Source organism: Petromyzon marinus, chromosome 34, assembly GCF_048934315.1.
Source record: "Petromyzon marinus isolate PM22_M1 ecotype Great Lakes invasive population chromosome 34, UKy_Petmar_22M1.pri1.0, whole genome shotgun sequence".
In the NCBI taxonomy this organism is placed as follows: Eukaryota; Metazoa; Chordata; class Hyperoartia; order Petromyzontiformes; family Petromyzontidae; genus Petromyzon; species Petromyzon marinus.
Window position 1 is genome coordinate 514108 of NC_133700.1, and position 51386 is coordinate 565493.

General features: G+C 52.6%; 1 protein-coding gene across 4 annotated transcripts; it reads left to right on the forward strand.

Moving 5' to 3' along the window:
* The first annotated feature begins 2034 nt into the window (after positions 1-2034).
* Positions 2035-49316, forward strand: PLEKHM2 (pleckstrin homology and RUN domain containing M2). Of its 4 annotated transcripts, none has more exons than XM_032965312.2 (18): positions 2035-3359; positions 23579-23712; positions 23929-24038; positions 25308-25407; positions 25632-25719; positions 26778-26985; positions 28475-28528; positions 29845-31042; positions 31652-31721; positions 32985-33075; positions 33881-34034; positions 34194-34326; positions 36012-36229; positions 38397-38462; positions 38991-39150; positions 45964-46131; positions 46906-47022; positions 48936-49316. In XM_032965312.2, the coding sequence occupies exons 1-18, from the start codon at positions 3300-3302 to the stop codon at positions 48972-48974; spliced, it is 3168 nt and encodes a 1055-aa protein (XP_032821203.2). In that variant the 5' UTR covers positions 2035-3299; the 3' UTR covers positions 48975-49316. The 4 variants fall into 4 exon arrangements, with proteins under 4 accessions (XP_032821203.2, XP_032821204.2, XP_032821205.2 ...); XM_032965313.2 differs by having other exon boundaries at positions 29848-31042; XM_032965314.2 differs by lacking the exon at positions 28475-28528.
* The last annotated feature ends 2070 nt before the right edge of the window (positions 49317-51386 follow it).

The following is a 51386-nucleotide window of genomic DNA, read 5'->3' on the forward strand; positions in this document are numbered from 1 at the left end:
CTTGCTCAGACCAACGCTTGTGAAACGGCCTGATGTTGATAGGCAAGGACCCCTTTCTTTAACCCTGGCATTTGACCCGCATTGGTCCAAGCAAGCAGCCTTGACTGCTGATGAGATAATGGTGCCACGGTGGCAAGATGTTAACTACCTCGTCTGGTATGCATGAGGTTGTGAGTTCGATCCCGACCCTCACGACTGCTGTAGTTTGCATATTTTCTCCACGGTTGTGTGGATTTTTCTCCGGGTCCTCAGGGTTTCCCCTCCACATTTAGAAACATGAGTTTAGAGTATTTGTATGCAAAACATTTCCACATAAGTCACTTTGTTGAGCTTTCATTTGTGGCCAGGTCGCTTCTGAAAAAGAAGCTAATGGCTCAGTGTGCCTTTGATTTGCATATATTTTAAAGTGATTTATTTGCCTTGCTTATAATTTTCACTCATATCATGTTTTGTATTATTTGTCGTTGTAACGTGCTGACCTGTCTCTACTGGGCATCTGTGAGAAAGTTTAATCACTCATCTGATTCCTCCAGTATAAATAAATATTCTGATTCTGAAGGGATCTGTGGTTGACCCTATCCTGTTTTCTCTGTATGCCAACAACCTAGTCATTTTTAATCTGCACCCTGACAGGAACAGCTTTGCTAATGACACAACCCTGATGACTTCGAGATATTCCAGAAATCATCTACAGCAGGACTTCGGTTATCTTCGACTTTAACTTAATGCCCTAACGCTGGTCTTCAATGCTAAAAAAGACCAACGTTATCTTATTCTCCGGCTGCCCTAAACTTGTCTCGCCTCCTATGCATATCGTGGCTCTGGACCCGCACCTTATTGAGCAGGTTGACAACTTTAAATACCTTGTCGTTAACCTGGACTCGACAGTGTATTTCACCTCGATTTCGCTTGAATATAGTTCATGCCACCATCCTGCCCATATTTGATGGCTGTGACACCATCTACCACCTAGCTTCTGAATCGACCTTAAAACGTCCTGTTCCATTATACCACTCCACTCTCCGTTTTGCCCTTGACGCCCCCTATAAAAATTCTCATTGCAACCCGTATGTATGCACCGTATGTTGAAATTCTTTAGCACCGTACGTAGCCAACCGCGCTAATCGGAGGTGCCTGTACGTTAACCAAAATCTGCCTCCAAGAAAATCCGGAGGTTGTCACTGTTCCGTTTTCATCGCAAAGATCGCCTTAAACATCTGCTAATTACCAAAAGGATCACTTCGTTCCTCTGAACTCAATCCCGTAGCTTCAGAAGTGCCTCCTATTCCCCCCCCCCCCCAAAAAAAAAAACATTTGCTTTAAGTTGTTTGGTAAAAAAATATATTCACAGCGTTGCTGCTCAACGTTTCTGGAACAGCGTTGGCCCCTTCATCTACAGCTCCGTTCCCTGCCTTCACTCCCCCGCTTGATCTCCATATCAGGCCAAGATCACAGCGCTCACTTGCACCTGCGACTAACTTTCATCTTGCGCCACTTGCACCCATATGTTTTCGTTACTCTTTATAGATTTGCGTGTTTGTCACGGTTAGATTAGCATACAAAGCTTCACCTGATGAAGGCCGCTTGCGTTGTGGCCGAAACGTCGTGATTTTTTATTTTATTTTCACCTACGTGACTTTACCCAATAGAACCAAAGAGCTTACTTGCACGTGTACCTAATCAATTTTTTCTGCTGAGATTATATTTTCACTGTATTTTCTTTTTTGTATCCGCGTGTTTATCTAACGACCATTATTCAACCCAGTGTTTTGTGCGATACATGTATTCGTTCTCGAGTGATGACCGGAAAGTTGGCTAAACGGGGAACCCTGCGCGTACACAAATCACCTAAACGTCAACTCGATATCGTGACATCGCAGCCAATTTAATCGATGTATATATAATCACGTCGATTCCTGGATCGCGTGGTGGTGGGGGGGGCAGACACCCCCGGTCCCATGATCAGTCACGTGCTCCCCGTGTCGCCACTGAATCGATTTACCACTTTAGATTCCTGCCGTAGATTCAAAAAACCCACATCGCGAGTGCAAGGAATCGGTGTTTGTGAAGAATCGATAAATCGATGCCGCCCAAATTAGGAGTGGCTCTAAACAGCTGCTGGCTGTGGTGCCAGGCCAGAGCGGGAGCGTGCAGGGAGAGTTGGGGACAACAGGGAACGTAGGGGGAGAGTGAGACGGGTATTGAGGGAGATTATGGGTGAGTGAGATCATGATTTAGCGAGCAGAGGGTGGGCGAGGCAGGGGTTAGGGTGAAGTGACACGGGGCTGGCGTGGGAGCGCAGGGTTCGAGTGAGCGCCTGGATAGGAGTGGTTGTTGTGGCTGTGTGTGTGTGATTCGTGTGTGTGTTATTGTGCGAGTCTGTAATTGTGTGTGAGAGAGGGAGTGTCGCTGTGCGTGCTGTTTTGTGAATCTCTTGCGTGTGCGAGTCTCTGCGGCTGTGTATTGTGTGAGAGTCTGTGTGTGAGTGCCTCTCTGTGTGAGTGCCTCTCTGTGTGAGTGAGTCTGTGTGTGTCTCTGTGCGTGTGTCTGTGTGTCTCTGTGTGTGTGTCTGTGAGTCTCTCTGTGTGTGCCTCTCTGTGTGAGTCTCTCTGTGCGAGTCTCTCTCTGTGTGAGTCTCTCTGTGTGAGTCTCTCTCTGTGCGAGTCTCTGTGTGTGTCTCTCCGTGTGTGTCTCTGTGTCTCTCTGTGTGCGAGCCTCTCTGTGTGCGAGTCTCTCTGTGTCTCTGTGTGTGCCTCTCTGTGTGAGTCTCTCTCTGTGCGAGTCTCTCTGTGTGTCTCTCTGTGTGAGTCTCTCTGTGCGAGTCTCTCTGTGTGCGAGTCTGTGGCTGCGTCTCGTGATCAGTAGCAGCGCTGGACACAGCGATTTAGCGCCTCCGATTCGCACGGTTGGCCACGTACAGTGCGAAAGAAGTTCAACATACAGAGCCAGGCCGGGGAGCGGGGTCCCAGGGCCAGCACCGGCGCTAGCTTGCCCGAGTGTTTGGGGTCTCTAGGGCACGGGTTGGCGTTCGGGGTCTCTAGGGCACGGGTTGGTGGTGTTCGGGGTCTCTAGGGCACGGGTTGGCGTTTGGGGTCTCTAGGGCACGGGTTGGTGGTGTTCGGGGTCTCTAGGGCACGGGTTTGGGTTCGGGGTCTCTAGGGCACCATTTGGTGTTCGGGGTCTCTAGGGCACGGGTTGGTGTTCGGGGTCTCTAGGGCACGGGTTGGTGTTTTGGGTCGGGGTTGGAGCCGGTGCTGGGCGGTGGCTTCGTGGCTGGGCGCGCGCCTGGAGCGGAGCGAATGGAGGGCGTGAAGCTGAAAGATCGGATCCTGGAGAACATCTCCTGGTCCATCAAGAAGGTGCGGAACCACCACCCCCTGGTGACCCCCTGGCGACCCCCTGGTGACCCCCTGGCGACCCCCTGGTGATCCCGTGCGGAGCCGGCCCAGCGGCCCCTAGCCACATTTGGCCCGGTGCCCTTGGTGTGACGCAGTGAAGTGTGTTGTGTTCCCTCGTGTTGTGTTCCCTCGTTGTGGTCTCGCGTTGTGCCCTGTTCTCGTGTTGTGTTCTCCGCGTCCTGGCGTCTCGCGTTGCGCTCTCGTGTCGCGAGACGTCATCCCGCGAGTCAGCGACCCCGCAGTCCCCTCACATCGCAAACTCCTCACAGACTCCTCACAGACTCCTCACAAACTCCTCACAGACTCCTCACAGACTCCTCACAAACTCCTCACAGACTCCTCACAAACTCCTCACAAACTCCTCACAGACTCTTCACAAACTCCTCACAGACTCCTCACAAACTCCTCACAGACTCCTCACAGACTCCTCACAGACTCCTCACATCGCTCACTCCTCACAGACTCCTCACAGACTCCTCACAGACTCCTCACAGACTCCTCACAGACTCCTCACAAACTCCTCACAGACTCCTCACAGACTCCTCACAAACTCCTCACAAACTCCTCACAGACTCCTCACAGACTCCTCACAGACTCCTCACAGACTCCTCACAGTCTCCTCACAGACTCACAAACTCCTCATCGCAAACTCCTCACAGACTCCTCACAGACTCCTCACAAACTCCTCACAGTCTCCTCACATCGCAAACTCCTCACAGACTCCTCACAGACTCCTCACAGACTCCTCACAAACTCCTCACAGACTCCTCACAGACTCCTCACAGACTCCTCACAGACTCCTCACAGACTCCTCACAAACTCCTCACAGACTCCTCACAAACTCCTCACAGACTCCTCACAGACTCCTCACAGACTCCTCACAAACTCCTCACAGACTCCATCACAAACTCCTCACAGACTCCTCACAGACTCCTCACAGACTCCTCACAGACTCCTCACAGACTCCTCACAGACTCCTCACAGACTCCTCACAGACTCCTCACAGACTCCTCACAGACTCCTCACAGACTCCTCACATCGCTCACTCCTCACAGACTCCTCACAGACTCCTCACAGACTCCTCACAGACTCCTCACAGACTCCTCACAGTCTCCTCACAGACTCCTCACAGACTCCTCACAGACTCACAAACTCCTCATATCGCAAACTCCTCACAAACTCCTCACAGACTCCTCACAGACTCCTCACAGACTCCTCACAAACTCCTCACAAACTCCTCACAGACTCCTCACAGACTCCTCACAGACTCCTCACAAACTCCTCACAGACTCCATCACAAACTCCTCACATACTCCTCACAGACTCCTCACAGACTCCTCACAGACTCCTCGCAGACTCCTCGCAGACTCCTCACAGACTCCTCACAGACTCCTCACAGACTCCTCACACCGTAGACTCCTCACAAACTCCTCGCATCAGACTCCTCACAGACTCCTCACAGACTCCTCACAGACTCCTCACAGACTCCTCACTCCTCACATCACAGACTCCTCACAGACTCCTCACAGACTCCTCACAGACTCCTCACAAACTCCTCACAGACTCCTCACAGACTCCTCACAGACTCCTCGCAGACTCCTCGCAGACTCCTCGCAGACTCCTCACAGACTCCTCACAGACTCCTCACAGACTCCTCACAAACTCCTCACAGACTCCTCACATCGCTCACTCCTCACAGACTCCTCACAGTCTCCTCACAGTCTCCTCACAGACTCCTCACAGACTCCTCACAGACTCCTCACAGACTCCTCACAGTCTCCTCACAGACTCCTCACAGACTCCTCACAGACTCACAAACTCCTCATATCGCAAACTCCTCACAAACTCCTCACAGACTCCTCACAGACTCCTCACAGACTCCTCACAAACTCCTCACAAACTCCTCACAGACTCCTCACAAACTCCTCACAGACTCCTCACAGACTCCTCACAAACTCCTCACAAACTCCTCACAGACTCCTCACAGACTCCTCACAGACTCCTCACAGTCTCCTCACAGACTCCTCACAGACTCCTCACACCGTAGACTCCTCACAAACTCCTCGCATCAGACTCCTCACAGACTCCTCACAGACTCCTCACAGACTCCTCACTCCTCACATCACAGACTCCTCACAGACTCCTCACAGACTCCTCACAGACTCCTCACAGACTCCTCACAGACTCCTCACAAACTCCTCACAGACTCCTCACAGACTCCTCGCAGACTCCTCGCAGACTCCTCGCAGACTCCTCGCAGACTCCTCGCAGACTCCTCACAGACTCCTCACAGACTCCTCACAGACTCCTCACAAACTCCTCACAGACTCCTCACATCGCTCACTCCTCACAGACTCCTCACAGTCTCCTCACAGTCTCCTCACAGACTCCTCACAGACTCCTCACAGACTCCTCACAGACTCCTCACAGACTCCTCACAGTCTCCTCACAGACTCCTCACAGACTCCTCACAGACTCACAAACTCCTCATATCGCAAACTCCTCACAAACTCCTCACAGACTCCTCACAGACTCCTCACAGACTCCTCACAAACTCCTCACAAACTCCTCACAGACTCCTCACAAACTCCTCACAGACTCCTCACAGACTCCTCACAAACTCCTCACAAACTCCTCACAGACTCCTCACAGACTCCTCACAGACTCCTCACAGTCTCCTCACAGACTCACAAACTCCTCATCGCAAACTCCTCACAAACTCCTCACAGACACCTCACAGACTCCTCACAAACTCCTCACAGTCTCCTCACATCGCAAACTCCTCACAGACTCCTCACAGACTCCTCACAGACTCCTCACAGACTCCTCACAAACTCCTCACAAACTCCTCACAGACTCCTCACAGACTCCTCACAGACTCCTCACAGACTCCTCACAGACTCCTCACAGACTCCTCACAGACTCCTCACAGACTCCTCACAGACTCCATCACAAACTCCTCACAGACTCCTCACAGACTCCTCGCAGACTCCTCGCAGACTCCTCGCAGACTCCTCGCAGACTCCTCGCAGACTCCTCGCAGACTCCTCACAGACTCCTCACAGACTCCTCACACCGTAGACTCCTCACAAACTCCTCGCATCAGACTCCTCACAGACTCCTCAGACTCCTCACAGACTCCTCACAGACTCCTCACAGACTCCTCACAGACTCCTCACAGACTCCTCACTCCTCACATCACAGACTCCTCACAGACTCCTCACAGACTCCTCACAGACTCCTCACAGACTCCTCACAGACTCCTCACAAACTCCTCACAGACTCCTCACAGACTCCTCACAGACTCCTCACAAACTCCTCACAGACTCCTCACAGACTCCTCACATCACAGACTCCTCACAGATTCCTCACAGACCCCTCACAGACTCCTCACAGACTCCTCACAGACTCCTCACAGACTCCTCACAGACTCCTCACAGACTCCTCACAGACTCCTCACGGACTCCTCACTCGCTCACTCCTCACAGACTCCTCACTCCTCACATCACAGACTCCTCACAGACTCCTCACAGACTCCTCACAGACTCCTCACAAACTCCTCACAGACTCCTCACAGACTCCTCACAGACTCCTCACAAACTCCTCACAGACTCCTCACAGACTCCTCACATCACAGACTCCTCACAGATTCCTCACAGACCCCTCACAGACCCCTCACAGACTCCTCACAGACTCCTCACAGACTCCTCACAGACTCCTCACAGACTCCTCACAGACTCCTCACAAACTCCTCACAGACTCCTCACAGACTCCTCACGGACTCCTCACTCCTCACAGACTCCTCACAGACTCCTCACAGACTCCTCACAGACTCCTCACAGACACCTCACATCACAAACTCCTCACAGACTCCTCACAGACTCCTCACATCGCAGACTGCTCACAGCACAGACTCCTCAAAGTCCCCTCACAGACTGCTGAGGTCTATGTGGACGGGCAGATCGTGAGGTTGGTGTGGAGGGGCAGGTCGTGAAGTCGGTGTGGACGGGCAGGTCGTGAAGTCGGTGTGGAGGGGCAGATCGTGAGGTTGGTGTGGAGGGGCAGGTCGTGAGGTTGGTGTGGAGGGGCAGGTCGTGAGGTTGGTGGGGAGGGGCAGGTCGTGAGGTTGGTGTGGAGGGGCAGATCGTGAGGTTGGTGTGGAGGGGCAGGTCGTGGGATCGGTGTGGAGGGGCAGGTCGTGAAGTTGGTGTGGCGGGGCATGTCGTGAGCTCGGTGAGGAGGGGCAGGTTGTGAAGTTGGTGTGGAGGGGCAGGTCGTGAGGTGGGTTTGGAGGGGCAGGTCGTGGGATCGGTGTGGAGAGGCAGGTCGTAAGGTTGGTGTGGTAGGGCAAGTTGTGAGGTTGGTGTGGAGGGGCAGGTCTAGGAGCGAGCTCTAGTTGCTGTCCGGTCTGCCCACGTTCCTATTTGTAAAACGTCAACTCGAGTTAAATGCCAACGCTGGCTGTGCCAGCCCGGATTTCTCGCGCCGGTCTCGCCTAGTTCACCAAACACGTTTAGTAGTTTTTTAGGGTTTTGATCGTGTAGGAAATGTCAATTACCCGAGAGTGCTGAGCCCTTGTTTACACCAGATGATGCTGGATGCAATCTCCAGCTAAATGTTATTTTTTAAAGCCATGTGGCTACGCCTAATGCCAAGGAGAGGGCGTGACGCGTTGTTTTTGAGACGCTGTAGTTTTACTCGTGGCATCTTTGTGCACAGTATCAAGATATTGAATGATAAAAATGGGGCTTCACCCTTTCTGGCATAAATACAGAAGGTGTTAAGATGTTCAAACACCAAATATACACCTTTTATAGGACATCAAGCCTGAATTAACTACACGGACATGTGGTAAAACATGCAAACAAAATATGCGTTGATACTGCACGCACTGTTCTGGAAACTGATTGGCCTGAACCAGAGGTGGCCTCTTTCATGTCTTTGTCTCAAAGGTGACTATTTCCGTTGTCCTTGTACTGTTCGCCTTTTGGCAGCCTTTGGTCCAGCACTGGTCAATGATAAGAACGAGCGCAGTCTCCCTGGAGTAAGCTAGGTAGTTTAACACGTAGGCTTTCGTGACCAATATCCATTATAGAGCTTTTTGGGTTAGATCGAGTAAATGTATAAATGTGTCGTTAAAACCCGCCACCACCCGACACAACCAACTAGTAAGGGTTGTCACGTAAACAGAACATGCCGATTTGTCACTAGTATAGCACACCGGTGTGTTGGAAAGCCAAGCCACAACATTTACAAAGTGAGTACGACGTTTCACCAGTACACCGGTGTGCTGTACTAGTGACTAATTGGCATGTTCTGTTTACGTGACAACTCTTACTAGTTGGCTGTGTCGGGTGGTGGCGGGTTTTAACGACATATTTACGCGACCTAACCCAAAAACCTCTTATGTAGGCTAGGTAGTCGGCATACTGTAGGGGGCAGAATTGGGGGATGATGTGATCTTTGAGTGACAATAGCGAGGTGCTGCAGGAGTTTGGAAATGGTTGATATGTTTGTAATGGGGCCGTATGAAAAAATAATAAGAGGTTTTACCCTTTCTGCCAACAATGGGGCCATAGTTTGCAGGGTCCCTGGGGTCAGAGACAGGTTTTTGTTTCATAGAGGAGTCACTGGGCCCATTTTCATGGATGGAGGGAAAAAGATTGTACTGGAGATGGCATCGTGCTTGGAGAAGCTGCAGATGATAGCCGAGGGAGACGAACAACTGCTGCTGATGGTGGAACACAGCAGAAGGACGCAGATTAACACCCGTGGCGGCAGAGAACTGCTGATGGCGGTGCTGTGCCTGCAGTTGCACCAGAAGCGTTGAGCTTTTGCACCAGCAACCCTGCAGTACTGAAGCCGCCATCCTTGGAGAAGACACTGGTGGCCGAGACGGCTCATGGCTGAAGGGAAGACATGCTACTCTTGACACTGGCAGTGAAGCTGGAGTGTTGCTGTGAAGAACAACCTTGGAAGAACCTGTGAACAGTGCTACTCCCCAAGCTTTAGCCTGTCTATCATTATACTTTAGACCTGTTCATCGCATCTGATCTCACACTGCACAGGAGAGGCCGCTTTTCCCATTGCTGTCTTTGACCCTAGTCTATTCTATGTAACGCTCCCCTGGACTCCAGGCGTGCCATTATTCACGCCGCAAAGCGCACCACGGGGCATTGCGGTGACGCCGCGTGGCACAGGCTACGTGGTTTCTCTTCCTCTTTCCATCAGCGTGCGGCTTGTTCCGCTGCTCGTTTTGTGCCGAGCGAAGACTTTTGGAATCTTAACCTCTCCACTGTAGGTTCAGCCTCAGCTGCCAAGGGGCGTTCTCTTCTACGAGGACAGCCTGGGAGTGATGCTGTCATTGTCACAGTTCCTATTCTCACGGCAAAAGCAAAGCTCAAAGAGCCAAAGTGATTGCACCCTTAGGCGGTACTCATCTCCTGTTTACACATGTGAGTCAGTGAGGGGCAAATTCCACATTCCTATGGTGGGGGTGAGTCCTCTGCATTGAGCGTTTTCTCAAGTGTTTTTTTTTCTATTTTGTGGTCTAAAACGACACAGTGACTACAGATGCAGTTCTTGTGAGCTGGTGGTCGGGATAAGGCTGAGAACGTTGGTACAGTAATATTCTGATTTACGTCTCTCTTTTATGTCGTTTCGCAAATATGTCATCACTTTATTCATACCACTACATGATTTGCGTCGCCTTCACCCACGCGTATGTCGCTGACAGCATTGTCCACCCTTACTCTTATCCGTCGCCTCAGCCTTCGCCTCCACCTACCCTGTAAATTCATCACACCTTTCAGTAACGCATCCCTCACGTTAACCGGGGTAATTATTGTACATGCAATGCTACACACCTCTGTGCGTGTGGTTAAATCTGTTTTGCGGCATGTACTCTTGTTCGTGTTGCAGTGGGTGTTCGGCCGTGTACAGGTCTGTACTCGGAGTCGCGCGCACACCACTTCCCATTGAGAGCTGATGGAGGGAAATCGTAAAAAAAATTTTAGATAAACTGCGATGAGGAGGAACAGAACATTGCGGTCGTATTCTTATAGAAAACGCCGGGAGGTTTGGAAAACCGGATCCACCTATTTAAAGCCGAGACTTGTGTTGATTTAACGAATCACGTCACCAGCAGTGAGGCGTGGACACAGGCGCGACAAGCTGGTACAAGCGGATAATGAGAAACATGATGTGGTGTCTTTTGATTTAAAGCTTTCGTGACTGCAGTAATTCATATTCTTAGCTCTTTCGGTAAAGTCACGTTGAAGGGAAACAATAAAATAACAAAATATATATAAAACAATAAAAATTCTCACGACGTTTCGACCATAACACAAATGGTCGAAACGTCGTGAGAATTTGTATTGTATATATATTTTGTTATTTTATTGTTTCCCTTCAACGTGACTTTACCGAAAGAGCTAAGAATATGATGTGGTGTCATTTGAAACGAGTCGGTGTCACAGTCCAAATTCGCCAAATGCAGAAAATGACACCACAAATCACTCAATTGGGATTCTACGCAGCAGCCACATCACCCCCCGCTGCGAAAACTACAACAGGCGATGTGAATGCAGCGCCATCGCTCGCACCTCTGAATTTGTTCTCTTTCTACGAGAGTGAGTGCCTACTGTGTGGCAGTGCGTTACAAGTTGAAACGAAAAATTACGAACAAATCACTTCAGCACAGCTCGTCTTTGCAGATGTAACACAAAGAGTAACATAAAAAAAAATTTTACCTCATCATTTCCCTGTAGCTCCACACATGCAGCTCCCCATTAGTTCTGCCCATTTCTGTGGATGGTGCTTTGCAGTCCGCGAAGCGCTTTCAGTCCACTGCGGGGTGTCGCAGATTACGGGAGGGAGGACAAACCGCCAATAATCCACAAAGTACAGGGAATTGCGTGCGGATTATTGGTTTGCAGATAATGAAATTTTGCCATACTCAAATAATTGGATAGCCCAGTGCTTGCATATGTTGTTGAATATTTTCCAAATACAGTTATAATGTGGGGTGCCACGGTGGTATGCAGGAGGTCGTGGGTTCGATCCCGACCCTGACGCCTGCTGTATATTTGGAGTTTGCGTGTCTCTTTCTTGGTCGTGTTGATATTTCTCCGGGTCCTCCGGTTTTTCACTCCGTGTTTAGAAACATGCGTTTATAATATTTGGCTGCTATAAATGTCGAAATGATAAGCCACTTAATTGTGCTATAATTTATGGCCAGGGCACTGGACCTTACCTGGTAAAATAAAAATAGTGAAATAATAAAAATATAGATTTAAAGTTTTCGTAACTGCAGGGCTCCATACTCTTTGGTTCTTTCGGTAAAGTCACGTAGGTATAAAATAAAATAAATTAAATCGCGACGTTTCAGGCGCAACACAAGTGTCCGTCATCAGGTGGGACAACCATAGCAAGAAATAATTGCTGAAGTGGGCAAAAGGGCTGCCGAGACAAGAGGCTATATAGGTAAGAGAGGGGGGCGGAGCCAGGGAGGAGATTTAGAGAGGGGGGTGTGGGGTAAGGGGAGTGGAGCACTGCTAGAGGGATTAGGAAACGAGCAAGGCAACATACCGGGGGGTGGGGGGGGGGAAGTGGGCGGTGCTGGGAGTGGGTGGTTGAAGAAACTGAATATGCGGTTATTAGGGGGGTGTGGGGTAGGGGAAGTGGAGCGCTGCTAGAGGGATTAGAAGACGAGCAAGGCAAAATGCTGGGGGGGGGGGGGGACGTGAGCTGGGCTGGGAGTGGGAGGCTGAAGAAACTGGAGATGCGGATATGAAGACAACACCATAAAGCAGTTAAGGTTTTACCTGGTTAATAACATCCTTCCAGTGATTGCTCAATTTTTTGTCCATCTTCTTGGTTGAAGTTATGTCTGTTTATATATCTGGATGGATAATTAAAAATACGCTGACAAGCTTAGCAGTTTTGATTTAAAGCTTTCGTGACTGCAGTAATTCATATTCTTAGTTTTTTCGGTAAAGTCACGTTGAAGAGAAACAACAAAATAACAAAATATATATAAAACAATAAAAAATTCTCACGACGTTTCGACCATAACTCAAACGGTCATCATCAGGTGTGTTGGTTTGCATAAATTTATTTTTAAACGGCACATTTATTTATTTATAAAAAACGTTGGCGTCACGCGCAGCGATTTGGCAGTTTGCCCAGGACTAGTCCATCTATTTTTTTGAAAAGAGGAGGGGGGAGACGAAATTTTTTATAATGTATGCTGTCTGAAAGCCACTGTAAGCGTGAACAATCAATTAAGAACTGAAATGGTTTATCAAATCTTTCCAATGATTGCTAAGATAGAATCCATCTTCTCGGTTGAAATTGTCTCTGTGCTTGTATATGTGGATAGCCTCATGAACGAATCTCTCATGGAAGCCAGATGGCTTACAAAGAACCTCCGTCTTGGAAAAGTCAATGGCATGTGAGCCTACTGAATTAGAACAATGATCTGCTACGGCCGAGGTGTTGGTCCTACCGTGTTTAAGGTCTGCTTTATGTTCACGAATGCGGTCCGAGACATGGCGTTTGGTTTCTCCAATGTAACTACTACCACAGAGGCAACTTAGTTTGTAGAAACCAGGGTATTGTATGTCCGGAATCACATCTTTTACAGACGGAACCAGATCACGGATTTTATGTAATGTGTTGAAACGGACCTGGATCTTGTGTTTATACAATACCCTGGTGTCTACAAACTAAGTTGCCTCTGTGGTAGTAGTTACATTGGAGAAACCAAACGCCATGTCTCGGACCGCATTCGTGAACATAAAGCAGACCTTAAACACGGTAGGACCAACACCTCGGCCGTAGCAGATCATTGTTCTAATTCAGTAGGCTCACATGCCATTGACTTTTCCAAGACGGAGGTTCTTTGTAAGCCATCTGGCTTCCATGAGAAATTCGTTCATGAGGCTATCCACATATACAAGCACAGAGACAATTTCAACCGAGAAGATGGATTCTATCTTAGCAATCATTGGAAAGATTTGATAAACCATTTCAGTTCTTAATTGATTGTTCACGCTTACAGTGGCTTTCAGACAGCATACATTATAAAAAATTTCGTCTCCCCCCTCCTCTTTTCAAAAAAATAGATGGACTAGTCCTGGGCAAACTGCCAAATCGCTGCGCGTGACGCCAACGTTTTTTTTATAAATAAATAATTGTGCCGTTTAAAAATAAATTTATGCAAACCAACACACCTGATGATGACCGTTTGAGTTATGGTCGAAACGTCGTGAGAATTTTTTATTGTTTTATATATATTTTGTTATTTTGTTGTTTCTCTTCAACGTGACTTTACCGAAAAAACTAAGAATATAAGCTTAGCAGTGTTCATTCGGACGATGTCTTTCCGACAGCTCTGTTTCTTCACCTGAGGACGGCTGCTTGCGTTGTTTTATTTTTATTATTTCCCTTCTACGTGACTTTACTGAAAGAACCAAGCATAATATCTGGATGGCTTCATGAACAAACCTTTGATAGTAGCCTGAAGGTTTTCAGAGTACCTTGGTCTCGGAAAAAAACAATATAATGAGAGCCCACAGCGTTATAGCAATGGTCAGCCGTGGCGGAGGTATTGGTTCTGCCGTGTTTCAGATCTGACTTGTACTCACGAACACGGTCCGAGATATGTCGTTTCGTTTCCCCAATGTGACAACCACCACAGGTGCAACTTAGTTTGTAGACTCCAGGATATTGCATGTCAGGAATGACATCCTTCACAGATGGGATTTGATCACGGATTTTGTGTACTGTACTGAATCGGACCTGGATCTTGTGTTTGTTTAAGATTTTGGAAATCTTTTTGGCAACGCCTGCTATGTATGGTAACGTGATGGTTTTTATTGCCATCTCAGGGGGTTGTTTCTCCATAGTTGGAGAAACAGCTTTGCGAATAATGCGGTCCGAGTAGCCATTCATCTTGAGGGCCTGGTGTACGTGTTCCAGTTCACTGGCTAGGTGGTGTTGGTCAGAAATGCATTGGGCCCTATGTGGTAGTGTTTTGATGAGGGAATTATTCTGTGCCGGATGGTGGTGGAAATCAGGTTTCAGATAGGAATCCGTGTGGGTGGCTTTCCTGTAGGCAGTGTCCCAACGAGCCATTAGGTCTCCTAAACAAAACATCCAGGAATGATAGCTTACCATCCTCCACTTCCATGGTGAATTTGATGGATAGGTTTATTGAATTAATGTGGTTCAGAAATTGGTTCAATGCTGACAGGCCATGTGGCCAAATGACGATAGTGTCATCTCCATATTTCTTCCACAAGGAAGGATGTAGGGGGTGGATGCCTGGATGGCATCTGTTTACAATTTCTCCATGAAAACATTCGCTATCACTGGTGATAAGGGGGATCCCATGGGGGTACCTTCATTTTGTTTGTAGAAAGTACCATTCCAGGTGAAGTAAGTGTTGGTAAGGCAGTGCCTAACCAGAGTAGGAACATCAGGATTCAGTCATCGGAAGGATGTTATTGTAGTGTTGTAAGGACGAGCAGACTTCTTTAGGAGGCACACTCTGTTTATTGTATTATTCCCTTATACATCGCTTAACACACACAGAGGGATATTCGGTCCCCTCACCCGATACCCTAGGGAGGTACAGCCTCCGGACTTGGCGGGACTCACACGTCTACCGCTAACCTCCTTGATACCTAAGGAGGTACAACCTCCGGACTTGGCGGGACTCACACGTCTACCGCTATCCTAGTCCTCCGGCTAGGACCTAAGGGAGGCTATCTGACCCACCGCTGGCCCGGTGGGTCCTGACCGCTGGGTATGCCGAGCCTTAGCCCTCAGAAGGGCTGGGAGGCTGGTCCAGGGTCCTAGCTAGGCTCCAGCCCAGTCTTCTGTCTTCGTGCAGGGAGCGAACTCCTCGAGGTCCGTTGGGTCACCCGTCTTATACCCCTTCGTGGCCAGGTAGAACCAATCACACATTCCCACGTGGAACCGTCTGATTGGTTCGCACCAAACCCTGGCCACGATCCGTTTCACCTCGACTGACCCCAACCGTTGTACCCAGGGGTAATGCTGCACCGCCCTGGTGGCAACGCGGGTTACGCAACAGCGCGTAGTTAACACCTCTACATCACCCCCTCCTTCGGAAGCTCCAGCCGTCCCGGCTGCAACAATGGGAAACTCCGAAATTACCAATGGTAGAAGAATTGTGAGTGTGCCTCACGAACAACAAGAACAATTAAACCCCTATAAATACCCCCCTTAACAACATAACGTATGTACAAGGCACTAGACATGCCAAAAAAACATTATAACAACCGGCGAGATTTCGCGCGCGTGCGTTTCGCGGGACCATCGTAGGGGATGGCAGGCTTTGTCGGCGGCACAAGGGAAGGAGGATGAGCCAGAGCATCCGGTGGGCGTTTAGGCATCTCCACGGGGACACCTGCTGCTCCACGGTCCATTGAGGCCGAACGTGGCCTGCATGGAGCCGTCACTCCCGCGTCATCTGCAGGAGAAATGACACGCCTTCGCTGCGGGTTAGGCACCAACGGGGCAACATCCGGCTCGTCGGACGCGTCGCACACTCGGCCCCCATGTCGTGTGTGTTGTGGAGGGACGCGTGGCGTGACGAAGGGTTTTAACCGAGAGGGGTGAACGCACCAGCGACGCCGTCCCCAGCTAATTTTAACACATTGGGGACGCAGGACTTCCACTACCTCAACCGGGCCTCGCCATGGTCTGAGGAGTTTGGCCGACATGGACACCGGCACCTGGGGGCAGTGGAGCCATGCCCTGTCTCCCGGTGCCCACCGATGCGTGTACGACCGAGGGTCCCGCAGTCGCAAATTCGCCCTTTGGCGGGAAGCCGAATTTTCAATGGCGGCCTCCCGTGCCTCGGCCAACTTACGGAGGTTGAATCGCAAGTGGTCAACGAGCTTTGACTTTTGCGGTGGCTGTTCGATTTCCAGCCGAACGTCGGCGGGAGGAAAGGCATCCCTGCCGTACATTAGAAAGAACGGGGAAAATCCCGTCGCCGCGTGAGGTGCCATACGGTATGCGGCGAGGACCCCCGGAACCTGCAAGTCCCAATCGAGGTGGGATTCATCGACCTGATGGCACAACATAGCGGTGAGAGTTCTATGAAGGCGCTCCACCATGCCGTCGGTCTGGGGATGGTAGGGCGAAGTGCGCACTTTCTTAGTGCCCAACAGGCGGCACACATCAGTCAGCAAGGCTCCTGAAAAATGTCTTCCCTGATCGGTCAGCAACCGTTCTGGTGCGCCCTTGTCCAGGACGTAGCCTTGAACAAAGGCGTCCACAACGGCCGCCGCCGACTGGTTGGGGAGGGCCCAGGCCATAGGCCACCGTGTAAAATACTCTACCCCAACCAGAAGGTACTTATTACCCCGTGGCGTAGTAGGAAAAGGGCCCAAAATATCGAGAGCCACCAACTCATTTATACGAGAGACCGAAATGGGTTGCAGGGGTGGACATGCCGGTTTAGCCGGCAGTTTACGTTGCGCACAATGGGTGCATCCCAGCAAAATGTCAGTGACGTCGCGCAGCATGCCCGGCCAGAAAAATTGCAACCGCAACAACCCAATGGTCTTATGAACACCCAGGTGCAATAAACGCTCATGCGCCGCCCATACGGCCTTGCATCGCAAGGCGGATGGCACGACGATTTTATGTTGACACGAGTCAGCATCCCAATGCATCAACAAGCCACGCTTCATGACAAATGAATTAAATTTGCCCTGTCTTGGAACCGCATTATTCGCGTGGCGACGCAACCTCAATAATGACATGTCCTCGCCCTGGTGCCGACCCCATTCGGCCAAAGTTATCCCCAGCAAATCGTCACTGGCCATTGGATCTGCATGATCCAACATCGGCGCTGAGGAGGCGGGAAGTGCGGCTGACACCGTTGTGAGAGGCGCGACCTGCGCAGGCAGTGGCGGCTTACAACGGCCCGAGCCCAAAAAACACGCACATTTTTGAGCCGGCGGAAGGCGAGACAACGCATCGGCATTCGTGTGTTGTGCACCCCTACGGTAAGTGACATTGAAATCGTAGTCCTGAAGGACTTCGAGCCACCGAGAAAGCTGCCCGGACGGTTGGTCAACCCGCAGAGCGTACTGTAAAGCCGAATGATCAGATCGCACGGTAAAATGCTGACCATACAGGTACGGCCTGTATTGCTGAATAAAAAAAACAATGGCCAGCAGCTCACGTCTGGTCACACAGTATCTTTGTTCAGCAAGAGACAAGACTCTGCTACCATAGGCAACAACCCTTTCAATGCCATCAACTTTTTGTGACAGAACACCCCCAATCCCCGTATTGCTAGCGTCGGTGTCCAACACGAATGGCACGGAAAAATCGGGGTACGCAAGGGACGGTGCCGTCACGAGCGCGTTCCGCAAGGAGTCGAACGCAGCCTGTTCTGCGTCCCCCCAATGAAACGCCACCCCTTTTGACGTAAGGGCGTGGAGCGGCTTGGCAATCGTCGCGAAGCCAGCAACAAACCGGCGGTAGTACGACGCAAAACCAATAAAACTACGAACATCGCCCGCAGATGTAGGGGTCGGCCAATGTTGAACACATTTGGTTTTTTCAGGGTCGGTAGAAATGCCCGAGCGGCTAACTATGTGGCCCAGATAGCGCACAGACTCACGCAGAAGGTGACACTTCTGCGGCTTGAATTTCAAGTTAGCGGCCCGCATTTTCAAGAAGACAGCACGCAACCGTTCGATGTGTTCGCCGAACGTGCGGCTAAAGACGATGACGTCGTCAAGATAAATGAGACATGAGTCCCACTGGAGCCCAGCGAGGACCAGCTCCATGAGCCTCTGGAACGTCGCTGGGGCCGAGTGGAGACCCATGGGCAATCTATTAAACTCGAAAAGGCCCTGTGGTGTCCGAAAAGCAGTCTTAGGTTTTGACGATTCGTCGAGGGGGAGTTGCCAAAACCCCGACAGAAGGTCCAAGGTGGAGAAATAGTGCGCCCCTGCCAGGGCATCCAATGACTCGTCCATACGAGGGAGAGGGTAGGCGTCCGCTACCGAGATTTTATTTAGGCGCCGAAAATCAACGCAAAAACGGAGACTGCCATCGTGCTTTTTGACCAGCACTATTGGAGCACCCCAGGGACTAGTGGAGGGAGAAATTATATCGGCCTTCAGCATGTCATCCACAGCCGATTTAACATGCTGTTTCTCCGCCGGGCTAAGCCGAAACGGGTTTTGTCGAATCGGGGCAGCGTCACCAGTATCAATGTGGTGACGCAGCAGCTTGGTGCAGCCAATATCAAATTTAGATTTACTAAAGACATCGGAAAATTCTCGCAGAAGAGCGCGCAATTTAATTCGCTGCGAATGAGACAGATCACCCGTGTCTGTGCAGAGCGCGTCCAACCATCTCTCATCCGATTCGGAAGGAGGTGGGACCTGCGGCGTGTCACGCACGTGTCCCGCGACTCCGGTCCCCAACGGCACCGGGGTCGCGTGAGCGAGCACAGTTCCTTGCGGAATGACGGTTGTGGACAATCCGACATTCAAAACCTGCAAGAACGGCTCCCTGTCGGCTGCTACGAGGGTGTGTGCAGCCACCAAATCTAACCCCTTAGCAGCTGCGTTTGAAGGCCCCAGCAAAATGCCATGTGCCGAGGCCTCCGGGGCTAGCGGTTTTTTAAGTTGCAAGGGCACGAGCATTTGTGTCCCTGGTGGAATGCGGACTGTGCTCGCAACAAACGCCTGCACCGAGGCACTAGCCATGCGCGGATGTGAGGGTGTGGGCAAGAACGCCATCCGTCGACCCGACGGGAGTTCGATGCGGCCTTGATCTACAAGGATCTTAATAGGCATTTTTCGCGAGAAAATCAGTGCCTAACAAACACGGCACGGCGAGGGAAGAAGAGACCAAAATAGGCCCTGCCAATTTAATGTCTCCAATCGAAATTTGCGCCCGAATTTGCCCAATAATGCCAAGTGAACTGCCATTAGCGGCGAAACACGGGATAGAAACCCGTTCCAAGGGGCGGCATCATACGGGCAGTATATTGTAAATCAGATCCGAAATGATCGTAGCCGACGCACCAGTATCAACCAACACGCGAAATTCCACACCCTCGATTGATCCGACAACCACGGACGAACCTGCCGTCGCCGCGACTACCCTATGGGCCAACTCAGACCACTGCCCAGGTCCGAGTGGCCACGAACAAACGCCAGAACACCCCCATCACACGCCGAATCGCGAGCCCTTCTTATGGTGCGTTGCAGTGTGTATGGTGTGAATGAGGGCCGAGCGTGAGAGGCGTCGCGACTTGCCTGGTTTTGCCGCGATGCCGTGGACGTCCTGTAGTCCTGGCCCCGGGATGCGGAGGGGCGTCGTCGAGGCGCACGGCAGTCAGAGGAGATGTGGCCTCGTCGGCCACAGTTGAAGCACGTCAAGTCGCCGCGTGGAGCAGGCCGTCCCCGCTGCTGGTCGTTGCGGCGACCAGCGTGGTCGGACGATCGCCGGCCCGTTGACCTGGTCGCCATGAAGGCCCGGTCGGGGGAGAACTCGGCATCCCTGCTGGCAGGCTCCGACGTCGAAGCCGAGGCGGCGATGGTCGATTCCGTGTGGAGCAGCAGATGTGCGTGGATGCACCGAGCGGCTCGTAGCGAGCACATACTGTCGTCGTCCACCGCTTGGATGACGATGCGCAGCTCGCACGCCAGCTCCAGCATCTTCTGGAGAACGATGGCATCGATGGCCTCGTCGTCCATGCGAGGGTAACCCGCTCTTGCCATCGCCAGTAGAGCGGTCCGGAATGCCAACGGAGACTCTTTAGGGCGGCGTCGCCTGTCGTAAAATCGGCTGCGGACGTCAGATGGAGGCCCGTACACGTCGGACATCCGTCGAAGGGCCGATTGAAGAGTCGCCCTTTGTTGCCTGGGGATGGTGAGGGAGCGAGGCGAGAGCGTCGTCATCCAAAGTGGCCGGTAGTGCTCGGAGCGCCTGTGCGTCCGACCAGCCCACCATCTCTTGGTGGCTCAGGAAGCGACGCTGGAACGCCGCCCAGTCGCCCCCTTCAGATGTGAATTCTCGGAAGATGGGCAATCGTTGTTGGAGGGCGGACGTCGTCTCCCCCTCAGCTTGTACCGTCTCGAGCCGGAGATCGGCGATTTCCCGGCCGATAGTCTACTGTACCGTGTCGGTACAGTGATGACGCGGCGTCCGCTGAGAAACTTGAATTCGCAGCGTCGCGTGCTGATGACGTTGTGGGTTGTGATGGGCCCCCCGCGTTCCCAGAATGCCCCTGGCTTCCGCTTCCGGCGGAATCACGTGGTTCCCCGGCGGGAAAATCAAAATGTCTGCCCTGGCCGATGGCGGGAACGTCTGCCGGCGGTTGACTCGGCCTGCCCGCAACCTCCAAGTTGATCTCTTTGAGAATGGAGGCCGCGGCGTGTAGGAGTTGAGCGAGACGGCCGTGTGCTGCCCTGAGTCCGTACCCCATGGCAGGGGGAGCAACCGGCTGCTCAACCGGTGGCTGGGCGGCCGTCAACGCGGCAGCGTTTTCAACGGAGCTGGTGGTGCTTGCAGGTGAGACAGCGTTATCTTCGTTCTGGCTCCGCGCGTGGGCTGAACTTCTGGTTTCCATTTCCAACCACTTCTGACTCCAGTTGTAGTGTTGTAAGGACGAGCAGACTTCTTTAGGAGGCACACTCTGTTTATTGTATTATTCCCTTATACATCGCTTAACACACACAGAGGGATATTCGGTCCCCTCACCCGATACCCTAGGGAGGTACAGCCTCCGGACTTGGCGGGACTCACACGTCTACCGCTAACCTCCTTGATACCTAAGGAGGTACAACCTCCGGACTTGGCGGGACTCACACGTCTACCGCTATCCTAGTCCTCCGGCTAGGACCTAAGGGAGGCTATCTGACCCACCGCTGGCCCGGTGGGTCCTGACCGCTGGGTATGCCGAGCCTTAGCCCTCAGAAGGGCTGGGAGGCTGGTCCAGGGTCCTAGCTAGGCTCCAGCCCAGTCTTCTGTCTTCGTGCAGGGAGCGAACTCCTCGAGGTCCGTTGGGTCACCCGTCTTATACCCCTTCGTGGCCAGGTAGAACCAATCATACATTCCCACGTGGAACCGTCTGATTGGTTCGCACCAAACCCTGGCCACGATCCGTTTCACCTCGACTGACCCCAACTGTTGTACCCAGGGGTAATGCTGCACCGCCCTGGTGGCAACGCGGGTTACGCAACAGCGCGTAGTTAACACCTCTACATTATTAACCAGGTAAAACCTTAACTGCTTTATGGTGTTGCCTTCATATCCGCATCTCCAGTTTCTTCAGCCTCCCACTCCCAGCCCCGCTCCCCCCCCCGCGCCATTCTCATCTTCTAATCCCTCTAGCAATGCTCCACTTCCCCTACCCCACACCCCCCTAATAACCGCATCTCCAGTTTCGTCAGCTTCCCACTCCCAGCCCCGCCCACTCCCCCCCCCAACCGGCATGTTGCCTTGCTCGTTTCCTAATCCCTCTCGCAGCGCTCCACTCCTACCCCACACCCCCCTCTCTTTCCTATATAGCCTCTTGTCTCTGCAGCCCTTTTGCCCACTTCAGCAATTATTTCTTGCTGTAGTTTTCCCACCTGATGACGGACGCTTGTGTTGCGCCCGAAACGTTGTGATGTAATTAATTTTATTTTATACCTACGTGACTTTACCGAAAGAACCACAGAGTGTTTAAATAATATAGTTTGGCCCTTCATTTACAGATGGAGTAGGTGTGTATCAATTCAGATTGTGAATATAAAATAATAATTTTTAAGCAGATTAACTTTGAGCCAATGTTGTTTACACATGGAGAGAACAATAGTGGGCCATTACGGAGCCTTGAGAGGGACCCCCCTTAGTATTGGGGAGTCGTTTGAAAAAAAATCTATATAGTTTCTGCCCCCAAAGATACTTTGAAAACTGTCTGATGTTTCTCAGATCATGCTGCGGTCTTTTAATCTGAAGGTTGGGTTGCATTGCCATCTGTTTGGATTTTACACACAGCCTGGGAATTGATTTTTACCGAGACCTGGTAGCAGTGTTGCTGTGTTGAACTTCATCACAGTAACCTGCACTGTTTTGATAATAGACCCGAGGCTAACTGGTAGACATATCTGGTGGTGACGTCCTTTGGCAACGCGAGCTGGCAGTGATGTATTTAAAGATTAATAATGAATGTTTTAAAGTTATGGCTCCACCTGCCCTTGTAGTGCACTGGTGATTGCGCTGCCTTCATTGCAATGACATATATGGAAGCAGAGTCATTGGAGTGCGGTAATATAATTTTGTCGTTGACGAAGTTGCAAACTCGTGTTGAACAGCCCAGGGCACACATCGCACGCCTGTATTCGGGCCGGAACGATGCATTCATTCGTTGATTAAAATCACATCTCCAATACCTGCATTGTGTCAGGTGTGCGAGAATCAGTGTTGTTCTATCACAAGCTCATGTGATGCCTGCAGACACTTCATAGCATCTATTAATAATCTCTTCCACAGAACTATAGGCAAGTCTACTGAGCTTGGCTGTGTTTCACTCCAGCGCTGTTCTCGAGGCAGTCTGGTCCCTTCACCTGCTGAAGGCCGCTTGTGTTGTGGCCGAAACGTCGTGATTTTTGTTGTTTTATTTTTTACCTACGTGATTTTACCGAATAGAACCAAAGAGTATGGATCCTTGCAGTCACAAAAGCTTCAAATCTAGAAACGTCTACTCAGTTTCACATCCTCCTGTACCACATCAGCTCCATCACTTCTCCAGCCCGTGCCGCGCCCGTTTATCTCCTTCTATCCGGCCAAACAAAAGCTGCTTGGGCATGCGGTGGCTGGGCATGCGGTCTACATGACCCAGCCAACACAGCATCGCCTGCTGTAAGAGCTCACTGATGGGACCGTGTTAAGATCTTTCAAGGATCTGTGAGTTCTTCGCACAATCCAGTCTGGTTTAGCCCAGGATGGATCGCAGACTGGCCAGCCTGAATGTTTCGAGCTAGCTGGAACAGGTGTTCTTGTAAATGCATCCATGATCCATATTTAAGCAAGCAAATTCTGGTCTGGTTTTGACCATCTGGGTCCCATCAGCAGTCTGCACTGCTATACGAGTCAGTCTGTGTGTCTGTGTGTGGGTGCAGCTTCAAGGCAGCTTTGTTCCCTGTCAGCGCGAGGAGGAGGAGGATGTATCCGTGGACAGCCAGCCGACCGTGCGCAACCACGACCGGCTGCTACATCGCGTGTGCGAGCACCTGGACCACGCGCTGCTGCACGGGTCCGTGAGTGTGAGAGTGTGTATCAGTGTGTCCAGTGTGTGTCCGTGAGTGTCAGTGTAACTCAGTATCTGGTGCGGTGTGTAAACATCGCCACTAGGGAGACAACTGTGGCCGGGCATGGTGTTGGTCGCCCACGCCCTTGTGTCCTGTGCAGGCCTTAATAGGTGCTTGCTAACAGCATTTGTCCATTAAGTCTGGTATGTGTGTGTGGCCAGGTTGCAGCACATCCCTGCCGGCTACTGGCCGCTGGTCATGCACTTCACGCGCTCCGATGCGGTGGCGACGATCTCTGCCCTGCATCATGTGACCACGAGCTTGGGCCGGAGTGAGTTCCCGCGGTGTCACCTTCCAGGATCGGTCACGAGCCGGCGCGTGCGGCCACTTCCACACGCGTGCTCCCCATTGTCCTGCAATTGAGAGGAAACCAGAGAACTCGGAGGAAACTCATGCAGAACAGGGGGAGAACGTACCGACTGCTCGCACACTCACTGAGCTGGATCTTTAACGTCCACTGTGAAGCAGGCAGCTCGTAGTCATTTTACGATTAATACACCCGCAGTGATAACTAGGGCAGCCTGCCGAGTTGGAGCCGCGAATCTCTGAAATTAGGGGCGAACGTGCTACAGCTTAGCTGCATCACCACCCGGATATTAAAAAAAAACTTTTTTTTAAATTTGATGATATAATTAGATTTGATTATTAATGCTGGCATCGACGCACGAGGGGGTCGTTGCCCAGTACCACACCCAGCTGCCTTTGTGTCCCTAGTCACAATGTTTACACATCACACAAGGTACTCATTTGAGGCTGATTCGACCAAGGGGAGACCAAGGATTGCTCAGATATTCGTCACCGGTGTTGGAATTAAACTTGTGTCGTTGGGTTTATGATGCAGTGCACGAATCACTACACTACCGCTTAACACGGACTCTCTCTCACACTCTCTGCAGAACAGGGGGAGAACATACTAACTCCATGCAGAGAGGTTCCCAAATCAGGAATAGAACCCAAGGTCTTCTTGCTTTGAGGCCGAGTGTTATCACTACACCACCACCTGTCTGCCCAAGATGATGTTGCAGCATCACATTAACCTGTTATCTATGGGTTGTCTTTATCATCAGCAATGGGGAGTCAAAAGGCTGGCTGGACGTGGATCTGGCTGCACCATCCTATTGTGTGCCGTGCCAGCTGCCATATGTGCTCCTTAAGAGCACTTTCCTCGAGAGTTCATTAAGGCTATAGGGGAGATCTTTATCTTGTATCTGTGTATGCGTGTGTGTGGTGGTGCAGTAGTGCAATGGTTAGCACGCTGCGCTATGAACCCGACGACCCGAGTTCGATTTCCGCTCAAGGCCAAGACCAGTCACGATTGTCTGAACTGGTCCTGGGCCTTCCTGAGGTCGACTCAGCCTCAAATGAGTACCTGGTGTTGCGATGTGTAAACATCGCCACTCGGGAGACAAAGCCAGCCAGGTGTGGTGCTGGCCACCCACCCTCTCGTGTGCCGTGCCAGCCTTAATTTGTGCTCGTTTGCCCCACCAGTCTGTTAAAGCTATACAAGGGACCTCTATCTTTTGTGTGGTGGTGCGTTCAGGCCGCGCGTGGCTGTACCTGGCGCTGAACGAGAGCAGCCTGGAGAGCTACCTGCGTCTCTTTAGTGAGAACCCGGTGCTGTTGCGTTCCCACTACAGCGGGTAACTCACTCACTTGCACACCCACCACGCACTTCCGAGCAATGATGACATCACCAAGGCTGCCAATCGCCACTGAGTCACTGTGGCATCACCACGGCCGCGACGTGATCTTCTGCTTCTGTGCGCACCCGGCACACCACGTCCAGTATACCTCTCGCTTTGAGGCATGCGGTAAACGGCTCTGACGGGACGCGTGCGCTGTTGTGTGCGTGCGGCGCTAGCAGGAGCGCGTTGGTGTGCAGCTCGGACCACCTCAACCTCTTCCTCACGCTCGTCTCTGGCCTCGAGTTCATTCACTTCGAGCTGGAGCTGGTGTGTGCACCCTATTGCACACACGCAAGCACACAAATACGCACACCTATTGAGGACTTGGGTCTGCCAGACACTGGCTGTTGCATCTCATCCATCGCACTGTGTTCAACCACCACCACACCGTAGGTCACAAATACATACTCAGACTCTCACTCACTCACCCACTTACCCCCTCACTCCTCACACTGCACGTCACAACAGTACTCTGCTACTCGCCACACTTTTCGCTTGTTCCCTCGCACTGCTCTCCTGTGGATTTCCCTCCTCCCACCATCATCATTATTCTCATCTACTTTCCCCACGCTATTATAACCGTAATAACCTTGGTCAATTCAAGAATTGTTTTACTTTCTCATACTTTCTCATATATTACATCTTTGATACGAGTGCTGTTTTTTTTCTGGCTGTGTGACGTTTTGGGCCTTGGAGCTTATGCTCAGGGGTCCCGGCTCCATTCTGATTGGCTGCAGCCGGGAAGCCTGTCATGTTTGTGGGGTTCATGGAGGCCTGAACCCGTGGGAGACCGGGATCTCGTCCCTTAACGTGCAGCGCAAGCCGCTCGCGAGCATTGCCGTGGGGAACGTCTGGGACACTGCGAGCAGACCTCTTCCTTCACGTGGATGTCTCTCCACATTGCCTGTACTAAGTGCTTGTCGGCTGTTCAGCTGATGGGATGTGTAAAAATACTCTTATCTGTGAATGTGGATAAAACACTAAAAGGTTAAAGTGTACGGCAGGGTGGCGGCAGCACAGTGGCGGCTCTCGCGCCTCACAGCAAGAAGAGCCTGGGTTCGATTCCTGACTTGGGTGCCTCTGTGTGTAGAGTTTGTATGGTTTCCCCCAGTTCTGCATGAGATTCCTCTAGGTTCTCCACTTTCCTCCAAAATATGCTGAGAAATCGCCTGCAAATTACCCAATTGGGGATCATGCACAGCAGCAACATCACTCCCTACTGCAAAACACGTGGCCAGGGCTCTCCAGAAAACGAGGCTTTCCTGCCTGATGACGCAGTGCGACACCACGTGACATGCATGCCCGCTCCGCTCGTGCGCTCGCAGGATGCGCCATACCTGGACCTGGCAGCGTACATGCCCGATCCGTACCGCCCCGTGCTGCCCGATGACCTGCACGGCCACTCCCCGTCGTGCCGGGGCTCGTGCCAGGGCGGCTCGTGCCAGGGCGGCTGCTCCGACAGCGCCTCCCTCGAGTCCGGCAACTCGGCGAACCTGGAGTGGGACGACTCGGCCATCGCTCCGTCCAGCGAAGGTGCCAGTGGGCGAATGCGCTCCGGCAGGTTTTTGGCAGTGGCAGGACATGGGATTTCTAGCTCTCCCGCGTGCTCTCGGGTCGGTGTTGTCATTGGGCGTGATGCCCGACGTTTTGCGTCACGTGTTGGGGGCTTTGAGCAGGAATTGAATTCAGTTCCCTGGGGGGAAGCTTCCTAATGAAGCTCGCACCACGTGGAGCGAAACGTCGGGTGTCGTGCCGAGTGGCGCATGGCACGACCCGAAAAACACGCCGGAGGGCCACACGGCAGCAACGCGCGGACGCCCGCGCGGTCGTAACGATGCCGTTGGGGTGATTGAGTGCGTGGTGATGGTTGCGTATATATTTGAGTGACGGTGATCGTGTGCACGGGCGGTGTTTTAATCTGAGAAGTGCATATGGAGTGGTGCCGCCACCTGTCTGGATGTGAACGGGACAGTCGGGGAACCTGGCATCATCTTATTTGTATCGAGAGATCTGATACCGATGATGCCGAGTTGAACTTAAATGCAGGAGAGTGCACGGATTTGATAATAGACCTCGGCTGACCGAGGATCATGCGGGGGTTTTCTCTGTGTAAAATCGTAATTTAAATGTGTAACACGCGCCCCTGCACAGTGTTCTCGCTCTCGAAAGCGATCGACTCGGAGAGGTGCGAGCAGGTACCACAGACGAGCGGGAAAGGCAGCAGCTAGATGGTGAAAGCCAGTGCCAACAATTGCCCAAGCTCTGTGTTCCTTCATATGGATGTATTGGCGATAAAACGGTTAAGCATAACACACCGGTCTTGAGTGAGCTAAAGTCTCTACATCAGAAGTTGCCTTCGATTCAGCAGCTGCTTTCCCATTCGAACGTGTAATGCTACGAGCCGTAATCTTTTGATATCCACCGTCCGCCATGAAATTTTTTCGGAAATGAATCGAGGAACCGTCCGACCAAGTCTAGGGCACTTCAAATCTTCCTTTGGAACACGGTGCCAATCGTCATCAGGCTGGGTGTTATACGGCAACAGACCACAAAGATTCCTGTTTAGCCGCTCATAACATTCGTCTTCCGACTGCTTCGACATCACGAGGACTGATTTTAACGCACACCCCGCAATATTTTCTGACCGGGATTGTGAATCGCAGGGAAAAAAATAATTGATAAAAATTTGCTTTTATACTGCGCACCACCGGTGCACCGCCAATACATTCAAATATCAAGGTGTTATTGACCAATAAATGAGTGTTTACACATGGGGAGGAAACCGAAGCACTCGGAGGAAACCACACATGCGAGGGGGCAACACTGTATCCCATATTTGTGTGCGTGTAACATTTGTGTGAGCCACCAACCCTGCGCAGTTCCGATTCTAGACCAGTGCCGACGGAGGAAAACATCCGCGTTTGTTCGGCAGTGGAGCAGGTGGCGGCCGTGTCTCGGTCGTGCTGATGCGGAGGGTGGTTGCATATATTCATGCGGCGTGTGTGTAACACGTGTGTTGTAGATTTTGACTTCCAAGACGTTTTCGAGCCTTGCATGTGTGTCACGGACGCCACAGGTGGGACTGGCTCCACAGCCCAAACCACGCACACACGCATACACACACACGCACACACACGCACAATGACAACAATCTCCCGTGTCGCCTTAACATAATTTGCTGTTAGGGAGTAGCACCTACGAAGGCCGGCTCGGGACATGTAGGGTGGATGGCCAACACCATGCCCGGCTGCTTTTGTCTCTTGAGACGATGTTTACCCATCACACCAGGTACTCATTTGAGTCTGAGTTGACCTAAGGGAGGCCCTAGACTGGTTCAAATAATCACCCCTTGTGTTGGCTGTAAGCAGGAATTGAACTTGGGTCACCAGATTGGTAGTGCAGCATGCTAACAGCCGTGTCATTACTTCCCGCAACCACATACACACGTACACAAAGACAAAGATCCCCTATATAGCCTTAACAGACTGTTGGGGCAAGTGCTGTTAGCGAGCACCTATGAAGGTCAGCAGGGCACACAAGGGGGTGGGTGGCCAGCACCACGCCCGGCCGCCGTTGTCTCCCCAATGCCATAGTTTACATACCACACTAAGTACTCATTTTTGGCTGAGTCGACATAGGGCAGGCCCAGGATCGATTCAGAGAATTGCATTGGTGTTGGTCCTGAGCGGGAATCGAACTCGGGTCGCCAGGTTTGTAGTGCAGCGGTTAGCACTCTGCACTACGAACCCGGCGACATACACATATGCACATATACACACGCATGCACGCATAAACATATACATGCTTGCAGCTGGTGCTGCCCGTGCGTTGCACTAACATTCCCTCTGTGGCACTTTTTATTCCTTGCCAAGTCATTCGGGCGGCAGGGCGGTGGCACAGTGGAGACACTCGCGTCTCACAGCAAGAAACGCCTCGGTTTGATTCTCGATTTGGGTGCCTCTCTGTGTGGAGTTTGTGCGTTTTCCCCTTTTTTCTGCATGGGTTTCCTCCGGGTTCTCCACTTTCCTCCCATACCTAAAAACACCAATACATCTGAAACCTGAATAATAACCTGCAAGTTACTCAATTGTGATCACACAGCATCAACATTGCCCGCTACTGTGAAAACATGGCAGGACCCATCTGAAAACGAGCCTTGAGACCCAGTGAGTCTTTCGTGGGTAAAACGAGTGAAATATTAATCAATGCTTGTGGCTCAGAGTAGTAGTGCGAGCGGTTTGTAATCGGAAGGTTGCAAGTTCAAATCCTGGTTGGGGGTCAACTCGGCCAATTGTTCGATAAAGTGAGCACTGGTTGTCCTTTCGATTATTAGAATAATATTGATAATAATACACCTCCGGTGGTGCCACATGTGTGAACGCGTGCCACCAGCAGACACCGACAGCCTCGCCGAGCCCCTGCACAGCCCCGACGCTGCGGGCATTGTGGGCACCATGGGCACTACAGGCACCACCGCCGCCAAGCGGGAGAGAGAGGGCGGCGTTACCGCGGCCCAGCGGGGGTCGTGGCACCGGCAGAACCCCTTCTCGTCGCCAAACCTCGGCTTGCGTGGCGACCCCACGGACGAGGTCGGCGGCAGAGCCATCCCGGCGAGTTCCGGCGACGCCGACCACGACCACTCCCCGCTGGAAGTCATCCGCCTGACCACCAGAAGGCGCAAGCGCCACGACAACGGGAGGGCCCGTGGCGCGGACGGGCAGCGGCACGGCAGCGGTGGCGGCAGCGAAGCAGAGACGGCGCTGCAGCCGGACATTGTCCTGCAGTGGGACGCGGTGAAGCGGCCAAGCAGCGCGCTGCAGCCCGACGTGATACTGCAACCGAGCGCGCTGCGGCAGGCGGGCAAGGCGGGCGAGGCGGGCGAGTTGGGCGAGTTGGGCGGAGCCAAGGAGCCGGGTGACGAGTCGCAGCCAGACACAGCACAGCGCGTGGACACGGAGCCGTGGCAAGTCGGCCTGGTGTCAGGCAGCGAACAGCGAGGCGCGAACCGGCCCGGTTTGGAAATGTCACGAGCGAAGGGTCCGGTGCAGTCGAGGAACCTGCGTCTGAACATTGCCAATCCCCTGAATGACGACGAGGGGGCGGAGCGTGTTGGGTGTAGGGGTAATGGCGACGCGGAGGAGGAGGAGGAGGGGGAGGGAGAGCAGCATCAGAGCGTGCACGTGCTTCTTAGTTCGCACCTCTCCAGTGCGCAGAGGTACACGCTGGCCCACACGGACGAGGAGCAATGGACGCTGGGCGACGATGCCGTGGATTCGGACGGAGTACGACCCTCAGAAGACGGACATTTGGACAAACTGCACAACCACACCGAGCACAATAGACCCTCCAGTGTGGCGAGCTCAGTTGACTGTTACGGTGAGCGGGGCTGTGGGGCGGACGATGGTTGCGCAGGGGACTGCCGTTGTCAGAATGGAAACTGTGCGCACGATTGCGGTGGCACCGGTCACCGAGACAATGTGGAGGCTGAGAATGGGACAGCTTTGACAGGGGACAGAGATGCGGATGGCGAAGACACTGAGACGGATGACGCCGCGATGGGGAGGCCGCTACAGCACCGCGCCGAGATCAGGTACCGGTGTAAACCCACTATCGGGCCCGCTTGTTTCCCAGACATGTTAGAAGAGGACATCGCCTGTAACAATCTTTTCTTGTATACGGTGCTTGTGTAAATTCCTCGACAACTCAAACAATAGGGCACCCCCATTGGCAGCTGCCCCTGTGCAGCACAAGACAACTCAGAACCTAGCCTGCGAGCGGGTGTTTGTCTGACAGTGGCAGACGATGGTTGCTGCTGCTGTGTGCAATCCCAGTTGAGTAAATTGCAGCTAATTTTTTTTTTACTTTAGCAAATTCGGGACCTTGTCGTCGGCACAACGGCCTACTCATTGCCAATGATGACACAGGCTCTTAACGTCCACTCAAAAGAAGCAGAAGGCCCGTAGCATTTTACGGTTAGTGCGCCCGCAGTATTAACTAGGGCGGCCTGCCCGCTACTCAACCGCGAACCTCTGCAACGAGCAGCTAACACTCTACCACTGCCCCTCGTAAGCAAACCGTATAATCCGTAGACAAACAAATATTTTTAGCATCTCAACAGACACAGCGCCTAGGCACTGGACAGGAGTATGAGGGGTGCCGCGTGTGCAGGCAGTAAGTGATGTTGTTATTCTGTCGGCAGCGTGGACAACAATCTGCTGCTCCTGCTCATGCTGCACGTGTTCCGGGAAGACGAAGAGCAGCTGTACAAGGTGAGAGGTCACACTACCATGGTGGATAAGAGACTACCTCGCCTGGTATGCAGGAGGTCGTGGGTTAAATCCCTATCCTGACGCCTATATATTTGGAGTTTACATGTTTCTCTCTCCACATGGTCAAATGGATTTTTCTCTGGGTCCTAACTATTTGGCTGCTAGACATCTCCATATGATAAGCCACTTCATTGAGCTCTCATTTGTGGCCAGGTCGCTTCTGAAAAAGAGCTGTACAGCTCAGTGGGCCTTACCTGATAAAAAATAAATAGTTTAGTTTTATATTCTTGGTTCTTTCGGTAAAGTCACGTAGAAGAACCAAGAATATGGATCCCTGCAATCACGAAAGCTTTAAATCAAAGTTTAGTTTTAATTTAGTTGATGTGTGCTCCCTCCGTACGCTTTGAAACTCTCTGGCCTCCACCAGAGATGGCCTTCTTCATGCAAATAGGCTAACTGTTGAACCACTTGTGATGCTGCTGGATGGACAGAGGCAGTGAGGGGGGGGTGAAATTTAAGGAACTCGTCCCCATTATTTCAACTTCTACGCTGGGAGATGGAGTCAAACCGCCAACCTCTGGATTACAAGTCCAGTGCTGCCCGCGTCTAATGCTGCAGGGGAATGGTAACCGCTGTGCTCCTTATACTCTCACCTAACCCCTCGGGGTGTCTTTCCAAGAATGATGTTTCGTTTTTGATAAAGCATCCTGTACGCGGGGGCATCTCTAGAGCGCTAAACATCACACACCGTCTCAAAACATTTGAAAGGGCACATCCAGTGGTAGCTGTTCTTGTGTGGCACAAGGTGACTTCGATACCCGGCCTGCAGGTGGGCATCAGTCTTCCAGAGTAGGGGGACGACCATGTCCGCTGGGTATAATCCCAATTGGGAGCGGTTTGCGGTGTATTGCTCTAACTTTTCCAGCTTGGACTGTGATGCCGGCACACAGTGGCCCGGTTGTTTCCACTCACATCTTTAACATCCACCATGAAGCAGATGGTGCGCGTATTGCTCCGATCAATGCACCTGCAGTATTAACTGGGTTGGCCTGCCAGAATAAAACCACGAACCTCTGCAATAAGCGGCGAACGCACTACCGCGTCGCCACCACCACCGGCCCCGACACGGCAGGCGACTGGGGTTGGCCGTGCGTCGCTACACTCACCTGGCCCGGGGCTAAAGCTGCGGGCTGATGGTCGACGGTCGTTGTTGTTGTCGCTGTGCTCATTCTGGTGAGGTTCCCCCGGGTCCCTCTCCCCTAGATGCTGAAGCTGACAACGGGACACGCGGAGGGTGCGGTACGGTCCTTATTCGTGGTGCTCACCGACTGCCATGTCTACCTCGTGCGCAAGGGTATGCGCAGCAGGGCGGTCGCGCTGTCAGGAATACATCCCCACACATACAATGGTATAATGACCCCTTGTTACCGCCGATTCGATTAGCGCTTACTTCTTCAGGAACGCATTTTCAGCGCTTACCGAGGTTTGCCTGTACTGGTCTGCCTGTTCACTGTAATATTTTAAACCAGTTTCCCCCATGTCTCTGTATTCTTATACAGTAGTACTTTTCTATATTACAGGTACTGTATTCAATTAAACTGCTTATGCCTGGCCTTAGGCCCAAATATTAACAGAATTCGTCTTTGAGAAAAGACCTGGTGTCTCTCCTGAACATGGCTGCTCAGGTCTCTCTCGAAATGTCCTCTCCTTGTGACCAATTACACAAAATGGGCCATGCCAGTGTCCCTCATGGGCGATGTTTTATGGATCAACCCATTCCTTTGTTACACTCATATGGACAAAGTATTCACAATAACCCCAGTAATAATGTGATTCGACCACAGGCAGCAATGTCCTATTTGTACCGTGGTGTCCGGAACTGAAGGCAATACTCCACGTGGGGTTGTACGGGTGCATCGCACAGCCTTAGCGTTGCATTTATATTCGACACTGCTGTGCACAATGCGGATGAGGACACAGGCACAACGAAGGTACAATGAGATAACACCTGATCCGGACTTACCCGTCAGATTGCCGCCGCCGCCAGCCACCAATGGAGGTCTGGGAAGTGAGGGCTCGGGGGGCCTCGACGCTTCTGACCAGCCGGCATGAGTACCACCGCCGGTGGCTCACGGCGGTCCGCGTGCTCTGCGTTCTAGGGACGGCGGAGAAGCCGTTTGCGGTGGAGAGAGCCACCCCCTACCACCAGCTGGCGGCGGTGCGCGTGGGCGTGCACGGGCAGGCGGTGCGGCTGGACGACGCCTCCCAGCGCCACCACACTTGGATCGACACCGCCGAGCACGGCCTCACTGAGTACGTCTACCAGCGCGTGCAATTAAATCGGTGTCGAGTGCGTATACGCGACGAGCATCTTGTGTGATTGCGTGTGTCGCGTGTGATTGCGTGTGCGGCTGTGTTGTGATTTGCGTGCGTGTCCACGTTGTGATTGCATGTGATTGCGTGCTCTCCCAGGTTCCTGCTGCTGTCTCTGACGGCGGCGCTGGTGCGCGGCTGCCGGGAGCCACCGTACCCACGCACCCACACGGAGACGTCCGAGACGCACCCAACCCTCATGGCATTCGTCGCGCGCGAGACACCGTGCCCGGTGCGTGCGTGCGTGCGTGCGTGCGTGTGTGCGTGTGTGCGTGCGTGCGTGTGTGCGTCCGTGTGTGTGTTGCGTTTGTATTCGTGGCCATTTTGTAAATGCATGCGTTGCGTGTTTTTGTGTACGTGGCCATGAACTGGTCATGGGCCTCCCCTAGGTCGACTCATCCTCAAATGAGTACCTGGTGTGGTGTGTGAACATCACCACTGGTGAGACAAAGGCGATTGGGCGTGGTGTTGGCCACCCACCCTCTCATGTGTCGTGCCAGCCTTCATAGGTGCTGGCTCTTGCCTCAATACTCTGTTCAGTCTAAACGAAGGGTATTTGTCTTTGTAATGTGTTCCAGTATATGCGTAGTGAGTCCAACTGAGTCGCAGACGTTATCTTAGGAGCAACACTATTTATTCACACAACAGCACAACCTACGCTCGGGTCTCGAATGCCCATCTAGCCACGCTATGACAGAACTAGACACGGTTTGCTATGCCGGGCCGGACCACAAGCGGGGTCCATGACCGCGTGGCTAGAGGCTTCTTCTCCCCGACGTGGATCTTCAAACGCCAGCACACGAAGAACCGCGAGCTCCTCACGGAGCTCCCATTATACGCTCCCGGGCTGGGGCTGGCACTGCCGTTAGCCCCGCCCACCTTCCAGGCTCCTCGAGCTCCTTCTCGAATGTTCCCGAGAGCTCTCTGGGACCACGTGACCACCCCTCGGCCCCCGTCCACCGGTGGCCCCCCTCCAGTATCGTCCGGTCACGTGACAACAGGTCAGCCAGAGTATCATGCCCCAGAGTAACCCTGGCTAGCTGACGCTCGCTCTCGCTCCCTCACTGGGAGCCGGCACCGCACACTGCTCGCGGTGCCTTCGCGCTAACCAGCGCTCAGCCAACCACCGCTAGTGCTGGTACTGCAGCCCGCAACCCGGGCTGCCCGCAGTGACATTACCAGCCTTGACTTCACAAGTCCCGGCACTACACGGTGACAAGTACAGTCACTACATATGTATACATTTGTTTTTGTGTGTATGCGTGTGTGTGTGTATGCATGTGCCTCTGTGTGGGCTTGCCTGCATATGTATTCATTTATATGTATGGGTTCGTGTATATGTGTGCATGTGTGTGTGTCAGTGTGTGAGCATCTATGGGTTCAGGAGAGTGGTAGTGTAGTGGTTAGCATGCTGCACTTCAAACCCGGCAACCCGAGTTCGATTCCCATTCACGATTTTCTGCACCGGTCCTGGGCCTCAAAATGAGTACCGAGTGCAATGTGTAAACATCGCCACTGAGGAGACAAAGCCGGCCAGGAGTGGTGCTGGTCACCCACCCCCTCGTATGCTATGCCGGCATTCATAGGTGCTCGTTTAATAGCACTATGCAGGGATCTTTGTGTGCGCGCATCCGCTCTACGAACCCGGAAATATGATTAACTCCATGACCAACATCTGTAACCAATATATTTGTATGCACACACACACCCCTCTCACAAACCATGCACACACATAAATGCACACCCCCAGAAGGAAACACATAAAACACACAAACATAAATAAATAGGGCTCATAGAAATCTGAACCGGTTGTGGGTCTCTCCTAGGCATTAAATGACGGCCTTAAACAAGTCTTCACAAACAGCACTCGACCCTGACGGTCTGTTAAGGCTACACGGGGTACCTTTGTCTTTGCAGCTGTCCGAAGTGCATGTCACGTGCTACAGCTACGTGCACTGGGAGGAGGTGCACCAGCAGTGCGCGCCCGGCTCCGGTTGTGCCGCGGCAGGCTGCCTGCAGGCCTCACGCTGCCCCCAGGGGCCAGGCTGTGTCCCCTACAAGGAGGAGCTGCTCGTGTACCGCACGACGGGGCGCATGGGCGGCCACACGTGGAAGCCGTGCTACCTGGTGCTCAGGTGCGTGCGTGTGGAGCAACGTGCGGCATACTGTGACATCTGCGGTTATGAGGTTTTGGCATCGCTAGGTGATACACCAAGTGGGTTGCAGGCTTCGGTGCCACTGACTCTAGCGGTCGCGCTTGGCTACCGCCAATCTCCCAGTCCCTACCTCACTGCGCTGGATACGCTGTAAGGCAGTCGGGGTGATTGATCCAGCTCTCACGGATTCATTTCAGTCACTCATTCCCTGCTACCGTTGTTAGGTTGTTAGTGTTCCCGTAAACTTCACTCATCGACTCCCACACCCGTGGTGTTGCTAACCAGACTGTCTCATCTAAACTGTGTTCAACTGCCACACTGCTGGTCGCAACAACAACAACACACACTTATTCAACCACTTAGCCGCACACTCACTGCAGGTCATAGCAACACACTCTCCCCACCCACTCACCCACCCACTCACCCCATACTGCAGGTCACCTCACTCCTCTCTCTGCTTCTTCCCTCGCACTGCTCCACTCTGGTACTCCCACTCCCATAGTCTCTTTTTCCACAGCTCTTACAATTGTAGCGAGTCCAACTGAGTCGCAGACGTTATTCTTCAGAGGCAACATTTTTTGTAACACGTATATACAACTGCCCCTTTACCAGATACAGCCTGGGGTGGTGACCACCCAGCTAACTACACTATACGTAGGAGTTACACCTACGAAGGGTCGAACCCTCACTCAGGTCCCCGGCCACGTGGTGATGCATCGTAGGACGTAGAGCTTCCAGCTTGTAGACGCAGAGCTTCCAGCTTGTAGAACGAAGCAACCGCGGTCCCTCTCAGGGACACACCTTATATCCTCCCGGGTCGGGTCTGGCTCCGCCCTCGGCCCTGCCCGCCTTCTCGAGCGTTCCAGCTCCCTCTCGATCCCCCTCGAGAGCTCTCCCTGGACACGTGATCACCCCATAGCCCCCCCACCTGTGGCCTTCTCTGTGGACACTTCAGATCACGTGTCTACGGGGTCAACCAGAGTGCCATGGCCCGGGGCAACCCTTTCTCTGGGCTGACACTCTCCCGCTCGCCCCTGTGGGAGCCCGCACTACACGCGATGCGTGGTGCCCGCGCTATCCCAGCGCTCACCAAGCCCCACTAGGGCTGGTACTACACCCATCTGCGGGGTGTACGCGATGACGGTGCATCGCATGCCACGGCCCTCCCGGGCCGGCACCATACAGTGACATCCCCGATGTCACTACACAGTTATAACCTCACTCATTTCAAGAAATGTGTGACAATCATGTCTTATATCTAGTACAACTTTGATAGTGCTGTTTGTTGCTGCCTGCTTGATATTTTGGGCCTTTGGGTCTGTGCTCAGCAACTGTGTTAAAGAAAATTAAATGAGGTGAACAGAAGATAGCAGTACATCAAGTAGGTTCCAGACCCATTTGTACAGATTGTTCGGTGCTATTGCACTAATGTGTGGCTCTCTCTCGTGTGGCTCTCTTGTGGCTCACTCTCTTGTGTGGCTCACTCTCTCGTGTGGCTCACTCTCTCGTGTGGCTCACTCTCTCGTGTCTCTCTCTCGTGTGGCTCTCTTGTGGCTCACTCTCTTGTGTAGCTCACTCTCTTGTGGCTCACTCTCTCGTGTGGCTCACACTCTCTTATGGCTCACTCTCTCGTGTGGCTCACACTCTCTTATGGCTCACTCTCTCATGTGGCTCTCTCTCTCGTGGCTCACTCTGTCGTGTGGCTCACACTCTCTTATGGCTCACTCTCTCAAGTGGCTCTCTCTCTCGTGGCTCACTCTCTCGTGTGGCTCTCTTGTGGCTCACTCTCTTGTGTAGCTCACTCTCTTGTGGCTCACTCTCTCGTGTGGCTCACACTCTCTTATGGCTCACTCTCTCATGTGGCTCTCTCTCGTGGCTCACTCTCTCGTGTGGCTCACTCTCTTATGGCTCACTCTCGTGTGGCTCACACTCTCGTGTGGCTCACTCTCTCGTGGCTCACTCTCTCGTGGCTCACTGTCATGTGTGGCAATCATGTGGTTTTCTCCCTCTCGTGTGGCATTCTCCCTCGCGTGTGGCTCACTATCTCTTGTGTGGGTCATTCTCTCTCGTTTGGCTCTCTCTCGTGTGACTATCTTGCTTGTCCACGTATGTTAAATGTGCGCTCTGGCGCTGTTTTTGTTTCCAGCAGTGGCATCTTGTACCAGTATGAAGACAGCACGGGCGTGACACCACTCATGTCTCTCAGCATGAGGTGAAACACTAATTCAGAAACACTGAATGTGCAGCACAAGTGCAGTGCACAGACAGCAAAGGCATCATTAAGGTCAAAGTCAGAGTGACGTACCACTCAGATGAGCATTAAGGCATTGGTACTGATCACATGTTTACAGCCCTGCTGGGCCAGTGGTGGAAATTCCGCATTACTATGGCAAGGGGAGAGTCTCACCATAGAACCAAGGTTCACTTCCACACAGAGTAGCCCTCGCGTTATCATCTCCGCCATGTGCGATCAGCGTAGCCAGCTTTTCCACCGCAGACCGATCCCGCTCGCACTTCCCTGCGCTGAGTCTCCAGTCATGAAGGCAGTGCCCCACTGGCCCTCGGCACAAATTGACTCCTGCAAACCCACACACTCGGGCGCCATTCCCCCACCGCCCCCCCCCCCACTCCCCGGACTGTCCGGCTCAAACCCAATCAGGCAGTGGCAGCGGAGTCCCTGGCTCCCGGATGGCATTGTGTGACCGTGCCCCCCCCGTTGTGCTGTGTGGTGGTTGCGCAGCGGAGGCGGGTGCGGTGGGTGCCTGCGCGTGCGCGACGCCGAGCAGCCACACAGCTTCCAGGTGCTGCTCACGGGGCGACCGCCCCTGCGCCTGGCCGCGCGCTCCGAGCCCAGCGTCTCCCATTGGCTGCAGGCCATCTGCCAGGCTGTGTCGCACGGGGTGAGCGTGCGCTCGTCGGCTGCGTGCGCCGACCGTGCGTGCCAGCTGTGTGTCTGTGTGTGTGTGTATATGTGTGTATGTGTCTGTGTGTGCGCGTGTGAGTGAGTGTGTGAGGAATGGTGGTCGTGGTTACTTATGCCCCCACCGAAGATGAACATCCGTGGAGGGATGCAGGCAAAGCCGATGAGTCAGATGCCTTCTATGACCTCCTGTCACAGGTGCTGGCTAAAGTGGCCCCTCGGGATAGAGTCATCATGTTGGGTGACTTCAATGCCCGAGTTGGTCATGATACTGGCACCTGGTCTGGAGTGATTGGAGGGCATGGGCCAGATCAGCTCAATAACAACGGTAGGAGGCTGCTAGATTTTTGTGCAGCCCATGGGCTTGTAATTACCAACACGCTGTTCCGGCATCGGCGCATCCACACAACATCATGGATGCATGCCGGGTCCAAGCAAGCACATCTGCTGGACTACATAGTGACGGACCAGCGAATGCGAGCCCATGTCCTTGACACCAGGACCTACCGTGGAGCTGATCTGCCCTCTGACCATCGACTAGTCATCTGTAAGATGCGCCTGCCATTCTTCCACTCCGGTGGTGGGTGTACACCCAGGACCCCATTCCAACCTAAAGTGGCCTGGTCTCAGTTATCTGATGAAAGTTGCAAGCGAGAATTTCATCATCGCTTGCGGCTGGGATTGGCATCGTCCCCGACTCCTCCTGATGTCGAGGGTAAATGGGCGAGGTTTAGGACTGTGACTCATGCAGCTGCAATGGCTGCTTTGGGTACGCGGTCCAGACCTCCCCAGACACCCTGGATGACAGAGAAATTGTTCAGGATGGTTGAGAAAAAGCGACAGGCCCACTGTCATCGGCTACAGAATCCCACGTCAGAGAATGAGGAGGCTTACCGCAGCCTTCGCTCGGAGGTTCGGAGAGCTGTGAGGCGCTGCAAGGATGGGTGGTGGTCGCGGGTTGCTGAGGAGATGGAGTCTGCCTCAGTGGCCCGTGATCACAAATCTCTATTTAACTCCATCAAAAAAGTAACCTGCAGCGCCACACCTATTACCATCATTAGGGGAAAAAACGGTGATCCAATTTCCGACCCCCAGGAACAGGTTCGCAGATTTGCTGAGCATTTCTGTGAGGTCCTGGGGGAGGGAAAATCCCTCAGCCAGGAAAACATCGTGGCACAAAGTGAGGATGACCCTGCTGAGGCTGCGGTGCCTCAAATATTGGATGAAGTCACCCCCTGTGAGTGGCTGGCTGAGGTGCCATCTGCTGAGGAAGTATTGAAGGCGATCCGGAGTCTGAGACCAGGAAAGGCAGCGGGCAGAGATGATCTCCCAAGCGAAATGCTGAGGGAGGGTGGCGTTTGTGCACATACTGCCCTATATGACATCATAACAACAGTCTGGACCACTGGACGGGTTCCGCAGGATTGGAAGGATGCCCTGGTGGTCCCCCTTTTTAAGAAGGGGGACCGCACAGACTGTAACAACTACAGGGGCATCTCACTCCTCAGTGTGCCGGGAAAGGTCCTGGCAAGGATTATTCAGCATCGCCTTGCCAGGCACGCTGAGGAGAGGCTTGCGGAGCCCCAATGCGGTTTCAGGAAAGGGCGGTCCTGCACAGATGCCATATTTTCTGTCCGTCTGCTACAGCAGAGGTGTAGGGAATTCCAACAAGACCTACATCTCTGCTTTATTGACCTGATCAAGGCCTATGATACCATCAGTAGGCCTGGGCTCTGGGTCGTTCTTCGTGCTTTTGGAGTACCTGACCATCTGCTCACGATCATTAAGGACCTTCATGATGGTGAGCGGGCCCGGGTAAAACTACGTGGCCGGGAGTCGGAGCCATTCCCTGTACACCTTGGGGTGCGACAGGGATGTCCTCTGGCTCCCACATTATTTAACATCTATTTTGACCACGTAGTTCGTGAAGCCTTCAATAGCTGTACCGGGGGAATCTCCATATGGTACAGATATAATGGGAGGCTAATCGATGCCCGGGTGCGGTCAAGGGATGGCTCCCTATTGCTCAACCACGTTATGTATGCTGATGACTTGGTAATAGCTGCTCAGTCAGAGGAGGAGTTGGAGACGCTGCTGCTGAGACTGGAGTGTGCCACTAAGAGGTGGGGCCTTACCATCAGCCCCACCAAAACTAAGCACCTGCCTGGGTATTTTGTACCATCGGACACTCCACCCCCACAACTCCCAATCGGTGATGGGGCAGTTGTGGAGAGAGTGGAGAGTTTCCCATACCTGGGCAGTGTGCTTATGACTGGCTCCAGTTTAACAGCAGAGGTCTCACTCCGAATCAGTCGAGCGGCAATATCTTTTCATCGGTTGCGTAATGCTGTGTGGAAGCTACCTGGTCTGTCGCTCCGCACTAAGCTTCAGGTCTTCTCGGCCACGGTCATTCCCTCCCTTCTCTACGCTTGCGAAACGTGGACCCCCCTAATGGAACATCTTCGCCGGTTAGAAACATTTAGGCTGACCTGCCTACGATCCATCCTGGGTTTAACCAGACTGGATTGTGTGAGGAGCTCACAAATCCTTGAAAGATCTGGGCAGGGTCCCATCGGTGAGCTCCTCCGGCAGGCAAGGCTGCGATGGCTGGGTCATGTAGCCCGCATGCCCAGCCACCGCATGCCGAAACAGCTTTTGTTCGGCCGGATTGAGGGGGCTAAGCGGGCGCGGCACGGGCTAGAGAAGAGATGGAGTGATGTGGTACAGGAGGACGTGGAGCTGAGTGGACTTGCCGATGACTGGTACCAGCGGTGTCAAGATCGGCCTCTGTGGAGGAGGCTCGTGAAGGATGCTACTGGGCAGTTGGAGGCAGTCGCCCTCCAACAACAACGGAGGGCGGAGGAGCGACGCTCACAACAGCGAGCGGAGCGCCGGGTGGCTAAAGCACAGCAGGTTGGCACAGTAGGGGGCACAGGTGGTGCATCAGCCAGTCATCTCAGTCAGTCGACCCGTGGCACCTGGATCTGCCCCGTGACCTCCTGCCAGCGGGCGTTCGACACTTCACGTGGCCTCAGGGTGCACATAGCCTGGCACAAGCGTCGTGGTGACGTCACCGCCACTTAGTGGCGAATGGCGGTTGTTGTTGTTGTTGTTGAGTGAGTGTGTGCTGTTCGTTCGAATGTTGTTCACGAACAGAACTTGTCCCAACAGTGTGTTAAGGCTAGACGGGGGATTTTGTCTTTGCTGTTCGTATGTTCTCGGTGTGTACATGTGGGTGTGAGAGGGATGCGCGCATGTGTGCGCGCATGGTTTGTGCAAGAGGATTGTGTGTGCACGGTGTGTCCCCTCGTGTGTGTGTGTGGGGGGAGTGATAGTGTAGTGTTTATTACCTTTCACTGTGACCCCGGTGACCCGAGTTCAATCCCCGCTCACAGCCAACACCAATGACGATTATTTGAACTGGTTCTGGGTCTGCCTTGAGTCGACTCAGCCTCAATGAGTACCTGGTGCGGTGTGTAAAAATCATCACTTGGGAGACAAAGGCAGCCAGGGATGGTGCTGGCCATCCGCCCACTCGCGTGCTGTGCCGGCCTTCATAGGTGCTCGCAATAAACGAAATATTTGTATTATACCAGCTGAGGCCCACTGAGCTATATCATTAATTTTCCCAAGCAACCTGGCCACAAATGATAGTTTAAGGCTCGCCTTCCCATCAACCGGAGGCGAGGAGTGGCGATCGTGGTTACTTATGCCCCCACCGAAGATGAACATCCGTGGAGGGATGCAGGCAAGGCCGATGAGTCAGATGCCTTCTATGACCTGTCACAGGAGCTAGCTAAAGCGGCCCCTTGGGATAGAGTCATCTTTTTGGGTGACTTCAATACCCAAATTGGCCATGATGCTGGCACCTGGTCTGGAGTGATTGGAAGGCATGGGCCAGATCAGCTCAATAACAACAGCAGGAGGCTGCTAAATTCTTGTGCAGCCCATGGGCTTGTAATTACCAACACGCTGTTCCGGCATCGGCGCATCCACACAGCATCATGGATGCATGCCGGGTCCAAGCAAGAACATCTGCTGGACTACATAGAGATGGAACAGTGGATGCAGGCCCATGTCCTTGACACCAGGACCTACCGTGGAGCTGATCTGCCCACTGACTATTGACTTGTCATCTGTAAGATACACCTGCCATTCTTCCACTCCGGTGTGGGTGAAAGTTGCAAGCGAGAATTTAATCATTGCTTGCAACTGGGGTTGGCATCGTCCCCCACTCCTCCTGATGTCGAGGGGAAATGGGTGAGGTTTAGGACTGTGGCTCATGCAGCTGCAATGGCTGCTTTGGGTACATGGTCCAGACCTCCCCAGAGACCCTGGCTGACAGAAGAGGTGTTCAAGCCGGCTGAAAAAGCGACAGGCCCACTCTCATCGGCTACAGTATCCCACGTCGGAGAATGAGGAGGCTTACCGCAGCCTTCGCTCAGAGGTTCGGAGAGCCGTGAGGCGCTGCAAGGATGGGTGGTGGTCGCGGGTTGCTGAGGAGATGCAGTCTGCATCAATGGCCTGTGATCACAGATCGCTCTTTAATTCCATAAAAAAAGTAACCTGCAGTGCCACACCTGTTACCATCATTAGGGGAAAGAACATCCAAGCTCCGACCCCCAGGAACAGGTTTGCAGATTTGCTGAACATTTCTGTGGGGTCCTGGAGGAGGGGAAATCCCTCAGCATGGAAAACAACGTGGGACAAATTGGGGGATGAACCTGCCGAGGCTGCGGTACCTCAAATATTGAGTGGCTCTTTTTGTTTGCATTTTGACTGCTTGTGTTGTGGTTATTGCAAACATGATCCCTTGTATAAATGTCAGTTTTGGTGCCAGATAAACGGGTAAAAACCTATTACTATATTGAGTGGCTGTCTGAGGTACCATCTGTTGAGGAAGTACTGAAGGCATTCGAGAATCTGAGACCAGGAAAGGCAGCGGGCAGAGATGATCTCTCAAGCGAAATGCTGAGGGAGGGTGGCATTTGTGCACAGACTGCCCTACATGACATCATAACAACATTCTGGACCAGTGGACGGGTTCCGCAGGATTGGAAGGATGCCCTGGTGGTCGCGCTCTTTCAGAAGGGGGACCACACAGACTGTAACAACTACAGGGGTATCTCACTCCTCAGTGTGCAGGGAAAGATCCTGGCAAGGATTATTCAACATCGCCTTGCTAGGCACACTGAGGAGGGGCTTGCGGAGCCCCAATGCGGTTTCAGGAAAGGGCGGTCCTACACAAATGACATATTTTCTGTCCATCTGCTACAGCAGAGGTGTTGGGAATTCCAACAAGACCTACATCTCTGCTTTATTGACCTGGTCAAGGCCTATGATACCATCAGCAGGCCTGGGCTCTGCATTGTTCTTCGTGCTTTCAGAGTCCCTGACCCTCTGCTCACAATCATTAAGGATCTTCATGATGGTGAGCGGGCCCAGGTAAAACTACGTGGCCGGGAGTCGGAGCCATTCTCTGTACACATTGGGGTGCGACAGGGATGTCCTCTGGCTCCCACATTATTTTACATCTATTTCGACCACACAGTCCGTGAAGCCTTCAATAGCTGTACCGGAGGAATTTCCATCTGGTACAGATACACTGGGAGGCTGATCGATGCCCGGGTGCAGTCAAGGGATGGCTCCCTATTGCTCAATCATGTTATGTATGCCGATGATCTGGTTATTACTGCTCACTCAGAGGAAGAGTTGGAGGCGATGCTGCTGAACCTGGAGCTTGCCACTAAGAGGTGGGGACTTACCATCATCCCCACCAAAACTAAGAACCTGCCTGGGTATTTTGTACCATCGGACACTCCACCTCCACAACTCCCAATTGGTGATAGGGCAGTTGTGGAGAGAGTGGAGGGTTTCTCATACCTGGGCAGTATGCTCATGACTGGCTCCGGTTTGACAGCAGAGGTCGCACTCTGAGTTAGGCGAGTGGCATCTTTTCATCGGTTGCGTATCGCTGTGTGGAAGCTACCTGGTCTGTCACTCCGCACGAAGCTTCGAGTCTTCTCAGCCACAGTCATTCCCTTCTCTACGCTTGCGAAACGTGGACCACCCTAATGGAACATCTTTGCCGGTTAAAAGCATTTAGGCTGGCCTGCCTACGATCCATCCTGGGTTTAACCAGGCTGGATTGTATGAGGAGCTCACAAATCCTTGAAAGATCTTGACAAAGTCCCATAGGTGAGCTCCTCCGGCAGGCAAGGCTGCGTTGGCTGGGTCATGTAGCCCGCATGCCCAGCCACCGGAAGCCTAAACAGCTTTTGTTCTGCCGGATCGAGGGGGCTAAATTGGCGCAGCACAGGCTAGAGAAGAGATGGAGTGATGTGGTACAAGAGGATGTGGAGCTGAGTGGACTTGCCAACGACTGGTACCAGCGCTGTCAAGATCGGCCTCTGAAGGAGGCTCGTGAATGACGCTACTGAGCAGTTGGAGGCAGTCGCCCTCCAACAACAACGGAGGGTGGAGGAGCGACGCTCGCAACAACGAGCGGAGCGCCATGTGGCTAAAGCACAGCAAGTTGGCACAGTAGGGGGCACAGGTGGTGCATCAACCAGTCATCTCAGTCAGTCAACCTGTGGCATCTGGGTCTGCCCCGTGTCCTCCTGATAGTGGGCGTTCGACATTTTACGTGGCCTCAACGTGCACCTGGCCTGGCACAAGCATCGTGGTGATGTCACCCGCCACTTAGTGGCGAATGGCGGTTGTTATTGTTAGGTGTCCGTGCGTGTGCTCGCTGTGCTGGTAGTGACGCGGTGGCATGTGTGTGCGTGCATAGGTGTGCGTGCGTGTGCCCGCTGTGCCTGGCGTGCTGCTGCTCACGCGGAACGACCTCTTCCTGTGCCACGAGGACGCGGAGACGCGGTTCATCCGCTCCCTGGGCAGGCTCCCACTGCCATGCATCGTGCGCGCACGGACACACGACATGCGCCACGCGTGCTCACTGGTACACTCATTCATACCCGGATACATGCATTCACAAAGACAAAGATCCCCAGTATAGATGTAACGCGATAAACGGGGTACTTACCTGCACTAGCAGACATCCACCAGTAGGGTGTGATGTGTGGGTCACCAAGGTTCCCTAGACCCCAAGAGGGGCTGGGGGAAGATTCCAGGTCCCTCTGGAACTCTCTGGAAGGGAGGCGTGGCCAGGGGCGTGGGGACCCTGGCAGGTGTATAAAAGCCGGACCTCTGACCTGGGTTCGGCAGTGTTCCTCAAGCCGAAGACTGAAGACCGGGCTTAGAGTAGGACCCTGAGACCCCCAGACCCGCTGTCCTTCTAAGGGCCGGGACTGAGGTGGGACAGTGGTCGGACCCTGGGTACCCCCAGACCTGACGTCCTTGTAAGGGCCGGGACTGAGTGGGCCAGTGGTCGGGACCCGAGGACCTTGTCTGGGTCAGGTCAGGATAGCCTCCCCTAGGGCCTCTAGCCGGAGGGCTGAGTGCAGAGTGGTCCCCAGTATGAGGAGGCACGATAGCCCAGAGGCCATACCTCCCCAGGTAGCGGGTGTAAGGGGCCGTTACCCCTTTGTTTTAGAAACCCTGTACACTAGTGCTGTTAAATAAAAGTGTCGCCTCAACTACCAGCTCGTCCTTGGCCTCACTATATAACCATAAAAGATTATCGGGGAAAGTGCTGTTTGCGAGAACCTCTGTGTACACACACAGTGTGCAGGCGCTGGGTTAATTTCATCTGCTGCTCCGTATGTGTGCGCAGGTGAGGGAAGGCGCGGACTCGCAGTGTGTCCTCGGCTGGGACCTCAGCTTCAGTTGCGACTCGGAGCTGCGCAGGTTCCTCTCCGGCCTGGCTCTCGCCTGGGAATCGATTTTCCAGGCAAGTTTGCGCGTGCGGCCAGAGTGGAAATGACAACGATCGTTTTTTGCTTGCAAGCGCTTCGCGTGCCTTCGCTTCCCAGGCCTGGGTGCCGTCGGCTGTGAACGTAATGTGGTGGGGGTGTGCGTGCGGATTCTATTCAACTGTGTGTTATGATCTCGACAAACTCTAAAAGAACGGACACGTCTTTGGCATACGGCACCCGTGGTGGCGGTTGCTTTGAGGATCGATTCCGTGCTGGGAAGCGACGACTTACTCAACTTGTATCTATCCGAATGAGCCGAGGGATTCCTGTCCTGCCTCCTTTTGGGATCCAAATGACGGACAAATCAAGGGAAAGTCTCCCTTCAGGGGATCATGGGAGTAGCCAGTGAGTGGAGCTGTGTGAGGATAGCAGCGGGTTGCTTATTGTGTCAACACAGAGCAGCCCCAGATACCTGGCTACCAGTCGTGTCCATGCACAGTGTTGTATTCAGAGTCCGAGTGAGTTCCTGAAGAAATTAGAATGTATGCATTGGTGCTCATCTCCTGTTTACGGCGCTGCAGCATATTCATAGGACAACCACAGTTGACTTCCCCAAAAACAAGATCCCCCATGATGGGCGGTGGTGGTGGTGGCTACGCTGCCTGGAATCCAGTGTTGTGGAGGCAGCAGTGAGGGTTCTGGATCACACAGAGATGCGTGGGCATCGAGGAGAAGCTGTACCCTGGCTCACCAGGGGATAGCAGTACAGGAAAGTGTGGATTCCACTTGCTCCATCTGTACGCGATATAAAGTGTTGCCCTCTCACACGTATGGGTTTTCCCCGTGTTTCCTCCCACCTGTATAAACATTCATTATTTGGCCAATACCACCTTTTAGTACATGGAGGACCACAGAGCTTGGGCAATTGTTGGTCATGCCAGATCCTTAGGGTGTGGCTGCTGCCTTCCCACTCATTTGTGATTCCTCCTCCTGGCACCTCCAAGTGATTGTCTGTCTCTCTACGAGAGCGGATACCATGCAGCGGCAGTGCGGTATTACCAGTTGACATTTTCTTTATCATTCACTCAGATTTGAACTCGCAGACCTTTCGAACGCGCACCACTCGCTCTATCGCCGAGCCACTCGGCTGACTGGACTGAGTAATTGTTTAATTCGTGCATCCAAGGGTGGCGCTTGGAAGCGGCGTTGGGCCCCCTGGTGCACGCATTATTAACTCGGCCCTCATCATTCGCAATCCATCGTTAAATTCTGAGTTGGGACACCTCCATGATGTGGCCCCAGTTATGTCGTGCAAGGCCGTCTGCCGCCCAATCTACGTGGTGCACAATGGGTAACAGCAACTGGCCGATTGTTATTGTGTCGCCTCTCGCTGGTGAGGCCAATAGCAATGCGTAATGAAATACTATTTGGTTGTTTTTCTAACCGAAAATACGAGCACATCTCAAGACACCGTAAACCATGCGATAGATGTCTCGGTGGCCCTCTAGGGTGGTGGCAGGGTGGCGGTGCAGTGGTGACACACCAAAAAGCACCTGGGTTCGATGCCTGACTTGGGCGCCTTTCTGTGTGGAGTTTGTATTTTCTCCCCCTTGTTCTGCATGGGTTTCCTCCATGTTCACCAGTTTCTTTCCATAGCTAAACAAAAAACCACACGCAATGTTGTAACCGGTATTGGCCGAAAACGAATTCCAATCCGGAAAAATTACCTGCAGATCACCTCGTTGGGATCACATGGCAGCAGCAGCAGCAACATTGCCCCCGACTGAGAACACCTGCCAGGACCCTCCTGATCACGAGTTGAGACTCGGCAGCGAGGCCTTCCTGGATTAACCAGGGGAGGAACGACATTGATAACAATAACAACGGGCCCCGGATATGCATGCTGAACAGGGGACGGCCCGCTCTGCATCTCTGTGTCTTTGTGCAGGTGCCGCTGCCACAAGAAGTGCAGAGGGACGGGAGCTAGAGCCGCTCCGAGTGGGAGCGACCTAATACATGCTGACACGCACACATACATATGTACACAGTGTAATGCTCGTGGACTCCCTGTGTCTATACATGCATATGCACCGGTACGTTACTGCGCACACTAAAACGCACATTTACGGTAAAGTGCGTGGAATATGCATGGATGCCCACAAACATGCATAAGCACGCATGTGGCGAGGTACGAATGCGAGTTTACACACACCGTGTGGTGGTATTTAACAAATGTGTTCTTGTTTTTTTCATGTTTCTGCAAAGCCAACTCGAACAAGGTATACGTTTTTGTTTAATGAAATAAAGTTCAAAGACTGAAAAAGCAAAACCGTGTGCAATACGTTCATGTGAGAAATGAACGTATGAAAAAGCAAAACCACCGATGCCTTCTATACCAACAAAACACAAACGCAGACCATTCTCACTCCACATATCTCAACTAGGCTACGTGTAAGGATCTGGCCAAATTTGTTTTATTATGACCCTCCACCACCCGACAGCCAAACGAGATTGAGGAACAATCCTCGGAAACTCACATGGATGATTGGATTCACAACGTTTTGCTTGGGACTGCGCCGAGCATAATCCAGGGTGTAGGAATGTAAATGAGGGAAGTGAGTGGTAGAAGGGTCTTCACGACACAGATTTTAGCCAGATCATTACACGCGGCCTCGTCCAACAATCAACACTGACTCGTAATATTGTCTCCAAAGACGTATGACGTATTAAACCTATTCACTCGTGAATCCACAAACACTGCCCCCACAGACCATCACTTGCCCAAACACAAAAGGGCCACTGACTTGTCACTGGACCCGCACGCGAACACGGCACCCGCAGTTAGCGTTGGCGGTGTCACAGTCGCTGAACCAGTCACACTGCGTGAGGCTTTGTCGCGAGGGATCAGCGTTATTAATAGTTCTAGTTCAATAAAATGTCATCTCATTGTTCTTTCGGTAAAGCCACGTAGATAGAAAAAAATATCACGACGTTTCGATCGCAACACAAGCAATCGTCATCAGGTCAAAAAATATAGCGGGAGAGCTGTTGAGGCAGGAAAAAATATAGCGGGAGAGCTGCTGAAGCAGGATGTTATATAGGTTTGAGATGGGTGTAGCCCAAGGGTAAGTGGGCGGGGCTAGAGATGGAATTTGCATGTGAATGTAAGAAAACCGGGTGCCACCGCGACATCGAGGAAAACTAAGCTGTGGAGGTGGCCATTGTGAGAGATTAGCATGTCAATGTAAGAGAACCACCACAACGGTGGCTGTGTTAGTGAGACATTTAACCTGTTAAAAACGAGAGCCACCGCCACATCGAGGAAAAGGAGCAGCAGTGACTGTGTTAGTGAAACATTTAGCCTGTTAATGTAAAAACATTTAACCTGGTAATGTAGCTCAGAGAGTCGGAAATAACTGCTAACATCGGCAGGCAGGATGGCAACATCACAGCCAGTTATGACTGAAACTGGTTAATAACGTCCTTCCAATGATTGCTCAGTTTATACCCAGCTTCTCGGTTGAAATTGTTACTGTGTTTATATATCTAGATGGCTTCATGGACAAATCTTTGTTGATAGCCAGTGGGTTTGCAGAGTACCTTCGTTTTTGAAAAATAAATTTCGTGTGTGCCCACAGCGTTAAAACAATTATCAGCCATGGCCGAGGTATTGGTCCTACCGTGTTTAAGATCTGCCTTATGTTCACGAACACAGTCTGAGACATGTCGCTTAGTTTCCCCCATGTAACTACTGCTGCAGACACAGCTTAGTTTGTAGACACCAGGGAATTGCATATCAGGGATCACATATTTCACAGATGGGATCAGATCACGAATTTTACGTACTGTTTTGAATCGAACCTGGATATTGTGTTTGCTCATGATTTTGGAAATATTTTTGGCAACCCCTGCTATGTATGGCAAGGTGATGGTTTTGATTGTGTCCTCAGATGGTTCTTTCCTAACGGTTGGGGGTGATAGCTTTACGGATTGTGTAGTCCGAATATTCATTCATCTTGAGGGCTTGGTGTACGTACTCCAGTTCACTGGCTAGGTGGTGATGGTCGGAAATACAATGAGCTCTATGGTGTAGAGTTTGGATGAGGGAATTATTCTGGGATGGATGGTGGGAGTCAGGTTTTAGGTAGGCATCTGTATGGGTGGTTTTCCTGTAGACAGTGTCCCATTGAGCCATCTGGTCTCTTTTCGATTAAAAATCCAAGAATGGTAACTTTCCATCCTTTTCCACCTCCATGGTGAATTTGATGGCTGGGTGTATGTAATTGATGTGGTTGAAGAATTGGCCCAGCGCTGGTAGGCCATGTGGCCAGATGACGAACATGTCATCTATGTATCTCTTCCACAAGGAAGGACGTAGGGTGGATGCCTGGATGGCATC

Coding starts and splice junctions, on each gene's coding strand:
- PLEKHM2 (XM_032965312.2), top strand. CDS start 3,300: ATGGAGGGCGTGAAGCTGAAAGATCGGATCCTGGAGAACATCTCCTGG. Junction 24,039..25,307: donor GACCACGAGCTTGGGCCGGA/GTGAGTTCCCGC, acceptor TGGTGCGTTCAG/GCCGCGCGTGGCTGTACCTG. Junction 46,132..46,905: donor TGCGCCACGCGTGCTCACTG/GTACACTCATTC, acceptor ATGTGTGCGCAG/GTGAGGGAAGGCGCGGACTC.